Genomic DNA, 60,948 nt, shown 5'->3' on the forward strand with positions numbered 1-60,948 from the left:
TTGTCATGGATGTTGTACACATTAATTGACACGCTATGACACGAGATGGAGGCGGGGCCTTAAGTAATTTGTGGGGTCTTACGCACCGGTCGCGTGCAGCGCTGCAGCCACGTAAACAGTTTGCCCTTCCCTTACTGACTTTCAAGTTCGGTGCACGAATGGAAGTGAATGAGGCTTTGCGATTTAAAAAAAAATAAATAAAAAATGTATCTAGGCCTATGTGAAATTCTGCAGCCATTGTACGATTTTTTTTTTTTTTTCTCGGAAGGGCAACTTGAGTCGAGAAGGGCATATGGGCAGTTGCCCGGGCAACCTGAGCAACCCCCCTGTGCACGTCCCTGATTTGATGAATAGAAATGTCAAAAGAACATGATTTATTTGAAATAGAAATCTTTTGTAACATTATAAAGGTCTTTACTGTTACCTATGATCAAGTTAATGCATCCTTGCTGAATAAAAGTATTCGTTTCTTTCTTTCAAAAACAGAGCTAAGCATTTCACAGAACCCAGTGTCCCAGATGACCTCAATCTAACAGCTTTAACAATACTAGCGTGCAGACTGGGAGAGGACAGGGCATTATGGTATGCATGTTTGTAAACAGAGAGATGAGAAGATTATAGGTTCATTCTCTGTAGCATTAAACTATCTTATTTTTAACCAATGAAGTTTTTCACCAACATTTCAAAGGCCCCAATAAGTCATCTGACCCCTTAAATACAACTCCCAACATAAACACCTCGCATGTGGTTTTCTAATGATTCCATACAGCCTTATAGAGAAATTAAAAATGGACTGACTTATTTGCATTTTTCATTTATGCATTTGGCAGACGCTTTTATCCAAAGCGACTTACATTGCATTTCAAGGTACACATTTACATTCTTATAAGTTCTTATCAGTTCTTGCTTTCCCTGGGAATTGAACCCATGACCTTGGCGTTGCAAGCGCCAACACTCTACTGTTTTGTCACGCTAAAGCAAAGGACACATTTCACTGTTCTGTTCATTCATTCTGCACAGCTGACAGCTGCTAATCCCTCAATCCAATCAGCTCCTCCAGACCTGCTCATGAGCAGATCGAGTAGGACACATCGTTACCGTGCTCTAATTATAGAGTGGGCGGTGCCAGCGGTATGCCAGCCAATCACAGGGCTTCTGATGAGTTTTTCTCTCAATGCGAAGGTGTTACTTCAGAGAGTCTGTTCAAATGAAAGGATGAACTAATGACTGTGTGTGTGTGTGTGTGTGTGTGTGTGTGTGTGTGTGTGTGTGTGTGTGTGTGTGTGTGTGTGTGTGTGTGTGTGTGTGTTTAAGAATTTTTTTTTGTGGGGAGGTGAAAACAAAGAACAAAAACCCACAAACTGAATCCTTGCAAGCTTCAAACCAAACAGGAACATGGAAATAAAATAAAAATTAATTCATGTTACAATACTAGAATACTGCTAACTGCACAGTATATGTGTAAAAATGTATATTATATATATTTCAATATAATTAATAATGTAATTTTATTATACATTGTATATATTACAATTAATTGAAATAAATTAACTGAATTAAAAAAATGCATGTATATGCACATTCAATTTTATACATTTAATTTACAGTATATATGTTTTTCTGCAGTTCAGAACGGTCCCAGATCAACTTCAGAACCGCTGGATGAAACTGAGCTTGATTTTTATCTTTAAATCAATTATTGTTCCAACATTTAAGCTTGATACCCTATGAATATTAGAAGACTTTCTGTAAAGATTAGATAAGGTGTGATTTCCAATCTGACTGCGGCTCAGTCCGGGTCAGAACATTTGATCGCTGCGCAGGAATGGATGCCTGGTTAAAATAATGGGCATTTCAGGTTGAATAACTTTGCGAAATAATGTCAGTATCCAGTTTGGTGTCCCCAGACATTGAACGGACAAGTCAAAGAGAGACAGAGAGACCTGAGTAAGCCTCTCGCTGTTGTATACAGATTGGAATTGACCTACAACACGTCCTCCAGGGAATCTGAAACCCTAGCTTGAGTTTCTCTCTGTCTGATAGAGAGACAGTCCGACAGCAGAGGAGAAAGGAGAGGGACTTCATTACAGACTACCAAGTTGCCCTTCGGTTCTGCTGTCAGCCTTTAAAGGGATAGTTCACCCAAAAATGTAATTCTGTCAGTAATTACTCTCCCTCATGTTGTTCAACCCCGTAAGACCTTCGTTCATCTTCGGAACACGAATTAAGATATTTGTGATTAAATCTGAGAGCGGGATCACTCCTCCATAGGCTTCTAAGGGATTGAAACTTGTTCCCCGAAAAGTTATTAAAGACATCGTTAAAATAGTCCAAGTGACTACAGTGGCTCAATCGTTTGCGCCGAGGATAATTTTTGTGTGCAAAAACAAACAAAAATAACGACTTTATTTCAACTATTCATTTCCTTCTCTGTGGGCGTCGAGTCAGTTAGCGTAGCGTGATAGCGTAGAGCTACGTCACACGTTTGCTCACTATTGGCCGACGCTGGTCATGTGTGTGATGATGCATGTGACGTACAACACAGAAGCGCTGCGCTGTTACACTAGTGAACTCACTCGACGCCCACAGAGAAGGAAATCAATAGTTGAAATAAAGTCGTTATTTTTGTTTGTTTTTGCGCACAAAAAGTATTCTCGTCGCTTGATAAACTTAAGATTGAGCCACTGTAGTCACTTGGACTATTTTAACGATGTCTTTAATAACTTTTCGGGGAACAAGTGTCAATCCCTTAGAAGCCTATGGAGGAGTGATCCAGCTCTCAGATTTAATCACAAATATCTTAATTCGTGTTCCGAAGATGAACGAAGATGAACGGGGTTGAACAACATGAGGGAGAGTAAATACTGACAGAATTTACATTTTTGGGGGATCTATCCCTTTAAGGCCTGTTTACGGTGTGTTTTATCCGTGTTTTCGCTCTATAGAAATCTGGCACTCTATTGAATGAAGTTAAACTGAGAGAGCGTGTCGTTCACAGACACCAGAATGAACGAGTTCACAGTAACGTTCATCAGGCAGTAATACAGTACGTTCAGTTCACGTTCGCCCAAAATATGAACAAGTTCATGAACGATCGTTCAATGAACGCGTTCAGGCACAACACTGAAAAACACATACTCTACAATGTTGATACAACCTTAATCAATTTGAAAAGTTATTAACATTACTGAAATATTATCGGTGGTCACTACTACACTCTATAGTGGCTACCACTGATTGAGTTGATACCATGAAATATTTTGTATGTATATGTGCTTACTGGTGTCTAGTTGTGTGTTTCGGTACATACATATTATATGTGTTTCCTTTGTTTAGGGATGAGTGCGGAGAGTCTTGTATGTGTATGTGTTTTTTATTTTGTTATTTTCTATTTGACTGCTGTTGTAAGGTCAATTGCTGTTGTAAGGTCAATGTCAATTTCTGTATCTGGATTCGAGGACCCCCTCAAAAACGAGATGGCTCATCTCAAGGGGTTATTCCTCCTCAATAAATAAATGTCAAATAATTACTTTGTCTTGGGTCAAATTTAGGTGTGCTTATATTGATGGCATGCTCTCATTTGTAAATGAGGACACATAGTTTCCCCATAGAGTTACATTAGAAGACATGATTGGTCTGTAAAGTTTTATGGCGAAAGGTCAAATACTCAACAGGTCAGTTTAATTTTCGCCTCCATCATCCTCATTCAGTCTTTATTCGGTTAGAGTACAATGGCTGGATGATGCTGCGGTTACCTTGGAGCTGTCGTCATGGGAACGCTGGTACCGTTTCCAGCGGCAGCCGTAGATCCCGGTCAGACAAGACAAACACAGTTGTCTCTCATACACCTGTAACGGTTGGTGTTTCACCATAGTCAGGCCACAGCTGATCTGCAGTCATCCCACTCACACACTGCAGACCTGCAGGGACGAGACACATCTGTGAGAAACGGCAGTATTGGTAACAAGACACTGAGATGAAACTAAATTATACTGTCAGTGTTGACATTGCACTGAAGAACCAGTGGAGGATTTAGCCATTTAGCTTTGAGTCTGGGAAACTTGCCTTAGGAAAACATACCAGAGAAAATCCTACAGCGCCGGAGCATAAACAATGCGTCAGTATTAATTGCAGGAATCTGAAGGTCAACAGTAAAGCGAGTTAACCGTGCCATTTAATGTCAAGTGAAATCAAAAGTACAAAATCTTTTCATAATGAAACCATCATGGATAATACAGGAAATTACATCAAACAGCAGCTGAAGACAATGGCAACTGGCAGCACTTCACAAAAAAATAAAATTAAGACTAAATTACAAACAATTATGTTTATAAAACACATTGATGGACCGTTTGTTTTCATTTATAGTTCCATTGTTATTGGATATTTAAATGTACTTTTAGATTTAGACTACCTTTGCTGTCATCTAATGTGGAAGTTTGTTTCCGCCACAGAATAAAAAGATAATTTCTACTTACATCTCGAAATTCTGAGAGATACAAACTTGCAATTACGTGTTATAAATCAGAATTGCGAGATATAAACACAATTGCAAAAAATAAACTTTTAAAATAAACTTTTTCTCGCAATAGCAAATTTATATCTCACAATTCTGACTTTATTACTCGCAGTTGTGACTTCATATCAGACAATTCTGGAGAAAAAAAAATCTGAATTGCGAGACGTAAACCACAACTGTGAAAAAGAAGTCAGAATTGTGCAATAAAAAAGCTGCAATTACATCGCAGTCTGTTCATTATGCTGCGTTCAGACCAAACGCGAATTGAGCGAATTTTATCTTTTTTTTTCATACTGTGCATTATAATGTTTGAGATTCACCTAAATTCACTTTTGGCAGCTTAAAAATTTTTCATGTGTTTTATTTTTTTATTAATTTACAGTGCATCCACACGGGGTGTCTGTGTTAACGCTTCTCATTGACTTTGAATGGGCTACGTCATGCGTTGCCGAACTGAATTGTGGGTTCCACTGCGGCGCGTCACAGGAGTTGCTCTTGAAAACTTTTCAACTTTTCAACTTTTCAAGCGCCAACGCAGGCGTCAGCCAATCAGATCACCTATGCAAATACCCTGGAGCAAACGTTAGCCAATTGCATTCATGCAACACCGGAAAAGTAATGTGATTGGCTGTTGTCAGTATGATGGTAACATCAGCACCCATAGATATATATACACTAGATTTCGCCTTGGCTACGGCAGTTCATTGGAACGAATGCGTCAATAGAGCCGCCATCTTGGAAAAGGGGAGCGCCTCCTCTTTAATGCGTTAGCGTCAATGTAGGAAAAGCTCTAACGCAAATAAAATCACCATAAATCGTCATGAATGCGATTTTCTAGTTGTTTTGGTTCGTTCCAACGGTCAAACATGCATTTATCATTGAGTCCAGAGAAATTTTTAAAAAAATGTACAAAATTTCACATTCTTGTGAAATGTAATCCCTTGCTGTCTGGTTTTTAGATTTGGTTCGTGTGAACATCCATACGCAGCACAAAAGGCCGGCATCATCCATGAATTCAGCGTTACCCAGCTACTTCCTATGACAAGAGCCCTGTTCCAAGATGGCGGCGGTTTTGACGCATGCTTAGAAGCCCAAGGCGACATCTAGTGTATATATCTATGATCAGCACCAAGCTTCAGACACGCCCTCTGTCAAGCGTTGACGCTGATGCCCCGTGTGAATGCAGCATTTATCGATTATCAGCCATAAAATAAAAATAATTATCACCTTATCAGTCTCAAGAAAAATGTAAATATTGTTGCATTCTTAATAAAAAATTTTTTTGCAGAAATGTATGTGTAGATTTTCTATTTCTATTCATCCAAAAGTGAAAAGTACTGATCATTTTGGATATATGATTAACTAAGAAATAATGAAGAATATGCAGTTATTCCACCATCCTGGATCAACAGAGTTCGTGGCAGTTTTGTGTGCAATTTGCATCGGATGGTCAGTGAACGGACTGTGAGCGGCCCGTCTGAGGTTGAGAACAGATCCTACAGGACTCTGTGTGATAGCAGCTTTTTGATTATGAGCTGAGACACACGTACAGAATTCCAGATTTGACGGAGTCAGATATTCAGATGCGACCCGACGGAATGAAAGCACCTTTCTGTCAGTCTACAGGTCATCATATTCCCCAAAGCTCAGTTCAGCAGACACCACCAGACTGACACTCACAAGTCTTTGCAGCTTGAGGAATAAGGAATAATACAGTTCCTCATATGCAGCTGTGAAGCTGAAACAAAAGTTGGTAACACTTTACAATAAAGTTTCATTTGATAACATTAACTTTTGATAACATGCATTTTGGCCGTTCATTTACACGACAATGTAAATGAAAATGTGTTTCCATTTCAAAAGTGCACGTTTTTGAAAATTATACCCGTGTAATTATGACTGTGTAAACTACAAAAATGCAAAATTGTGAAAACAGAGATGTCATGCACAATGCGTGTTCAGTCTATAGGCGCGTGGCATTTCTTTACAAAGTGACATCGCCAACTACTGGCTAGTGATGCATAATACAGCATTTGTAATCATTTTTGAGGATCTGTCTGAACGGGGATCGTTTTGACAACATTGTCGTCTGTACGCGAAAAACGCAAAATAAAGACTTTTCCATTTTTAGTACAACGTCGAGTAAATGCACCCTGAGTTAATGTACATTTCAACATTCATTAAATGTTTTTAATAAATAGCCTATCTCAAAAACAAATCAAAAGAACTTGAACAAACAATGAAGAATTGATTTTATATTCAAGTCCCCCTGTGGTGAAAATCAAGCTTTTAAATGTTGTTTATATGTCTATGTGGTGTTTTTAATACGCTTTTAAACAAACCATGTGTAAATTCATAAGCAAATTGCTGAGTATTTTCTCCTTAAAACTGCAGTGAACCAAAGACAGTCTCAAAAACACGCTTTGAAATCGCTGGTGTTTCTGACGTCACAAACTACCTTGTAACCAATCAGATCAACGTGTGATCGTCAACGAGTGGATCTCTGAGTGAGTGAAGGCGGGGCTCATTTGCATATTCATAGAGCCACGCATACTAAATGAGGCAAGAGTGTCGAGTTACATCTAAGCTATTTTAAGGCATGACAAAAAAAAATCAATGAAGAAACGTTTAAATATGTAATTTAGGTGAGTTTTAAGGGATAAAATGATTGACTACAGGGGGACTTTAACTAACATTACCAAGGATTTATAAACGCTGTAAAAATATATATTGGTCATTGTTAGTTCATGTTAGCTAATGCATTAACTAATCTTAATGAATGAGACCTTATGTAAAGTTACCCAAAAGGTAAGTTTTGTAACTGGTATATTGACTTCAAATGTGTCTTTTAGATTTATCCACACACAAAAAATGACTTACAGTACACTTTCTTTAGAGACATTAAACCACATCAAACTGCCACATCCACAATAGCACTCTTGAAAACAGAAACAAAACCGGAGGTTATTTTAATTTCTACTTATTATAGAAAGACATAAAAGCATAATAGATAGTTTCCACAAATGCATCATAAATAAAACCATCACAAACCCATAAGTCAACCACTGACCCAGCATTACCACACCAGATGCTCCAACGAAAAACAACAGATTTCAATGACAATAATTAAAGAGGGCTATCAAGACACAGTGAGTGCAGACTTGATCTCTGTCCAACAGAAGCGCCCACACAGACAGACACATTAGCATATCATTAGCATCTTCAATAACCCGACTCACATTCAAAAAACAAGCTACTAAGAGTTTTCATTGGGCATTTCCTGCTTCATATTCCACAATAATCACATTCCTTTGAGTCATTCAGAACAAATGCTATGGCGTTAACATATGATTCCTCACAAGCCATCCCATAACCGCAGTTCTTCAAGTCACGATGGATGGACCTGTTACTAATCAGAAAGAAAAATGTAGATGAGAATATAAAAGCATCTGTGTTCTTCTTTTCCACAATTTCTTCTGCATGATCAAGGCTAGTGTAACCCTTCAGTATTGGTAATTAGATATGATGTACTATCCTTTGTTTTTGGAAATCAGAGGGTTTTGTGTACGGCACTTGGTACAATGTCTACAGCGCCTCAAAGATGTGCAATGCGTCACTTAAATCATTCACATGCATCCTGTCCTGCGTCAAACAAAAGAAGTCATTATCTCTTTTAGACATTTCTTCCTGTTGAAAATGGCCCTGTATGAGCGAGGTAACACACACACACACACACACACACACACACACACACACACACACACACACACACACACACACACACACACACACACACCTGATGTTAACATTGCATCTGACGCCCTATTCTTAAAGGGACAGTTAAGCCAAAAAAATAAAAGAAATCGGCATTTACTCACCCTAATGTTGTTCCAAACCTATAGAACTTTCTTGTGAAGAACTAAATATTTTCATAAACAACGAGACCCCACACACTGTTTACAAGACAACTATAAACAGAAAACTTTTTATGCTTATTGGCTGTTCATTTACATGGCAACAGCATTTTAGGGGCCTGAAAACAAACTTTTAAAACAGGATTTAAAGTGCACTTTTTTGAAAACGACACCATTACAGTCTCCGTGTAAACTACAAAAAAGTTAATTAGTGAAACCGCTGACGTCATGTGCATGCGTATTACGTGTTCAGTCTACAGGCGCATAGAGAAGCGTTTCATTTCTAATCGTTTTTGCGGATCCGTGTGAACAGGGATCATTTTGGCACCGTTGTCGTCTGTATGCGAAACGCAAAACCTTTTCTGATTTTTGTACATCGTTGTTGTGTAAACGGACCCTAAAATTGTACGGATAGAGACGAACAAAGACATTTTTCAAAAGTTTTGGTGAACTATCCCTTTAAGTGTAGGCCTATTTGCATGAACTTCAGTCGTCAGAGCTTTAGATCAATTCAGATGGTCTATTCTACAGTGTTATTCCCAGCTGGAAAGTAAATGGGATAAAGTTAATTCCCAACTTCCTTCGGGTTTTGGAGGTTGAGTAGTCAGGAAGTTTTACACCTGGGAAATTCAGTGTAAACACACCTCAGATAAACTAGAGTTCAAAAGTCTGGCGTCAGATTTTTTAAAAGATACTTCTAATCAGCAAGGGTGCATTAAATTGATCAAAAGTGACAGGACAGACATTAATAAAGTTACAAAAGATTTATATTTTAATAAATGCTGTTCTTTTGAACATTTTATTCATAAAAAAATATGAAGCAGCACTGTTTGCATCACTGATAATGATAAGAAATGGTAAGAAATGCAGCAAATAAGTATATTAGAATGATTTCTGAAGGATCATGTGACATTGAAGACTGGAGTAATGATGCTAAAAACTCACCTTTCCATCAATATACCTTTCAAAATATAATCAAATAGAATTTTTTTGTATTATTGTAATATTTCACAATATTAGTTTTACTGCCTTTTTGATCAAATAAATGCAACCTTGCCGAGCATAAGAGACATAAAAAACCGACCTGAAACTTTTGAAATCTAGTGTAGATGACCATTTTTAATTACTATACATATATCTACTCAAGCTCAAACTCACCTTATTGACGCAATCATGTCTCCTTATGACACACTGAGAAGCAGTACAGTGCAGATGCATGACTTAACAGATTCTTCAACCTCAATATTAAAACAGATTCTTCATAAATCCATATCTCTCAATGTTTACAGTGGTATACACACACTTGAGTAGAGGATATGTAGTGCTTGTGTGTGTGCATGTGGGTATCAGCTGTACTGGTGTGGGGCTTCATGCTTCAGCCGGTTTCCATGACAGTGTGCTCTCCACGAGCTTTTAAGACTTACAAAAGCCTGAATTCTCCAACATCAGGAGAGTAAAACCAGTCGTCTGCTTTTCTGAGTCCCATTCCCGCCAGCTCGAACTGCAGTCCCTCTCGCCCAGGGACGTCGTTAGGCCTATTTTAAGGGGGCTGAAGCTACTCCAAAATGTTCCTAAGCCCCCCTAAATGATAATAAGAACAACAATAACAATTCCATGTATCAATAACCTCATTGGAATGAGTATCCTCATTCATATTTAGAATTAGACGCAACAAAAAAAACTCTTAGCTTTAAATTAAAAACTCTTTGCTCATTGCTCATTTTGCACTTTGGCATATTTGCACCATTGCTTTATTAGGTACCCCATGTGGGCACATTTTTGTGTTATTATATCCTATACGTTGTATGTTATATGTATGCACCTTCCTGCCAAAGTAAATTCCTTGTCTGTACAAACATTCACGGCGAATAAACCCCTTTCTGATTCTGATTCTGAACAATTGATATATATCCAGCTACACAAAATAGCCGAAAAGTCGGAAGTTGGAGAGAAGTACAGAGTCGTTGTTCTATCCATATGATGCACCGCACCGTCTCGTTGCATTGGTGTGAACTGTGGCAGAGCGTTGCAAATAACTGGAGGATTCGTCTCGTCTCGTCGTTACTCTAGTTTGGTCTGAAGTTGAACTCGCTATGAACCCCCCCGCCCACACACACCGATACACACGCTCCCGCCCACACACACCGATCACCGATAACCGAAATCCTGCCCACACACACCGATACACACGCTAATGGTGAAAGGACGATTGGTAAGTGTCGTGATACAGAGTGAAATTGTAAGTTGTTTTTAATTACCTGCTTACCTTTAGCTACGTTTTCTTGAGGTAAAGGTAAGGGGATACGGGATATTTTTATCTGTAATGGAAAACTGTTGTCTAGCTAGAGTGAACAAGCAAAATACAAGAAATGGTTAACTTAGCAAGCTAATCACAACTCTTTATTCTTCGCCAATAATATCACCTATCTCTATAATAGGCATATTCTAAAACAATATCAATCCCAATAGAATGTTGTTGTCACTGAAAACTAAATGTCATGGGGTCCCTGTTAATGCTATTACCGTCGTATCCTTCAATTCATTGAGTTTCTTGACTGGTTGTTGACATAAGTGTAGCTCTAGATGTGAGTGCAAAGATTTTACAAATGCAAGTTACAAATACCCTGGGGCCTAAGCCCCCCCGTCTTCCAATCCTAGTGATGTCCCTGCTCTCGCCCTTCCACGCCTGACGCACTTTCCCGACAGGTATGATCGCCAGAAACAGGAAGCTACTTTTTGTCTGCTTAATTTCCTGCCCGACTCCAGGCTCTCTTTTCAAGTGAGCAAAGGGACTAAATTCAACTAAAAAAAGGGACTAAATTCAACTAAGCGCTTAGCTTCAGCAAAGTGTTTTTCCCCATTCATTTTCTGGATTTTTTAAAATCTTTAATAAGTTTTAAGATCCATGAATCAAACCAACTTGGTCAGAGATTAATCGTACAGAATTGAAAACCTGAACTATGAACAGGACATGAAGCATTGCAAAATATGTGATAAAAAAATGACAATATAAAATTATTGACTTATACTCATTTGATTGAGGTACAAAAATGTAGTTTTTCCACTGGGAGAATTAAACAAACCTGAAATCTAGACTTCGAAAGAGAAATAAGCTCATTTAACAATACCGGAGCTCAAGGAAAGTTTGTTTTTGACGCTCATTACAAATATTTCTCTAAGGAAAAAGTTAATGGGATTTGTAAATCTGAAACATACCGTTACACGCCACACCCAAGACTTCAAATGACATAACAGATCGTTTGTTCATCTACTACATTAACATTTAAATTTTTTGGATAGTAAGATTTTTCTTAAATAAATTAATAGGCCTACTTTTTAGCGTTGTCAAAAGTACCGAAGTAAGTACCCAAAGTACCCAACCTCTGGTTGGTCATTGTGTTCATGCGCTCCACATACATGTCTCTGATTGGCCATTGTGTTCATGCGCTCAACATATGTATGTCTCTGATTGGCTACAATGATCGGCGCTTCAAAAACATGTCTTCACAGAGCGCTTGTTTTTGTCAACATGTTTTTGAAGCGTTGATCATTTAAGCCAATCTTTATTATTTTGGAGCAAAAAAATTGATTTTTAAGAATGACTACATTGCATATTTAGTACAAATCAGGCTTGTTGTTTTGTAAACAAACAAAAAAAAGAGGAAAAAGTGCACTTCAGTTGCATTTCACAGAAGAAATTTAGGGTTTGTTACACGACAACGAAAAACTTTTTGCATACAGATGACAACGTTGTCAAAACAATCCTCATTCACACGTATCTACAAAAACCACTAAAACTCTGTATTCTGCTGCCAGGCCAGTAGTTGGCGATGTCACATTGTAAAGAAACACTATGCGCCTATTCATACTTTGCACGTGACGTCACAAGTACCGGCTGGCGGGCAAGAACGTCGTTCTCTAGCAACGAAACCCAGTAAACTAATCAAGGATCTTGCCAGGACGTCGCCAGTTTTAATATACAAAAGTTGGTGTTTTGAGGTGTAACCGACATGCCAGATAGTTGTTGTGCGATTGGATGCACTATTATTCAGCATAATCGCGTTAAGAACGTGCATGTAAACGCGCTCATTCCCACGAAAGTGAAAGTAGAAACGGACTGAGCTTTCAGCATCTGTCGCTGCATTAACGCCGCATTCTCTCAGAGACGACGATGGATATAACGGTATAGCGACGACTATCTTAATTTACTGGCTTAATATTTCTCTTGTGGACCTACATTAATGACAGTAAAAAATTAGAAGAATATTTCTTTTTAAACAAGTTTTTGAAGCTGCTTTTAATTTTCACAGATGGCAGAGTTGTGCTGTTCGTGAACTAAAGACTTTTTTTAGGCCTATCATTTTAGTGATATAATTCATATTTAGTAATTGTATTGTTTTAAGTGTTATTAGTGTCATTAAACATTTTGTTAATGTGCTATGGAAACAAAATATAGCCTCATTATATAATTGATTGTAGTATTGGCCATTTTGTCAGCGTTTGTTGCCCGCCAGGTATCCATGGCAGTCACGTGACTGCAAAGTATGAATAGACTGAACGCGGTATACGCATACACATGACGTCACCGTTTTCACAAATTAGCGTTTTTGTATCCAGTTTTCAAAAGCTTTCGTTTACAGGCCGCCAAAACGGTGTTGTCGTGTAAATGAACGGCCAAAACGCATAAAAAGTTTTCCATTTTTAGTTGAAAACAGTGTCGTGTACAAGGCCCCCAAGTCATACAGTTTTGGAACAACATGATAAAGGTGATGCCAAAATGTGATCTAACAATAATATGACAACAGCACTTGGGATGCAACAATATTGTACGTTTTCCATTCCTCATGAGATTCATTGTTTTTCACCTCAGATTTTGAGTCCAGAAACTCTCATTAACTCCAGCAGGACATTAACAAGAAAATGAACACCGTTTCTATTCAAGGACTCATGCATGATTCAAAAGTCTGAAAATAGAGAGACATTAAGTCATTGTACAGCTTCTGATTAGACAGCGCAGAACAGCAGTGACGTATTGAAGAATGGGTAAAACTACTTTGGGAAGTTTCTGTGGGAAATCATCCAACAGGTTTGATGGATTCCCCGCACAGAGGAAGGGTTTACTTTCCCATGGATGAAACGAGCCCTTTGTATTCCCACTCCTCTGGTGGGCCCACTGTGGGTTTATCTGAGATAATGTGAGCACAGACAGCCTTATTTATCGCTCTCATTATGCTGCTTTTGTTTTGGCACCTTCTCACCTGCTCTGAGAAACAGCAATCTCATAGTTTGGATGTTAAACCTGGAGAGCTCATAATGACGGTACCTGACGTAGATGCCATAGAAAAGGGGAAACATGATACGAAGACCATATTTGTGACTGAACGACAACAAATGGGGAAATCAGGCAATCATTTCTCAGGAGACCTGAAATGCCTTGTTATGAACAAGAGCTTGGGACTGGAGAAGACGAAAGACACCAACATCCAACACACTTCATCTGGTTGCTCGCATGTCTTGCTCAACACTGTTAGTCTTTTCTCTCTTGGACATTTCCTGAGGAGCGGTCTGCACCACTTCCCTCAACATTCAGCCCAAAACGTTTGAAGTTTTAGAGAAACGATCTGCTCTCATTTGATTCTGGCAGCATCTTAAAGGATTGGCCGGGTATGAAAGGGTAATTTTACTTTAACTGAAAAAATACACGCTTTTATGCACAGAAAAAGGTGCTGGTGGTCAGGAGACTGGGGCTAGTTATCACAGGAACTATCTCAGTAATCTATGAAGTGAAAAGTACAAATACACATGCTTGTTTTCTCTATTAGTGATTTTGAATAATTTCAAACATCTCATTCAAAACCCTCTCGAATTAGAATCATTAGAAAACATGTTTGCAAATTCTGTTCTCCAAACTAAAATTGCAATAATATTATCATATCTTTCTATAGCTGTTGTGAAACAATTGCACACTATAAACCACACATCAGACAAGAGTCGACTGATCAGGGTAGATTTTAACTCTCAGGACAAGAGGATTTTTCAGAAACCTTGGGTCAAAGTGATGATGCCACACATTTATGCATTTGTTCTTTTGTTTGTTTATTTAGATTTTTTGCTTTGTTCACATTCATTGCTTTGTATATAATGTTAAAAACTTACAATAAAATATAAATGACAACATTTACAGCTTAAATTTTGTTGGAAAACTTATAGGAATATTCCGTTGTGACCCATAATGCTCCGTTTTAGACAAAAAAAAACTGTCAACTTGCCCAGTGTTTTATGTAAACAGATACTGTACACGGAGTAATCATAACTTCGAGTGAAGAGTAACTGTTAAAACAGACAAAGGGTTGATTTCAGGTTGATTGGGACTTTTCCCCAGTCATCTCAATGGCAAAAAGTGTCACAATCAACCTAATTCACCCTACTTTACAAAGCTTTTAGTAAACACTAACAAGTAGCCTACTGATAAAAGCACCAAGTTTGTTTACGGTATTGTTTCTGGGCATTTGCTGTATAAACACATAAATTCAAAACCATGGAATAACCTTTATCAAAGTGTGGTATTATTATCAAAATGGTACTATCACATAGGCTACTTTTCAAGGGAACTCAATTGTATAAAGATAAACAGAAGTTTTAAATAAACAAAACAGAGCCTCGTTTACTTGTTGCGATGCATACATCAAATATAAATCAAATGACTAAATGTAAACGAAGGCTACTACATAGGCATGTGATAGTAAACATGCTTAAGACTCCTTCTTTTCTTTTCCTTCTTACCTTCTCGTCAGCAAGGTGATCAGCGCAGGTATTTCAGTTCTCTTTCTCCAGTGTTCTCCTCTTAACTTGTGTTGTCGTCTGTCTGTCTCTTTCTTTAAATGTTAAACAGCCCCACTCAACGCATCAAGGTGTGTGACATTAATGGAAATAAACTACTTTAAAGTTTCGGACGCGCGCGCACTGCGCTTTAAATCCAATCTGACTGGCACTGGCCTGATCTCCAGCAAGATGGTTCATATGAATATTGCACTACAACGTGTTTTCACGTTGTGTTTGGAGGATTGTGATTCACCGAAGATATTCAGTACAGATCGGGTTAGTAAATCCATCCGATCCAAAGCCCGTGGGAGGAGCCGCGCGCCTCCTCTTCCTCCTCCTCTTGATCAAGCGTCATCAACGCGCTTCAATAAACCATAGTATTTGTGATCAGTGCTGTATTTAAGTTCATAAAAACGTTATTTGTTAATTCATTTTAAACTATAACCGTTAAAAAAATAAGCATCTCAACTCAACAGCTCCAACTTCTCAGAAAAGAAAAGACTTGAGACCGGCTATTTGATTCACCTCAGTGACTCGAATATTATTAATTTTTCACTAAAAAGATTCATTAATTTATTTGCTTGGTGTGTTCGGCTGTGGCCGAAATTTTCCCATATAGTTACAAATTGTCTACATTAGTCCACTAATAGTTCACTCGAGGGAGTGAATGAAAACAAGTGAGTGAACAGACACTGTGTGCCGGATGCCGCTTTTGCGTAGTTGTTGTTGTTTAATAATTAATTTGAAACTTGTGAAACTGGCAGCTCCAGTAGTAAGATGAAAAGATGCCTATCTTAAACCCTGTCGTGGAAACTATGTGTAAACCTAATTAAACAATTTAATGATCAATTTACACGGAATTTAAAAATTACGCTTTGGGCCAGCGGTTTGGAAATTGGATCAGCGGTGAGCGCCATCTACTGGTCAGACGCAGGAGTTCATTTTACCCATTATGGATTAACCAATGATGTTTAAGTTCAACATAACATTATCTAAGACTCCTAGCTATTTTCTACATTATGTTTTCGCTAACATGCGTAAAGTCAGCTTTAAAAAACGAAATTCCATTGGCAATTGTTAATTATTATCCTAGCATTGAACTAGCTAGCTTTGCTAGTAGCATAGCTAGTAAAGTTAAGTAAACAAATCTTACCTTTCCTGTAAATAAGAAACGTTTCTTCATCTCCAGATGATAAACTCGAGGATCATTCACCCATCCTGATTTAAAATACTTCAGTGCTCTTGTATGCCTTGAGGGACTCCCCGCTGTATGGAGAAGGATTGTGGACGAGGTAGATGTAAATGTCACCAAAAGACATGTTTGGCAAGTTAACGACAGATTTCAGCGGGTTCTGTAGTTGATTCGGAAGTAATTACGGATCAAAACCCAAAATATCAATTTTCTTGTAATAGCGTTGCTTTTCTTTATCAGATAGATGAGCGATTTCGTCTGAGTAACGTTAACAGAGCCCGTTTCTTTGACGTTAACGTTTGCCATTTCCCCTGGAATCAGTAAAATGAGCTAAACCTGAAATCGACGGTCGATGGCGCGGGCGCTACGGTCCTAAAGATGGCGACCACAACAAAAAAGTCACGTGACTGAAACCCATGTATTCTCTAGCCTTCGAGCATACATCAGTTGTAGGCCTACAGTCGTTATTGTGGTGCATTGTGGGATTGAATGAGTGCACTCAATAAAGTCTACTGTCGTTTCGTTCACTACTATGCCCTAAAATAGTGATTTCAGGCACAGTCTTCGACTTGAAGCACGGCTCCGACTGATCAGTGCATGACATCAGAGTAACGCAAGAGCGATTAGAGAGCAGACGGCTCTGTGAGCTTCCAAATCGCTCTCGCAATCGTTCTTTAAATTGAACACACTTAATATTTGGCCACAGCTTTCTAAAGGTTACATCATTATCCCAGTAGGTGGCGACAAGGCACTGTCTTTTGAACAAGTCATTGATTCATTCAGTCAACTGATTCGTTAAAAGAGTCGGAAACTTGATTATAAAAAATGAGTATTTCTATAAATCAACTAAGATGCGTCAAAAAGGAGTTTAACCGTTTAACCATAACCGATTTTGAACCAGATGCGTCATTCATTCAATTCATATACGAACGAGATACTACTTCATTCAGTTGTTAAAAGTGAGGGTTACTTTAATTCATGAGTCTCTGATATTAATGATTTGTCTCAAAATTTCATTGATTTGAAATCATTTTTACTAAATATTCAATATCACTAATATAGGCTAGGCTACTATCAGAGCTGCCTGTGTATGGAAGTAAAATAATGTCAAATGTTTTTGAAATAAAAAGCCTGTTGAATTGCACTACTTGAAAAAAAAATAGGCATTGCATTAACCATGCTTGCATTTTAATGCATTGTATTTTTAGGGCTTGCATTTTTATGGGCTGAAATTCAACATGGTTGAATATTTAAGCTATGAATATTTCAATTAAAAACATTTCAAACACATTTTCATTATTAAAAATTCAATAATCCATATTCACCATTCATATTTAATTTCCAAAATATTCTAACTGTTTAAAAATACAACCAATAATATTCAACAGGCAATTTTCGGTCCATTTTATTTTTTGCCAAGTTAAGGCAACTAAAAAACCAAGAGAAATATATGTCAACCTCAAAAATGTAACATTGGATCTGTATATCCGCATCGGGGAATAAAATTATGATCTCGTTCACGGTAGAGAAATATGCATGTAGGCTACACAGGAAAAGTAACCGTGAAGGGACAGAATTTAACAAAAACAGCCGTCATAATAATCACAAATAAACTTACATTGCTGTAAATGAGTTTTATGAATGAATGACTTGCTCTAATTTAGCTGGTCTTCGTCAACAACAAGCGCTTTTGCACCCCCTGCTGGTGAGATCGACTAACAGCAGATGGAGAGTATAATCGCGAATTTGCAAAGCGAAATAAAATGGACCGAAAATTCCCTGTTGAATATTATAGGTTGTATTTTTAAACAGTTAGAATATTTTGGAAGTGAAATATGAATGGTGAATATGGATTATTGTATTTTTAATAATGAAAATGTTTTTAATTGAAATATTCACAGCTTAAATATTCAACCATGTTGAATTTCAGCCCATAAAAATGCAAGCCCTAAAAATACAATGCATTAAAATGCAAGCATGGTTAATGCAATGCCTATTTTTTTTTCAAGTAGTGCAATTCAACAGGCTTTTTATTTCAAAAACATTTGACATTATTTTACTTCCATACCTGTGTGACACCCGTCCCGCGTTGCGTCACCGCAAAGCATTTTCACCGCTTGTCCCTGGTTTTTAATGATCATATTAAGAAAACGTGCATGCGTTATTTTGCCTTTTTAAGAAAGCATTTTATTTATTCTTTTTGCGGCGTAGTTTATCAGCTATATTTAACAGCGCTTCGTCAGAAGTACAAATACAACAGCAGTTTCTAAAATCCTATCCAGTGGTTGAAAGCGCAGGAGTAAACACGGACACTAGTGGGTTGTGACGCTGTCAATCAAAATGTGGAGCGGTGATTCGTTCCGTGTTTCTGTCAGAAAACAAATGGATAATTCGGTCAATTTTAAATTTAACAGAATTGATCAACTTGTTGCTGCTGTGGTTGTTTTAATTCACATCCTTTCAAAAAAAAAAAAAAAGAACGTTTTTGGTCTAATATATATTCTTAATAGGCCTACTATATAAGACTGTCAATGATCGAAATTCATGTTGGTTTATATTTGATTTGTTCATTATTTATTTTGTTGGATTTCAGTTGGACTTGGTCAGAACTGTGTCATAAATAGTGATCTGCATGATGCGGCTGCCTTTGGCCTCAGTGATGCTGAATTTAAATGTCATGTAAAATAAAGACATGTTATGTTACATCCCCCCCCCCCCCCTTGTCCAACTACATGTAGGCATATGAGCAGTGAGCACTATATTCAAATGTCTCAAATCCAAATGTACATCAATTCATTGACAGCGTCAATTCACGTTTGCCCAAAAATAATAATAAATCTATCAGGTTTCTTACCTTTACAGGCTTGAAAACGGGTAAGGGGTGAAAAAGGTGAGAAGGATATTCCCTCTCTAGGGGGGTTCCCCGTAAGGAAATTTTAAATATTCAATATTTTAAAGCATCAATCTGATGCATTTTGAGATGCATGTTTTTGCCAACCTGGGGAGAGCTGGAGAAACGTAACTTCAGTCAAAAATATGATGGCCTCCGTAGCGTTAGCTAATAATTTTCCACCGGAGCTTTAGCTAGCTGGCTAACCTTGCGTTCTCTCCTGCTGTGTTCAACGACTCAATTCATCAATCTGTAGCTAACGTTAGCTAAGCATATGTCAACAGAGCTCCAGGGGAACTAAGATAGCCTACCAGAAAATATTAGGGATGCCCCAATACCATTTTTTCTGAACCGATCCAATCCGATACCAATAATTCGGAGTATTGACCGATACCGATCCGATACCAGCGCAGTTTTAAAAAAAATCAAGTCGAATTTCTATAACTCTGTGTGTTGAACTGATAATCACTCTTTTGTGTGTTAAACACAATCTACTTAATACTGACAACTTCAATATAAACGAGTTATGTATGGTTTTTAAATAATTTCAAGTTAATAATATAACAATTTATGAAAAATGTGTTTAAAGCTTGTGTCATGTGGTGCCCCCTAGTGGTTGTGAATGGTTGGTGGGCACTGGCCCAAGTGCCCTTATGGGTAATCCGGCTCTGGTTACATTGTGATGTAATCCTGTTTTCTGGAAGGGACTAAAGAACAAAGAATTTTTATCAGCTGAAATCAAAAAATCATACTTATCCAGACTGCAGGCGGAGAGCCATAGCAGAGCATCCACTGCTTCTATTCCAGGATGACTGTGAGAGATTAACCTCTGGCCTGAGCCAAGCTTGCATCACATAATCTTCAACATGGACTGAAGCTGTCCATCAGCAAGCGTGACTTTGAGTTAGACACACTAGCCAGGCACAGCTGTACTGTCGCATGTGGGATTTTCTGATGTGCTGATGTGTCAGGATGATCATATCAACTCCAGTCTGCGATGCAAGTCTAGTATAATGGACAAGAACATCTTACAATATATGACCCTGGATCACAAAACCAGTCTTAAGTAGCACGGGTATATTTGTGGGAATAGCCAACCATACATTGTATGGGTCAAAATGATCAATTTTTCTTTTATGCCTAAAATCATTAGGATATTAAGTAAAGATCATGTTCCATGAAGATATTTTGTAAATTTCCAACCGTAAATGTATACAACATTTATTTTTGTGAGTGAATGCAGCACAATCGCGAACATAAGTGGAAAAATTTAAAGGCGATTTTATCAATGTTTCGATTTTTTGCACCCTCAGATTCCAGATGTTCAATAGTCGTATCTCGGCCAAATATTGTCCTATCCTAACAAACCATACATCAATGGAAAGCTTATGTATCCAGCTTTTATATGATGTATAAATCTCAATTTCCAAAAAATGACCCATAAGACTGGTTTTGTCATCCAGGGTCACATATATATATAAGATGTATATAAGATACATAAAATAAATATATAATCATTTTATATATTCCTATAATAATTGTATTATTGGAATGATGATACCATGTTACATGTATTTATCAAATATAAATCATTTGTAAGTACAACAATTTCATTTTGAAATAGCTATGTAGGGAACTATCAAAACTGGAATAAAAAGACTTTGCTCCGTGTGAAACTAGCAGCACCCAGTGGTCACATTCGTAGTTGCAGGAACATGCAGTCAAATACATAGAAACATGTGCAAAACAAAAGTGAGCTGACATTTTCATACTTGTCCATAAGATGTCATTCATCTATTTTTGATGCTCCCAGATTTTTTTGCCTCCCTCACAAAATTGTGGTGTGTGTACAAAGTACTATTTTTCTTGAGAGTGTCCTTTAGAAAATAAAAATGTCTGTGATATTAAAAGTTGTTCATTTTAGCTTAAAGGGTAACTAAACACTAAAACAACTTTTTTTAGTTAATGATCTGTAAGAATGCAGCTTCATTCATTGATTCGTGTACATTTTTGACATTTGGGTTTAAAGTGTTTTAATCAAGCGTGCCGCACAAGCCCTGAAAGGTGAAGCCAAAGCGTCTCGATCACCCCCCGGTGGCCGGTCGTAGTATAGCTCATAAACCCCGCCTCCCCCGTGTTATTCAATGGGACGTGAGACCAAATAAACAATTAAATTACACTTCACATATCTTTTTTCCAAAGATAGTTTCTGTCATTTACTGTAGTTTTCATCACACTGATGTAATTTCAAGTGTTTGTTTTTAAAATAAGTTTGTTTTTAGTTAGTTATTTGATGCTATAAAAAACGGCGCTGTGGCGTACATGATTGACAGCTGTGATTGACAGGTTCTCTGAGCAAAGTAGTCACTGAAGCAATTCAATTCAATTCAATTCAATTCAATTCAAATTTATTTGTATAGCGCTTTTCACAATTCACATTGTCTCAAAGCAGCTTTACAGAAATTGCATTTCGGAAATGTACATAGAAAAATACAGTTAGTTAATCAAGTATTAATTTATGGCATAACATATCGCCGGCTTTGAGTCGTCTCTTCACAGGCGTCGAGTCGTCTCTTCACAGGCGTTGGGGCATCTGAAGTCTCCGTGAGAGGCTGGATACAAACTGGAGCTGACGAACGCTATTTACCTCGGGACTAGCGTCCCGAGATAACAGCAGAAAGGCAGATGGGAAATAATTAGCATAGCTGATGTTCATAATGTTAATGCATTCGAACCGATTCAGCAGTATCAAAGGTTAAGCATTAAGTGAATGCTTGGTTAAAGAGATGCGTCTTTAATCTAGTTTTAAACTGGGACAGCGAGTCTGAGGCTCGTACAATATCAGGAAGGCTATTCCAGAGTTTAGGAGCTAAATGCGAGAACGCCCTCCCTCCTTTAGTGGACTTAGATATCCTAGGAATGACCAGAAGCCTCGAATTTAGTGATCTTAAAGAGCGCGATGGATTGTATGGCGATAGAAGGTCTGTTAAATACACAGGAGCTAAACCATTTAGGGCTTTATAGGTCAGTAGGAATACTTTGTAATTGATACGTAACTTAATAGGTAACCAGTGTAGAGATGATAAAATCGGTGTTATATGATCATATTTTCTTGATCTAGTAAGAACTCTAGCAGCTGCATTTTGCACTAACTGTAGCTTGTTAATTGAGGATGTAGGACAGCCAGCTAATAAAGCATTACAGTAATCTAGTCTCGAGGTCATGAAAGTATGAACTAACTTTTCTGCATCAGAAACAGATAGCATGTTGCGTAGCTTAGCAATGTTTCTAAGGTGGAAAAAGGCTGTTCTTGTAATATATGAAATATGATTTTCGAAAGTCAAGTTGCGGTCTAGTATAACACCCAGGTCTTTTACTGTAGTGGACAAAGTAACAGGACATCCTTCTAAATTAAAGTTGTATTGTAAGGGATTTTGTGGGTAGTTTTTTGGACCAATAAGTAGTACCTCCGTTTTATCTGAATTTAATAGCAGGAAATTACACGTCATCCAGCATTTTATATCATTTAGACACTCTGTCAATTTAGATAAGTTAGTGTTTTCATCTGGTCGTGATGAGATATATAATTGAGTGTCATCAGCATAACAGTGGAAATTAATTCCATGTTTTCTTATAATATTACCAAGTGGCAGCATATATATTGAGAATAGCAGAGGGCCTAACACCGATCCTTGCGGCACTCCATAGTCTACTGACGTTATCTTTGATTTTTCCCCATTTAGACAGACAAAATGGTAACGGTCTGATAAGTAAGATCTAAACCAGCTTAATGCCTGTCCCTGAACACCAGTGTAGTTTTGTAGTCGATCCAGGAGTATTTTATGATCGATAGTGTCGAACGCAGCGCTTAGATCGAGTAGAACTAGTATTGAGATACAGCCTTGGTCAGAAGCTAAAAGTAAATCATTTGTAATTTTAACTAGCGCAGTTTCTGTGCTATGATGCGGTCTGAATCCCGACTGGAATTTTTCATAGATATCATTTTCTTGTAAGAAAGAGCACAATTGAGCGGACACAATTTTTTCTAGTATTTTAGACATAAATGGAAGATTTGAGATGGGTCTGTAATTTGCTAAGTTATTTGGATCTAATTGCGGTTTCTTAATGAGAGGTTTTATTACTGCCAGCTTGAATATTTTTGGAACATGACCTAAAAATAAAGACGAGTTAATAATATTAAGAAGAGGCTCTTCGACTACAGGTAACACTTCTTTCAGTAGTTTAGTGGGTATTGGATCTAATAAACATGTTGTTGGTTTCGATGCAATGATAAGTTTATTTAGCTCTTTCTGTCCTATAGTTGTAAATCGGTGTAGTTGTTCTAGAGGGGCCATAATTGAGGCTGAATCATAAGACATCATAGAGGATTGTATATTTACAATTGTGTTTCGGATGCTTTCTATTTTCTCATTGAAGTAATTCATAAAATCATTACTACTATATTGTAATGGAATATTTTGCTCTGGTGATGTTTGTTTATTTGTTAGTCTAGCCACGGTGTTGAATAAAAACCTTGGATTATTTTGGTTATTTTCTATTAGTTTGCGGAGATGCTCAGCCCTTGCTGCTTTTAGAGCCTTTTTATAACGTGACATACTGTCTTTCCACGCGATTCTAAAGACCTCTAAATTAGTTTGTTTCCATTTACGCTCTAAGTTACGAGTTTCTCTCTTGATTGCATGCGTAGCACTGTTGTACCATGGTGCTTTAGTTTTCTCTCTTACCTTTTTTAATCTAATTGGTGCAACAATATCTAGTGTACTAGAGAACATGGTGCTCAAACTGCTAGTCATTTCCTCTAGTTCATCTGTTTGTTTGGGTGCACTGCGCAGCTGAGATAGATCAGGTAAGCTATTTGAGAATCTATCTATAGTGGTTGGAAGGATTGTTCTGCCTGGTCGATAACGTTGCGCAACGTGACAAATTTCAGCAGTACGTATTATACAAGTTACCATGTAATGATCAGTGAGATCATCACTTTGCGGTATAATATTTATATCAGTTGGATTGGTTCCATATGATATAATTAAATCTAGTGTATGATTTAGACGATGAGTGGGACCGCTGACGTTTTGCGTGACCCCAAAGGAGTTTAATAAATCTGTAAACGCAGTCCCTAACGCATCATTTGTATTATCTACGTGTATGTTAAAGTCTCCAACAATTATTGCTTTATCGACATTGACCAATAGATCTGAGAGAAAGTATGCAAACTCTTTTAGGAAATCAGCATAGGGCCCTGGAGGTCTATATAGGGTAGCCAAGGCTAGAGATAATATGGATTTGTTTCTTGCATCTAAGAGCGTAACATTTAGCACAAGTACTTCAAACGAATTAAACCTGTGACCTGTTTTCTGAGTAACATTAAGAATATCTCTATAGATTGTTGCAACCCCGCCGCCACGACCGATCAGACGGGGCTCATGCTTATAACAGTATCCTGGTGGAGTGGACTCATTTAGACCGAAATAATCATTTGGTTTAAGCCAGGTTTCAGTAAGGCAAAGTACATCGAAACTATTATCTGTGACCATTTCATTTACAATAACCGCCTTAGGTGTGAGCGATCTAATGTTTAGAAGACCTAGCTTTAGAAATTGTTTTTGTTCACTGATATTTAGATTTTCTGGTTTAATTACAATAAGATTTTTGCTAGATCCTACACTAGATTTATTGTTTGGCCTCACTAAGCGAGGAATAGACACAGTTTCTATATAATGTTCTACACTACTTATATCAATTAAGTTGGGACAGCAAAGACTGTGATTTGGACTTTGACTTACTAGTCATATGGTGTGTAACGTCTTGGAGATGTTGTCGGACAGAACAGCCGCTCCGATTCTGCTGGGGTGCAGGCCATCAGCACGGTAGAGCCTAGGTCGCTCCCAGAACAGATTCCAATTATTTACAAAGAGCAGTTTCTGTTCATTACACCATGACATTAACCATTCATTTAGAGCAAATAATCTACTGAACCTTTCTTGTCCTAGTCGGTACGTGGGAAGCGGTCCAGACACGATGATAGTTGCTTCAGGCGATGTGCTGCGAACCGTCTCGATCAGGCTTCTGTAGTCCTTCTTCAGAACCTCCGTCTGCCGCAGCCTGATGTCGTTCGTCCCGGCGTGTAGGACCACAGCTCCGACGCGCTCGTCACCGTTCAGGATCTCGGGAATCTGTGCGGCGACATCAAGAACACGAGCACCAGGAAAACAGTGAGTGCGCACCTTACGCTTACCTGAGGTAGCACGGACATGACGGACCATGGAAGTGCCGATGATCACGGCGGCGTCACGTTCCGGCTCGCGAAGAGGGGAGAAGCGGTTCCGGGTGGAGATCTCGAAGACCGGGAGGGGGGGGGAAGTCCTTGGTCTGGTCCTGGCTCGTGTCTTCCGCTGTGGGATCACCCAGGGTCCGTGGTGTTGCCTCGGTGCCGGAGTGAATGAAGGCAGAGATGATCGCGTCCTCCTGGGCAGAGAAACGCACGGAGTAGACGAAGTCGGAGTCAAAAAGTTACTAACCACTGACTTGTGAGCATCGGCGCGTGATGTTTCGAGCGTTGATCGCCGATCTCGCAGCTCGGCTTGCTTCACCAGCAGAACGCGGATCTGTTTCTCCACCGACTCCAGCTCCAATCGTACCGAAACCAGCTCGAATGTGTCCTCACCTGCACTCAGAGGTAACGTTAGACACACATCCGATATGTTCGCCATTATAACAGATGAACAGTAAATTAGTAGTGATACTACCAATATCACTACTAATTTAGGACTGAAATGATGGATATAACACGTATCCTTTCAGTCAAACGGGTGTAAAATGAGAGGGTCGATAGGCGCGAGGCCACGCGTGAAATGCTAGCGGGCTAAAGGCTAGTAGCCGAGATTCGGAAAGTTGGATCTAAGTAGCGATATCAAAGCAATCCGATTGTTTTTTATAAGGAATAGTGTCGAGGATAAGTTCACATGATATAAAAATAGAAAGTGCTTGTTTATAAATGAGTGGTAAAGAAGAAAATCAGCGATTAATGAATCAATTCGACGGAGCTCCAAACACAAACACAGATCGCACGCGCATGCGCATATGTTTTTCCAACAACGGACTATTTTCGGGATCTTTGGAGGACTGAGGAGATTGGAGCTTTAAATTTAATATCTAAATTTCTATAATTAATTATTTCACACCGACATAATGGGTTGTTCTGCAGCAGAGGCGCGTGCTTACGATTGATTCAGTGAGAGTGAGGGCGGGACCAGAGCGGGATGTTGATTTCGCGGCTTTACTTCCTGCTCACTACTGCGCATGTCTGGTCCCGAAATCGCAACTGCGCAGACTCAAGTCCCAAGATGTCAGCACCATATCGGGACAATGGCGGCTTCACTTCTCGCCAATGGAAGTGAACAAAGGGGCGTCGTCCATCTTTTTTTACAGTCTATGGTTTTAATTCTACAATATATGGTGTAAAAACGTCTGAGTGCTGCCCTCTTCAGGTTGAACGGTGGCTACTGCAGTTGAATTTTCCTATTGGAAGTTGTGGGACCCCGTGACATCAGAGGGTACCAGCTAACCACGCCCTCCCCTACAGAGAGATGAGTCTCAGGTGCACGCCCCCCTCCGCTGGGCTCCGCCCACTTTTCCAGCATTTTGCAAATATTGCCAGTGGGTGGAGTCAGGCTCTGACCAGGGGTTTAATGTTACCCTTTAAACTGCTTGATGATATCTTATAGTGTTTGCCATAGTCACAACAGAGTTTCCGCTTGCAACGACTGCTCATGATCATTTAAAATAGTTGGAGTATTTAGAGATCAGTGACACCTTTAAATGACACCTTAAATTTACAGTTAAGACACAGACCAGACACCACCATGACATAGCGATCATATCTTCTCTGGATTTAATCTGCCTCCAACGCAGAAAGAACAGACAAAATCTTTAACATGTTGAGAGCGAAATTCCTTCTGTGTGACGGAAAAGCTCACAATAGCTGGGCAGGTTTCCACCGATCTGAACCTCTGATATATCTTAGATACCTCTGAACATTCATTCATAACCTGAAATATCCCACCCAACAGACATTTTAAAGTTACAATGAACAACTAGTTAAAATGTAGTCAAAAATGAAGGCTAGTTGTGATTGAAGTATGTGATTTTTGGCAGGCCGGTCCCTGTAATGAGTTGTTTATGGATATGTGGATGTAAACAGGACTGCAGGAAGAGCATCCTGTCATTTCCCCGGTACTCATTGTCTACATACATATGTATTCTACATTATTGTTATATATAGATACACAGGGTTGGGGTCAGTAGGATTTTTTAAAGACATTAATACTTTTATTCAGCAAAGATCCATAATTTTTTAATTTATTTCTAACTAGAAAGTATAGTTTGTTGGGACAAACAGTCACAAAAGACAGACTATACTCTAAAAAATGGGTTTGGGTCAAATGGACAAACCCAGCTGTTGGGTTAAATTTTTAAATTACATTTTTATTACAAACTTTTGGGTTTGTCCATATTTGACCCAAGGTTGGGTTAAAACAACCCAGCTTTTTTTAGAGTGACTCTCCTCCGCCTGCTGACCTAACGCATCTAGCGAGATGTCTTGTGGCTATCAGAGCAAAAACGAAAGCTGATGCTCTCTGTGTGTTTTTCCGTCATCTTCTGTGTGTTCATATGTACATTTTGTGAGCTTATTTCATCAATTAGATCGAGAGATCTGAAAAATCCCATGCATTTACCCGCCCATAGATTCTCCCCTCGAAGAAATCAAGACAGAAGTGGTCGGAAGTGGACAAAAGAGATGGATTAAAACACCAGGTGTAAATGGGTATGTGTATCCCTTGCCTACTTGTGATGCGATCGACCAAAGCGCATCTTAATACCAGGTGTAAACAGGGCCACTAACAAGTTGCTAGCATGTTTTAATATCTTGTTATCTTTTAACACATTGCTAGCATGTTGGTAGAATGTTTTACCACATTGTTAGTTTGAATTACCATGCTGCTAACATGAATTACCATGTTGCTAACACGAATTAACATATTGCTAGCATGTTTAGCACATTGATAGCATTAATTAGAATGTTGCTAGCATGTTTTAACATGTTGCTAGCATGAATTACCATGTTTTAACACATTGCTAACATGAATTAACACATTGCTAACATGAATTAGCATGTTGCTAACACAAATTAACATATTGCTAGCATGTTTAACACATCGCTAGCATTACTTAGAATGTTACTAGCATGTTTTAACATGTTGCTAGAATGAATTGCCAGGTTTTAACACATTGTAAACCTTAATTAGCACATTGCTAACATGAATTAGCATGTTGCTAGCATGAATTCTAGAGGAAGGCTAGGTCGCAAATTATCTATCTGTTGTAACGAACGCAGCATGCATTTCGAGACCAGATTTGAAGGTTTCAAATCGAAGCGATTTGGGACATCAGCCTTCGTCAAGCCATCCGCCTTCGGCCTGTGCCGCAATCAGCCTTCGAATGCAGATTTTGAAGGATACAGCCTCTGAACTGGGATGCAGCTACTGTTTACATTTAGTCTTAGAAGAAGAAGCTTAAATAGTAGATCAGATAATAAATGTGTTCTTTTGAACTTTATTTTCATCAAAGAATCCTGAAAAAATGTATCATGGTTTCCATGAAAGGCGCAGTGTGTGATTTTTAGCGGCATCTAGTGGTGAGGTTACGAATTGCAACCAACAGAAGTTACGGTGGCCGACAGGAAGTGATGTCATCGTCTGAGACAGCAGAGAGTAGCAGTTCAGCAATGAGGTTTCTTTACAAGGATAAATTAAGAAATTATGTTTACTTAATTATTCAGTAAAACTATATGTTATTGCGAATATTATTGTTACTTGTTCATCATGTGTCAGTGTTTTATTTGCTGAACTAAGCTTGCTTCCTTGCACGAAGAGCAACATAGTAACGAAACGCGTTTGTCCGTTTAGGGCCACCGTAGAAACATGTCGGCACATTTCAATGATCGGGAACCCGCGGTGTGTGTAGACAGAAACTGCTCATTCTAAGCTAATACAAATATAACGGTTCATTAAGTAAGGTCTTTATACACCACTGAAAACTTATTTTTCAAGGTAGTGAGGAAACGCGCTCTGTAGCGCTGTGTGTTCGCTGTCGGCTACGCTAGAAACATGACCACACAATATGTCGACCTCCATAGAAGGGGGAGCCCGCGGTTATGGAGATATAAATGTCTCATTCTAGGCTAATAAAAACATAACGGTTCATTATGCAAGATCTTTATACACCACTGAAAACTTCTTTTTCAAGGTAGTGAGGAAACGCGCTCTGTAGCGCTGTGTGTTCGCTGTCGGCTACGTTAGAAACATGACCACACAATATGTCGACCTCCATAGGAGGGGGCGCCCGCGGTTATGGAGATATAAATGTCTCATTCTAAGCTGAATCAGAAGAATCAGAATCAGATAGAGCTTTATTGCCAAGTGTGCTTGCCTTGCACACACAAGGAATTTTCCTTGGTACTGAAGCTTCCAGTGCACATATACAGATACAAATACAACAAGAAACCGTAATACAAATAGTAATACAAATTATACAAATAAAATTATTTAAAAAATGAAAATACTATAAAAATATATGGTCACAGTTGGGTTATGTCAGAATAAACATTTACAGATAATGAAAATATTTACAGTATTTTGTATAGTATGAATAAATATAAATATAAATATCACCTGAATTTTTAGGATATTGCACCGAACAGTGGGAGTATTGCACTTACAGGCATATGCCTTGGGAGATATGTTAACTAAGCTACTAAAAACATAACGGTTCATTATGCAAGGTCTTTAAACACCACTGAAAACATAGTTATGGATCTTATATTGCATTTCTGTAAATAGATCCTCAGAAATATTACACATTGCACCTTTAAAATATTAAGCAACAACTGATTTCAATGATAATAATCAGAAATGTTTAATGAACAGCAAATCAGCTAATTATTTCTGAAGGATCATGTGACACTGAAGACTGGAGTAATGATGCTGAAAATTCAGCTTTACCATCACAGGAATAAATTACATTTTAAAATATATTCTAATAGAAAACCATTATGTTAAATTGTAATAATATTTCACAATATTACTGACCTTGGTGAACAGTTTTTGGCCCTGGGTTTTGGTTCTGACTGAGCAGTGTTGGGGGTAACTTATTAGAAGTAACTTGAGTTACGTAATCAGATTACTTTTTCAAGTAACTAGTAAAGTAACGCATTACTTTTTCAATTTACAACAAAATATCTGAGTTACTTTTTCAAATAAGTAACGCTAGTTACTTTTTCACATTTATTGACTGACAGCTCTCCTGTCCCCATGTTGAGAGAAATAAAGTGAGGTGTTGTGTGCATTTGCATTGAACATGCATTTACTCATCTCACTTGCACAAAAACATTCAGTATTCCTCAAAATGAATAAAAACAGTCAAATGCAATCTCAGAATTTTGTGCAAAAGTTTTATAATTAACTATGTTAAATTACACAAATATACTTTATGTATTTAATCTCACTTTATTAACCAATGTCTTTGCTGCTGACCTACAATGATCTAATTCAACCATACTAATAAGCAAAAATGACTTTAGATTAGGTTTAGAAATAAGAGTGTTGAACTTCCTTCTCCTGTATCCTATTGTTATTTAATCAAGAACAGCAGCAGCTGAAAGGTTTGTTTGAGCGGCGCCCTCTACTGTACAGTAGTAAATATGCATTTCCTTCAGCCTTAGGCTTATTCATTTAACTTTTGATGTGAAAGGGCCTTAACAATTGGCAAAAATAGATTGTTTTAGCTGTTATTAAAAAACAAACAAACAAGCCCATGCAGGTGAGAAAAAGTAACGCAAAAGTAATGTAACGCATTACTTTCCATAAAAAGTAACTAAGTAACGTACTTAGTTACTTTTTTGGGGAGTAATGCAATATTGTAATGCATTACTTTTAAAAGTAACTTTCCCCAACACTTGTTCTGAGTGCAAGTGAATTACAGTAAATAGATTACATTTTCTGACTTGCTTTCTGCTTGTTTTAGATGTATACACATTTAGAGCTGTCATTCATATCCATTGCACCAAAGTTCAGTAAAGTTCAGGGTTTGTTCAAAATATACTAAGTTATAGATGCTTTAGCAACACTAATGTAAACACTAAAGTGCCACTTGTTTACCAGTCTTGGACTATGTGGATGTTATTTATATGCATGCCGCCTCGTCCACGCTGCATACACTCGACACAGTCTATCATGGTGCATTACGGTTTATTACTAATGCCAAGTCACGCACTCATCACTGTCGTCTTTATTATTTATGAAGTCATTAATGGTAATTTACATAGTTATCTTTCTAGTTTGTTGACCTGGAATCATTCCATTTACAATCTCCGCTCCGTTAACATTCTGACTCTAAATATCCCACGTAACCCATATAAATATCCCATAACAACTGAATTTGGTGAGACTGCTTTTAGTTACGCTGCTCCTTGGTGTTGGAATTTGCTCCAAAAAGTATTGAAGCTTTCTGTTTTTATCTCACTTGAACATTTTAAACAATTACTTAAATGCTCCAAATTTAAACAATGCACATGTTTTCAATGACCCCTTTTATGTCATTCTTAAATTGCTTTACATGTAGGCCTACTGTAAATCTGTTTTGTTTGTTGTGTTTGTTATTGTGATTCTGTGAAATTTATGCAAAACAATTTATGCCCCAGGTCTCCCAGGGTTTCTGCAGGTTTCACAAAGTCAAATTTAAGACTTTTTAAGACCTTTTTAAGACAATTATTAATGAAATTTAAAGCTCCAGTAGGTAACTTTTGTAAACAAATATTTGTTAAAATTGTCATTATGTCCTGACAGTAGAATATGAGACAGATAATCTGTGAAAAAAATCAAGCCCCTCTGGCTCCTCCCTGTGGTCCTATTGCCATTTGCAGAAATACACCGCTCCCGGTCAGAAACAACCAGAGCCAGGAGAAATGTCTTAGCAGTGTCAATCACGCTCGTGTACGCGCTGATCACCCCTCTCTTGCACAGCGTGAGCGCGTACCGTCGTTCGTGACTCTCCTGTTCGAACTCGTTCATCCAAATGAACGAATCTTTTTTCGAGTCATTTCGTTAATTCAACGAACGAAATGACTCGAAAAAAGATTTGTTTATTTTGATGAACGAGTTCGAACAGGATCACGAACGTGCGTCACAGAACAGAGCAAGGCGAGCATTTGTGCTTATAAAACTTAAAGTTTTTTATTTATTTTTGAAATGACCGATCGTTTCGCAAGATAAGACCCTTATTCATCGTCTGGTATCGTTTAAAGCCCTTTGAAGCTGCACTGAAACTGTCATTTGGTCCTTGAAACGTTTGTGTCCTATTGAAGTCCATTATATGGAGAAAAAGCCTGGAATGTTTTCATCAAAAACCTTCATTTCTTTTCGACTGAAGAAAGAAAGACATGGACATCTTGGATGACATGGGGGTGAGTAAATTATCAGCAAAAGTTTTTTTAAAAGTGAACTAATCCTTTAACGTTATCTTACTAGCTATTTATAACTTATAGAAAGAGTGCAACGTTATAATGTTACATGTATTGCAAAATACATAATGATTTGAGGACCAAGTTATAGTCAAAGTATGGGCAGGCCATAGTCAACTTAAAGCATATTGTTGATGTTTCGTCCCTATTAGTGAATGTTCCATAACTGTTTATAATCCGCCGTCATCGGTGGTCCTGCTTACTAGTCTGCGCGTTCACGGCAGGCTCCGCTGTGGGGGAGGAGCTGTGGAGGGAGGAGCTGTGGAGGGAGGAGCTGTGGGGGAGGAGCTGTGGGGGAGGAGCTGTGGGGGAGGAGCTGTGGGGGAGGAGCTGTGGGGGAGGAGCTGTGGGGGGAGGAGCTGTGGAGGGAGGAGCTGTGGAGGGAGGAGCTGTGGGGGAGGAGCTGTGGAGGGAGGAGCTGTGGGGGAGGAGCTGTGGGGGAGGAGCTGTGGGGGGAGGAGCTGTGGGGGAGGAGCTGTGGGGGGAGGAGCTGTGGAGGGAGGAGCTGTGGGGGGAGGAGCTGTGGAGGGAGGAGCTGTGGGGGGAGGAGCTGTGGAGGTAGGAGCTGTGGGGGGAGGAGCTGTGGAGGGAGGAGCTGTGGGGGAGGAGCTGTGGGTGGAGGAGTTGTGGAGGGAGGAGCTGTGGAGGGAGGAGCTGTGGGGGGAGGAGCTGATGTGGGGGAGGAGCTGTGGGGGGAGGAGCTGTGGGTGGAGGAGCTGTGGAGGGAGGAGCTGTGGAGGGAGGAGCTGTGGGGGGAGGAGCTGTGGAGGGAGGAGCTGTGGGGGGAGGAGCTGTGGAGGGAGGAGCTGTGGGTGGAGGAGCTGTGGAGGGAGGAGCTGTGGAGGGAGGAGCTGTGGGGGAGGAGCTGTGGAGGGAGGAGCTGTGGAGGGAGGAGCTGTGGGGGGAGGAGCTGTGGAGGGAGGAGCTGTGGAGGAGGAGCTGTGGGTGGAGGAGTTGTGGAGGGAGGAGCTGTGGAGGGAGGAGCTGTGGGGAGAGGAGCTGTGGGGGGAGGAGCTGATGTGGGGGAGGAGCTGTGGGTGGAGGAGCTGTGGAGGGAGGAGCTGTGGGGGGAGGAGCTGTGGGGGGAGGAGCTGTGGAGGGAGGAGCTGTGGGTGGAGGAGCTGTGGAGGGAGGAGCTGTGGAGGGAGGAGCTGTGGGGGAGGAGCTGTGGAGGGAGGAGCTGTGGAGGGAGGAGCTGTGGGGGGAGGAGCTGTGGGGGGAGGAGCTGTGGGTGGAGGAGCTGTGGGGGAGGAGCTGTGGGTGGAGGAGCTGTGGGGGAGGAGCTTTGGGGGGAGGAGCTGTGGGGGGAGGAGCTGTGGGGGAGGAGCTGTGGAGGGAGGAGCTGTGGAGGGAGGAGCTGTGGGTGGAGGAGCTGTGGAGGGAGGAGCTGTGGGGGAGGAGCTGTGGGTGGAGGAGCTGTGGAGGGAGGAGCTGTGGGGGGAGGAGCTGTGGAGGGAGGAGCTGTGGGGGGAGGAGCTGTGGGTGGAGGAGCTGTGGGGGGAGGAGCTGTGGGGGAGGAGCTGTGGGGGGAGGAGCTTTGGTGGGAGGAGCTGTGGGGGGAGGAGCTGTGGGGGGAGGAGCTGTGGGGGGAGGAGCTGTGGAGGGAGGAGCTGTGGGGGAGGAGCTGTGGAGGGAGGAGCTGTGGGGGAGGAGCTGTGGGGGAGGAGCTGTGGGGGGAGGAGCTGTGGGGGGAGGAGCTGTGGGGGGAGGAGCTGTGGAGGTAGGAGCTGTGGGGGGAGGAGCTGTGGAGGGAGGAGCTGTGGAGGGAGGAGCTTTGGAGGGAGGAGCTGTGGAGGGAGGAGCTGTGGGTGGAGGAGCTGTGGAGGTAGGAGCTGTGGGGGGAGGAGCTGTGGGGGGAGGAGCTGTGGAGGGAGGAGCTGTGGGTGGAGGAGCTGTGGAGGGAGGAGCTGTGGGGGGAGGAGCTGTGGAGGGAGGAGCTGTGGGGGGAGGAGCTGTGGAGGGAGGAGCTGTGGGGGGAGGAGCTGTGGAGGGAGGAGCTGTGGAGCTGTGGAGGGAGGAGCTGTGGGGCCGGAGCTGTGGAGGTAGGAGCTGTGGGGGGAGGAGCTGTGGGGGGAGGAGCTGTGGAGGGAGGAGCTGTGGGTGGAGGAGCTGTGGAGGGAGGAGCTGTGGGGGGAGGAGCTGTGGAGGGAGGAGCTGTGGGGGGAGGAGCTGTGGAGGGAGGAGCTGTGGGGGGAGGAGCTGTGGAGGGAGGAGCTGTGGGGGGAGGAGCTGTGGAGGGAGGAGCTGTGGAGCTGTGGAGGGAGGAGCTGTGGGGCCGGAGCTGTGGGGGGTGTAGCTGTGGAGGGAGGAGCTGTGGGGAGGAGCTGTGGAGGGAGGAGCTGTGGGGGGAGGAGCTGTGGGGGGAGGAGCTGTGGGGGGAGGAGCTGTAGCGCAGCAGAGAGCAAGGGGGTTGGACCTGTAGGTTGTGCTTGTTCAAATTTTCAGGCTAAGTCAACACTTTCTCAAAACTCCCTACTGCAGCTTTAAGACCTATATCTCGAAATAAAATAAAAACGTACAAAGCAGAGTCTAAAAATTACTTGCAAAGTAAATTAATTTATTCAGACTGTACTGCAGACAGATGCATTTTTGAACTACAGAAAAAAAACATACAAACATCTTGACGTGAGTTTGCGGATGCGTGAGTGCGCACTACAGATCTCAGCTCTACAACGAACGGAACAAATAAATAAAAAACATCCCGAAGCGCTTCGGGAGCATTTCAATGAGATTTACATGGACGTAGGAAAATTAAGACCTGTTTAAAATGATTTAAGACCTAGAACACAATACTTCAGCAAATTTAAGACTTTTAAGGTCTTAAATTGTGATTTAGAAATTTTAGACTTTTTTTTTAGACTTTTTAAGACCCCGCGGAAACCCTGCTTGTAGCTAAAAGAGATTTGAATATCTCAACGGGACATCACCTGGTAAAATAAGGGATGAATTAAAAAAATACATAAATGTATAGTAATTTTCAAATGGGAACTTAAGAAGCAAATACAAGGGCATAAATGTATTTGTTTCGGGATCTACAGTGATGAAATAACTCTCGCTTCCCCTTTTGTTCATGGCAGTTAATCAGTGACTGTCAGTCTGGGTTAAACCACAAGCTATGCAGAGCAGACCTAACAACATTAATCAGCAAATCAGGAAAGAAACCCTGACAACTGAAGCGAGCAGCATTCTTTCAACATTGTGCGGCCCGAGGAATGCCATCGCCCTCAGCTGTGTTTCACTGATCTTTACGAAGCGGCCTGGAGGTGTATACTTTGAAATCTGTGCCGTTAATGATTTGTATCTTTGAACAGTGTCATGTTAGATGTTAATGATGTTGATGAGGAGCAGCTCGTTCAGCCCACATGCAGCTAATGAGATCTGTTTCATGATGACATATATTTTAACGTCACAAACTCAGATGAGCAATCAAATTCTTACAAAACCAAATTATCAGAGATTTGCTATCTCTTATCTAACTTTTTTTTATTCAAAATTAACAAAATTTAAATAACGAGTCCATAGATCATAAATCGTTCTTCCAAAATGGGGGTTTGTCTTACCCTGATTCACTATTATATTTGTTTATATTTTAGACCTTTTGGGATGGTTTTCGTGGGAAATTGTTCATTCGTCACTCGCCTTTGCGCATCTCATCATATACAGAGAAAACTTTTTTGATGCTTGTACATTTGTTTGCATGCTTAATACATTGCTTGCATGAATTAGCATGTTGCAAGCATTTTCCACATGTTACTAGCATAGATTAGCATGTTGCTAGCATTTCTAACCAAAACACTAACATCTTGCTAGCATGTTTTAACACATTGCTACTATGTTTGAACATGTTGTTACACTGAAAAAATTTTGGAGTAGGATTTACTTGAAAAAAGCTAGGCAACTTTTTCCACTCAGAAAATGCTAGTAAATTTACAAAGATTTGCCAAGTAAAAACCTAAACATATTCATCAGTAGCTTTAATTAGAAATCTTTAATTTAAAATTTACTTGGAATGTGGAATTAAGTAAACTTTACTTAACCTAGTTAAGTGAAAGTAACAAAGAAAATAAGTCATTTTTAACTTGGCTAGTAAAAGGTTGATTAATATCAATTTAGTTGAAATTTCCTTTGTATTACATTTCACTCGAAAAATTTTATTGAATTATACCAATCATTTATAGTATGTGTTTTACTTAGAGTATCTAAGTAATTTATACTTCATCATGTCAGATGTTAAGCATGATGTGAATGCAAAGACCTCAATACTTGGTAGACAATACACAATGACGCTAACATTTGATGGATCGTTTTTGTGTTTGAATGTTTCATTTTGAGCAGAAAATTTACTCGAAATGTCACAAAATGGCAAGTTACTAAATCCTGACCACAAAAGCAATGATAAAACAGTGTAAATACTGCTGGAAACCAGTGAAAAATGAACCTCATTAATTATTCAAGGTCCAGTGCATGATGGGAACCCCCAGTGTCAGAAAAGTTGAGTAATTTTTACTTAATTTTATTGAGTTGATATTTACGCTTTCATTTCTACTCGCTTGAATTAAGTACTGATATGGAATTTACTTAGTTTTTTTTAATTCTTGCCTGAACTAACGTTTTCTTGTAAATTACATTGGTTTTTTTCAGTAGTATTTACCTTACCAAAAAATCTATTTTTACAGTGTAGTATGTTTTTGTTGCAAGAAATGTTTTAACATATTGTTTGAATGAATTACCATGATTTAATTGCTAGCATGAATTAGCATATTGTTATCATGTTTTAACACATTGATTGCATGCGTATGTCATCGTATTTGTGAGAATATAAAAATGGGGTGAGCAATAAAATGTTTGTAAAACAGGATTCCTGGTGCTATATAAAGAAGAAGATACATAATGTATTAGTTTGGAGCATAAAGAGCATTTTAAAATAGATGTTGTCTTCTTAAATGGAGACAAATGGGAACTATAAAGCTTGCTGCACATCCAAAGTGAGATAAAATCTCTGTCCTGTTTTGTCTGCATGCAGGCTTAGACACGACCCACTACAAACGTGGCACACAGAAGAGAGAGAGACGAGAGACAGGCCGGGTGGGGGTGGAAGTAGAAAAAACATTTGTCTTACAGATGAAACTAGTCTTTTACAGTTACGTTTATAATACTCTCCTATTAAATACAAATACTAAAACAATAGGCCTACTGACAGAGTTTAGACTAAATTACATTTTGCTTCTTGCTAGAATATTTGGAATCCCACTTTACATTAAGTGGATTTAACTACTCTGTACTAAAATTGAAATTAATAATTTGATACAATGGACTTATTGTGTACACACATGTTTTTACATTGTACTTATATTTTGAAAATACCTGCATGTAATTACAGCTGTAATTCATTTATGTAATTACACTGTTGTAATTAAGTACTTAAAACCACGTAATACAAAGTGGGACTGAATATTTAAATCTGATGTCCACATTTCTGTATTGCATCCACCTTTTTTTTCCATATTCACCATTTTCCCAGCACTTTAAGTTTCTTTTATAGTCATTGTGTGAGCAGGAAAAGGGTCAGTTCCTGCTGCCTTTAGGACCTTGAGGAGAGAGTCCAGTTCCCACAGTAACTGGATCTGGGGGAGGTCTCACAGAACACAGGAACCATTATAATACTCCTTTCCCAACTTCCAGAAGTTTCTTTTCCAGACTATAAAGTCTGCATGAAGGATTTGATGTCCGGGGAAGCCAACAGATCCGAGGGGTTGCAAAAGTTTTCAGGAGCTCTGAGAGGTGAGTAATAGATGCCATTATAGTTTTGCATTCAGGCTTCATCAACAGCATGAAAAATTAAAAAAATGTGCTGTATTCCATAACAGAATCCTTCTTTCAAAATGTTGAAATGTTTGCAAGAGACGTTGATAGTTTTACTCAAAGATAAGTGTTCATAATCTGCCAAGTGCTTTGATTAACTGTGTTTGTGTGGCTTTATACGTATAACAGTCCAACATTGCTCCTTCACGCTCTGACTCGCACATATTGGCGTGATAAAAGTGCATTTTGCATAGCTGAAGGCAACATTTTGGGCTGTTCATGCGGTAAGGGTGGGGAAAAGCTGCAGAAACTATAACATGTCTGAAGTCTGATGTTCACACACTAGTGAAACTTCCTGCCATCCTGGCATTCCTGATTGGATAACGGTCATCCAGCGTAAAATGACTCCGGGAGCCGTGAAATCTGAATATGTGGCTTTTTCTCCAGTGAATATATATTTGATTCTTGGGGAAATGTGATATTATACATGACACGTTCAAAAGGTTTTGATTTTTTTTTTTGTTACGTTTATTTAGCAAGGATGCATTCAATTGATCAAAAGTGTCAGTAAAGACATTTAAAATGTTACAAAAGATTTATATTTTAAATAATGATATATTAAGCAACACAACTGTTCTCAACATGGTTAATAATACGTTTCTTATGCAGCAAATTGGCAGATTAGAACGAGAGTAGAGTAATTATGCTGAAAGTTCAGCTTTGTCATCACAGGAATAAATAATATTTAAAAAAATATTAATTTAGAAAACAGTGGAGGTAGAGTAAACATTCCTATTGATATCTTCTTTCGTGTTCCCCAAGGAATATTTCTCATTTATAAGCAAAAATGTGTTGTGATGAAGGATCTCAGATCTTAAGAGCTTAGTGAGGTTCAGTGTTCACGTGGCAGTTATGTAACATATCATGTTTGCTGGACTTCCTTTAGCATTGCAGGCCTGTCATTAAAAGGCAATGGAAATTACAGCGTGAAAGTACAGCTTTGATATCTCTTGGCACTATCCTCTCAGTTCTGTGGTCAGGAACTAAAACTTTCCACAGCTCTCGACATATAGAAAATATTATTTTATTATTATAATTTATTTATTTAAAAGGGACAGTGCATATTAATGGACATCTTAGCTTTTCAGCAATGTAAATATGCCAGAATTAGCCCAAAGGCTATTTTATATCTATAGTCTCCCGTCAGGTCATCACAGTACAAAGTAACAGCTAAACATTGAAATTGAATACGATACAACAACATTTAAAAGACGCCACAATTTTCAACAACATATTATAAAAGACACCACAGTTAGCAGACAGGGATTATGTAATTTAAGGTGCTGTTTATGCAGTAAAGCGCCATTCTATGAAATAATGTTCAGTTTAATTTAGTTTGAGAGCGGTTTTGTGCAGGAGAGTGCTATATTGTGTATACAATACAACAGTGAACAAACCCATACACATAAAATACTACAAAGTCCGTTACTAGTCACAAATTTGACGTGAAACAATCAACATTGCCTCGCGGCAGCGGGTAACTTATTCCAGATCTCCGACCCCTTAATTAACAATATTGTCAGTATTGTCAGTCATTTTGGTGCCCTAAGCATAATTCCTTTATTATACTTTATATATATAAATATATATATATAGTTTAACTTTTTAACGTGCAATCCAATGGACCACTGAGGTGGCGGCGGCACCATTGTTACTTTCTAGAGCAATTAAATACTCTTGTTCCACATGTTGTATTATATACATCCCTAAAAAGTGCCTAATAATATTTCTATACTGGAATAATATCGGCATTATAATTATTATGACTATGATATGATGATTGAGCTTTCATTAGGCTATTTTTGGTGCCCTACGCACAGCGCGTGATGGCGCTGCATATTGTCCAAATGTTGTACGTCTGTAAGGCACCGTACCAAATAATCTCATGTAAAAATGAACTTTGCAATTAACTGACTTGTTTGTTACTCTCACAGGCTGTAAACTTACCAGCTCTAAAATCATGTTGGTGTCAAGCGTGGTTCTCCTGTGCCTGTTGGCCACCGTGAGCGCAGACAAGACCCTCAGCAGCCATGCCACCATGTTGGCAGACAACAGCGCCACTTTGGCCTTCAACCTGTACCAGAACATGGCAAAGGAGAAGGACCTCGAGAACATCCTGATTTCCCCCGTGGTAGTGGCCTCCTCACTGGGTTTGGTGGCTCTCGGAGGGAAATCCAACACTGCTTCTCAGGTCAAAGCCGTCCTGAGCGCCACTGCGGTGAAGGATGAGCTGCTACACTCCGGGCTGTCTGAGCTTCTCACCGAGGTCAGTAACTCAACGGCACGTAACGTCACCTGGAAGATCAGCAACCGGTTCTACGGGCCCAGCTCTGTTAGCTTCGTTGACGGCTTTCTGAAGAGCAGCAAGAAGCATTATAACTACGACCACTCCAAAATAAACTTCCGTGACAAGCGCAGCGCGGTCAAAGCCATCAACGACTGGGCATCGAAGTCCACCGACGGAAAGCTGCCAGAAGTGACCAAAGATGTGGAGAAGACAGATGGAGCCATGATCATCAACGCCATGTTTTATAAACGTAAGACTTGATCACTTTACGAATGAGAAGCAATTTGTAGAATCTTTAAAAAAAACTAAAATGAGACTGTTTTCTCTCCAGCACACTGGGATGAGCAGTTCCATCATAAGATGGTCGACAATCGTGGTTTCTTAGTGCATCGCTCCTACACTGTCTCCGTACCCATGATGCATCGCACAGGTGAGCTCGTGGTTAAAGCAGATAATGGCCGTTTCTCAAAACCAAGAATGCAAAGAACGGACTTGTGTTCTTGGGGAGAACGCTCTTGCTAGTTGTTCTGGGAAGAATGAACTTACAAGGTGACGAGCACACAGAACGCTGCTGACAGTTTGAGGCGATGTGTTCTTGCTGGTATTGCGCAATACCCCAGCACAGCGCCGTCTTCAGTACGCAAACATAACAAGAATTATTGATGATAACTGCCAGGTTTTTAGCATGACTGGCCGGTTGGCTCGCTAGCTACACCCGCGTGCGCTTATTGAGAAACGGCCAATGATCCTGAAACACAGCTTAGTGGTAAAAAGTACATTACGGAGGATTTTTCATTAGAAATTAATTATTGTACAGTTACACTATAGTTAGATTTTATACAGTTTTTGTCACTTTTTGTTTTGATAGAAATAAATCTTTACTTTTAGTCAATATTTAGTCATGTCATATTCTTTAATTGCAGTCAATAAAATCGCGTGTAATTTGTCAACAGAAGGAAGAAAAATCTTACAAGAAAAAAATAAATATAATAAATTAAAATATATCAACATTTAATGTTGATATATTTGTTTTTTGTGTTTTGACGAATATTCTTTAAATTTAGTCAATATTTTGTCATGTCATATTGTTTAGTTTTAGTCAATTTTTCTAAAATGGCATGTCATTTTAGTCAATGAAAATAATATATTAAATATATTATATATTTTAAAAATATCAACTTTTAATGTTGTTAAACATTGATATATTTTCTAAATACTGTATATAGAATGTAAAATACTACATATTTATATATAATACATAACATTTGAATATTAAGTTTAAAACCCTTTTGTTAAATGGCATAACAAAGAAAGGAAAAATTTTTATAGGAAAAAATGTGTTTTTGTGTTTGACGAAAATAACCCTTAACTTCATTCAATATTTCATCATGTCATATTCTTTAATTTTGGTCCGTTTATTTGAACGAAACAGCATGTAATTTAAGTCAACGATAAAAATATTTTAGTGTACAATTTAAAAAATATATATATATCACCATTTTGTTATAGATATATTTTTATAATATATAAAATATTTATCATATATATATAATTATTTCAATATTTAGTTAGATAAAAAAAAAAAAAAGGCCAGTACATAGAAGAAGAAAAAATATGTTTTCAACCTTACCTTGAGTCAATCATATCCATAACTGCTGTTTGATTTTGCGAGATTGCATTTTTTACACATTCGTTTATGCTGTCTTTCAGGCATTTATGGCTTCTTTGACGACACAAGCAACAAGCTTTTAGTTCTGAACATGCCGCTGGCCCATAAGTTGTCATCTGTGGTGTTCATCATGCCGTACCATGTAGAAGCTCTGGAAAGAGTGGAGAAACTGTTAACACGTCAACAACTGAACACCTGGATGGGGAAGCTGGAAGAGAGGGCGGTTGCGGTGTCGCTGCCGAAGGTCAGCATGGAGGTCAGCCACAACCTGCAGGTACGAACAGTCTTTCAGCAAGTGTTTGTTATAAACTCACCCTTGAATTCAGTTCCTTATATCAGTGGTTCCCAACCTGTTTTTCCTGAGACCCCCTTTTTCCCAAGAAAATATTTTAGGGCCCCCCTTAACATTTAATGATATTGTCGATCTCATAAGCTTGGAGCTAAACAACAGTATGTTTATTACTATAACCAGATAAGTTTATGCACCAATAATAGCGTATAATATTGGAAATACTATAACGAAAACATCAGTAGGCCGTTTGTAATTTAAAAACGTAAGCCTAGGAGTAGTCTATTAATTGGCCCTATTTGAAATGCAATAACAAAAATATCAGTAGGCTATTCAAACTGAAACTAATATAGGCTATTACAAAATGACTGGTGCAGGGCCGGCCCGAGGCATAAGCGAACTAAGCGGCTGCTTGGGGCCCCTTGGCCACCAGGGGGCCCCCCAATCCAGTCGAAAATCGAAAATAAATTTTAGATGACTTAAACAAGTGACATAAATGAATGAATTACTAGGAATGAATGAATGAATGAATGAATAATTAAAGACAAGTAAATTCTGATTTCATGATCAATATTCCTGCCTACAACGGCTGCTGGGTTTGCCAGCGTTTAAGTCATGCGCATCTAGACACCTCGCGCGTGCATAGACAATTCGTGCGCAACTGTGCATAGTCACGGTAATGTTAAGCCATGTCACAAAAAGGACGTATCCCTCTGGTGCCGAAAATAGAAAGACAAAAATGACAGAGGAGGGCACAAAAAGAGCAAGATAAAAGTATGTTTGCATGATTATTTACAGTGTGTTTTGTGCAGCAATTGACCCATTCCTATCTACGGCAAGCCCCGAGGGGAAAAATACATTGCATACACACATATACAACGAGCGCCAGTACATCATTACCGGTATTATAGTGACAAGCTTTGTTGGATTCTGTCATGTACAATCCAACAAAGTCTGTTACAATAATAAAAAAAAAAAAAAAAAAAAAAAAGATTTTGAGGACAGTTACACTGTATTGAGACAGTTGAGAAATAATAATATTTTCACAGTTTTCAACAATAATTGTCATTGTTGAACCCTTGCTCTTATTATGTTTCTGATTTCTCCGTTTTGTCATTATTTTAGCAAATAATTTATATGATATGTTTTGAGACAGTTTGTTTTAAGAAGTTTCAGAGAGTTAGTAAAAGAGTAAAGTAAAAGTTAAACCTTTTTTATTTAAGTAGGCTATCTATTTTTTTATTAAGTTTTATTTTGTATTAATAAGACATAACCTCACTGTATTAATTTATAATGTATCATTATTGCGTGGTATTTGTGTCAATAATCGTCAAGCACAGGTGACTCCGCGTAGTGGGAGGGGGCCCCAAAATCTAATTCTGATTAGGGCCCCCAAAAGGCTCGGGCCGGCTCTGGACTGGTGTCTGGGACCTCAATACTTACATGTTGTTTGTGAGGCTTTATCAATCAGTGTGAGGATTGCGTCATTATGTCTATGACGAGCCACGCAGGCACTGGGTTACACCGCAGCGGTGCGACCCGAACCAGTGTAAAGTAGTCCCAATATAAACACTTATTATAGGTGTACCATAGTGACTCAGGATAAGACAAAAACACGGTTTGGAAAATTCATGATGTACTCGCTCATTATATAAATTTAGTCAATTTTGAACACAAAAAGTTACGGACTGCTCCTTTAATGCTCACTGTTCAACACTTTTCAAAATATGACGTGACCCCCCCAAAGAGCTCGCTGACGCCCCCGAGTGGGCCGAGACCCCCTGTTGGGAACCGATGCCTCGTATAACATCATGCTGTCTTGCAGAAAAATCTTGCTGAGCTGGGTCTGACCGAAGCTGTGGACAAAGCCAAAGCAGATCTGTCCAACATCTCAGGGAAGAAAGACCTCTACCTGTCCAACGTGTTCCATGCGTCCGCCATGGAGTGGGACACAGTGGGAAATCCACCCGATACTAGCATCTTCGGGACCGACAAGCTCAAAAACCCCAAACTCTTCTACGCTGACCATCCCTTCATCTTCCTGGTGAAGGACAACAAGACAAACTCCATTCTTTTCATGGGCAGACTGGTCCGACCGAAGGGTGAAAAAATGAGGGATGAATTGTAGGATGTTAATTTAAATGTGAGTGAATGTGGTTAATGAGTGTGTGTGTGTGAGAGAGTGTGTGTAAATGGTACACCTGAGTTCGTTCCATTAGATCAGTGGACCAGCATGTGCTATCCGTTACGTTTACTTTTGAAAATTGAGTTTTCGGTGCCTCATAATGTTTTATGTTATAAACCTATGCAAGTGCACTAGACAAAGTATCATAAAATGTACACCTGAATAGGTTTCTGAGAAGTGCAGCATGCTTATATTAAGTATGATCTCTATAAAATTTGTTTTAAATCCACACGAACAGCATTTTTGCTCAGGGGGTTTTCTTTTTTTATTTGCATTTGAGCGAATAACTCTATCTCGAGTGTTTGACTTCCGAAAAAGTCCACTCCATGCTGTAACATTCCTCTCAGAAGTGCACACTTGTGTCTGCACTGAATACTGCGTCTGCACTAGATAGCATGTGATACGAGTCCACGTCTATGCCATTTTAAAGCTTGTATTCACATTGTACCAAAACACGGTTGTCTGAAAAGTTGTATTGTTCCTTGATTTTTCAATAAAATCAGCATCACTGAGAACATATGTGGGTTTTTATGTATGCCGTACTTCTTTTAAGGTCAAAGCAAGTTTGTGGTTAAGGTCAGAAATGCATACCACACTTATTATTTCTGAAGTATACAGTATGTATGAAGTGTGCAGTATGCAGATTTTAGTGGCATTTGCCAAAATATAAAGTATACAATATAGCTTGAGTTGAATAGAGTATACAATAGAGTTGAATACTACAAGTATATCCCATAATGCATTGCACTTGACCTGACTTTTAATTCCTGTGTGATGAATGAATTGGAAATAATGGCTGCATCCGAAATCACATACTTCCCTACTATATAGTTGGCCAAAAAAACAGTATGTGACAAGTATGTCTGAAATTCACAGTACTCATAAAACATTAGGAAACTTTACTATCCCATGAGGCTATTTGTGAATGTTAGGTCACATGATAATGATAACATGGTGAATGTAGATGTAGATTACATTTACATTCATACACACGTTCATAGACAACATACTTTTTAGTGGTCATGCAGTACTTATTCAAAATAAGTACCTACTCAAGTCATCCATTTTTAACAGCTATTTCTGAACTAATGTATTATTTGATTAGGCTGCCGACTTTGACACTTTTACACAAAATTAAATAAAAAATAAAACCTAGCTTTTTTTATTTCAGAAAAACCAACTGGATGGCACTTGCTGAATTACATATGCCGTCTGCAATGAAATAAGGCCATGTCAAAAACAATGTTTGAAACTAAAGGTTTATATTTTTGTCTGCAAAAAGCTTTGGCTTTTTTCTTCAAGTTTCTTTCTTCTGTTGAACACAAAAGATGATAGCCTATTTTAAGGAATGTTAACCCGACAGTTGAGGTATAGCCATTGACTTCCATAGTAGGAAAAAATACTATGGAAGTCAATGTGTTCCATCAATTGTTTGGTTACCGACATTCTTCAGAATATCTTCTTTTGTGTTCAACAGAAGAGAGAAACTCATAAAGCTTTGGAACAACATGAGGGTTAAGAGACTAACCCTTAAGAGATTATGAACACAATAATATACACGTAACAATTAATAAACATATAATGCACATTAACTATTGATATTTTAAGCTAATACAATATTTGTAGCCTATGTGTGTGCATTTTTGAGCGTGTATAGGACTGTCCTTTCAAAGTAGGCTACATTAGACCAGAACAACGATCACTTCTTTGTATTGAGTTTCAGAAGGCTATTGTTTGCATTACAACTGTTGTCGCACGTAGGCCGGTTCAGATTGGATGGAGCACTGAATCCGTTACCGTACAAGCACCTCCTCCCTCCGCCCGTCCGACCTATCTGATCTCATCATGGCTCCGGCGGCGGACAGGCCGGGCTACTGGGGAACACCGACCTCAACTCTCGATTGGTGCGAGGAGAATTATGTGGTCTCGTATTACATCGCAGAATTCTGTAAGTACGTTTGAACGGTGAGCTTGTGTTCGGGACAAACGGTTCATGGTCGTGTAGGGTGGTAAACACGGATGTTAAAACGGTAGAGAGGAGTCTTGTCGAATCCTACTATGAGAAGGTGGGATACTTAATATTCATGAGGCAAGCATTCGCTATTGGACGCTTACGACGCATTATCAGCATAGCCTAATTAATATTGATGATCACTTATTTTTTCATTGGAAGGTTTTGAAGGAACGTCAAAACGACGTTATTCATATTAAATAGCCAAGCCTTGTTCATATCATAGAGAAGTTATGAATCAACGTCAGCATGACCTACTTAAAATTCATAAGCATTTACTTGCCATAGTAGGATTCGTAACTAGCCAGCTGCGAGTCGACACACAGTCCGTTTTGAACTCGTGTCATAAACCCCAATAATAACACATAGGAATATGATACAAATGACTGGAAAGACAATTAATGAAACCTAATGTAAAGTGTGTTGCGGCATTTGGGGCGGTGCACGAGCCGTCGACTCGATACTGATTTTCAGTGAAATCTAAAACAGAAAAACATACTTTATTTCCCACCACGTAGATGTTTTCTTATGCTAAACGTTCTTTAATTTTTCTTCAATTATTAACTGAATTAAGTATTGTCTCCAAATTTAAGCTTTCACTCAAATCAGTTGAACGTAGTCATAAAGGACTAGTAGTGTAATTTTTACTGTAATTATGAATGAGTTATTTTACGAGCTTTACAATAGGACTATGGTGATTCAATGGGGTCACTGCTGAAATAAAAACAACAACAATAAAACCAGCATAAGATGATTTGCTGCTCGAGCCAGATCAGGTGAACAAGATTCATTTAAGTGCCATTTAATACCATCAGTATTTTGTGTAAGAATTATACCATAAATTGTATATTTTCAAACAGCTAGTCAAGCTAATAAACCAGAACTTCCACCATGGTTTTAGAGATTTAAATAAGTTCTACCTAGGTTTCTGTGATTGCTTAATTGTGAACTTTTGCTTGACTGCTGATTATATCCCAGATATGAAAGTATGGAAGGACACAATGTGCGTAGCCATTAGATCTTTGTTGCTTGCTCAAGTACTGTACATTTCAGGTCACGTTGATAAGACGTTCAAAGGGCACAGAGTGACAGTTAACACTAATATTAATAGAGCTTAAATTCCCTCTGCAATTCCCTATGGGTTTTTTAGCGGTTTTTGGTTAGTCTGATTATTTGAGTTGTATTCTACAATACATTACACACAGTCACATCTTAAATATAAGTTTTAAACGTTGCTAGAACCAACAGGAATTCTGGTGCCATTGAGATCAGAGGGGTCCAGTTGCCTTGTGAAGGAATGTGCCATGTTCAGTATGATCAGCTGTAGTGTATATCCAAACAATGAAACAATAGGCCCGCATACACCATGTTAGTTAATTCTAACACAGGTTTAGTTTTCTTAGACTCAGCAAAGAGGCACAATAGCAGTCTACCAGCTGCTGGTGGTGCTAAGAGCCCAGTTTGGATTAAGTTCACTCAACTTTTGTTCAGTTTTTGCTTTTATCGTTTATAGAGTAGGCTATCTCAAATACAGCCCTAAAGTCAGCATGAAATGAAAGTTGTGATAGTCTTTTCTTTCCTATTGTGATGTATATCCAAGTGAAACAAGAAAAAATGTAGGGCAGGACTTGATTTTGTCATGGTTGTGGTTTGCTATTGGTGGATCTCATGTGATTGACAGGTTGCCCCGCCCTCACGCCAGTAAACACGTCAGAGAAGGAGTAGAGATAACACTATAAGAGGGAGGGGAAGTTATTTTGATTAAAGATTATGAGGGCACATGTGCACTAGGGATGTAACTGTACACAGAAGCTATGTTTCGGTACATACCTCGATTTTGGGGTCACGGTTCGATACAAGTTCAGTACATTTACATGCCCCCACCCCAACGTAGCACAGTACTACGAAGTAAAAGTAAAATGCAACGTCTGTTTTCAAATTGATGGGTTTGATTAACGTGTTGTGCGTAGCCTATGATGTCATTTTCTTTGTACTTTTCTAGTACTCTCTCAATAAAAACAAAATAAAGAAAACAAACAGGATGCCGCGTTCTGCCTTCCTGGTTTCCTTACCCGTGAAGCTTGTGGAACGCGTCACAAAAATGAATCGAAACTCAGCGTACAGGCTACTCGCAAACTCTTGCATGCCGTCTGAACACTTGTTTTGGGTTGGTGCATAGACTGTCTCTTCTTCTTCTGCTCTTTTTTCCTGTTGTGGCATTTAGCAAACAGCGTTGAATTAACACACGCGCCCCCTTCTGGATTGGAGTTGGGATCGCCTGTAACTGACTGTATTCATCGTCTGACTGTTTGCACTGAACTGGGATGTTCGTTCTGTTACAGTTCGGAACGTATACATGTACCGTTACACCCCTAATGTGCACAGATAAATCATTTATAACAAATACTGCAATATTCCATAAAAAAAATGTCAATTGTGATTTCATGGTGACTATTATTTACATTCATTAACATGAAAACATTGTTTTTTTGCGTTCTCCAGGGAATACTGTCAGTAACCTGATAATGATCCTACCTCCCATTTATGGAGCCATTCAGACGTGTAAAGATGGTCTGGAAGTACGCTATGTGTGGTCATTTTTAGGACTCGCTGGTATGATGCATCATTCACATTATTTTTTTATACTCCCAAATCTCTTTTTTTTTTCGAAAGGAGTGACCTTTCCCACTGATATGTATTTCCTAAACAAATGGAGATTAAAGAACAATTCCGGGCAAAAATGAACCTAGTGCTAAATAACACATGGGTACCGAGTCGACCGTTCTCTGCAATGCGTTTTCATGATAATCGAATGTACCCAGTTTTAACGTTAGTTTTAGTTTAACCACAGATTAGCTTATAATGCTAGTGTATGGGGCATCGAATAAGTACAAATAAAAATCGCTAGTTAATACAACTAACAAGGCTCAAAATAGCCCCACACTAACACGCTAGCATAATGAGGGTCTCTACCTGCAAACCGAAGCATTAAAGGATTAGTTCACTTTTTAAAAACTTTTGCTGATAATTTACTCACCCCCATGTCATCCAAGATGTCCATGTCCTTCTTTCTTCAGTCGAAAAGAAATTAAGGTTTTTGATGAAAACATTCTAGGACTTTTCTCCATATAATGGACTTCACTGGGTACCAAACAGTCCAAGGTCCAAATGACAGTTTCAGTGCAGCTTCAAATGGATTTAAACGACACCAGACGACGAATAAGGGTCTTATCTTGCGAAACGATCGGTCATTTCAAAAATAAATAAAAAAGTTTTATAAGCACAAATGCTCGCCTTGCTCTGTTCTGTGATGCACGTTCGTGATCCTGTTCGAACTCGTTCATCAAAATGAACAAATCTTTTTTCAAGTCATTTCATTCATTCAACGAACAAAATGAACGAAATGACTCGAAAAAAGCAAGGCGAGCATTTGTGCTCATAAAACTTAAAGTTTTTTATTTATTTTTGAAATGACCGATCGTTTCGCAAGATAAGACCCTTATGCATCGTCTGGTGTCGTTTAAATCCATTTGAAGCTGCACTGAAACTGTCATTTGGACCTTGGACTGTTTGGTACCCAGTGAAGTCCATAATATGGAGAAAAATCCTAGAATGTTTTCATCAAAAACCTTAATTTCTTTTCGACTGAAGAAAGACATGGACATCTTTGGTGACATGAGGGTGAGTAAAAATTATCGGCAAAAGTTTTTTAAAAAGTGAACTAATCCTTTAAGAACTTTGTAAGTGTACAGACAGTTTAATAAGAAGATACTTTATAAAGACAGTACACTTCGCGTATATAAGCAGGAGCCATCTTTGGAAAACAGTCTCGACCAGTCAAACCACGAACGCCGTGCTACGTGCTGGTCGATAGTCACAGTGCAGCTCACGTAGCACCGCGTTCGTTAAACCCTCATTATGCTAGCGTGTTAGTGTAGGGCTATTTTGAGCCTTGTTAGTGGTATTAACTAGCGATTTTTATTCGTACTTTTTCGAGGCCCCATACACTAGCGTTATAAGCTAATCTGTGGTTACACTAAAACTAACGTTAAAACTGGGTACATTCGATTATCATGAAAACGCATCGCAGAGAACGGTCGACTCAGTACCCATGTGTTATTTAGCACTAGGTTCATTTTTGGCCGGAATTCTCCTTTAAATATTCTGTTTTTATGTTGTTGCTCTTTTTGGCACAGCCGTAGGCATTGGTTCATGGAGCTTTCACATGACACTACAGTATGAAATGCAGGTAAGCTTGACTTCTCTTCAGCCTTTCAAAGTGTGCATCTTGTTCTCAAGCACGCTTTTATTCTCGTAGCCACAAAGCTGCTTCCCTAACGGTACATGCCCACAGCAATAGCAATAATTCACGAATGACACACAAATGCTGTCCATCTCTGAATTGTCTTTTGTTTCCAGTTACTGGATGAGCTGCCGATGATCTACAGCTGCTGCATCTTTGTCTACTGTCTGTGAGTTGACGCTTGTCTTGACCGTAATGAGGATCAGAATTTTTTTATCATTAAGCCTTTGGATTTGAAAGAAGTCTTTTATGCTCACCAAGGCTGTATTTATTTGATCAGATATCATAGGAACAGTAATATTGTGAAATATTATTATAACTTAAAATAACTGTTTTCAATTTTCATATATTTCTAAATGTAATTTATTCTGTGATGGCAAAGCTGAAATTTCAGCATCATTACTCCAGTTTTCAGTGTCACATGATTATTCAATGATCATTCTACCATGATGATTTGCTGCTTAAGAAACTTTCTCATTATTATGTTGAAAATGGTGGAGTTGCATATTATTTTTGTGATAGACTGTCTGTGATGCATTATTTTCAGGATTCTTTGATGAATAGAAAGCTCAAAAGAACAGCATTTATTTAAAGTAGAAAACATTTGTAACATTATTAATGTTTTTACTGTTACATTTGATCAATTTAATGTGTCTCTGCTGAATAAAAGTATTTGATTTCTTTTAAAAAAATTTAACTGACCCCAAGCTTTTGAACTGTAGTGTATGATTGTAGGTAATTTATTGTGGATGATTTTGCTCTGACTTTGTTCTGTGACTGATCTGAATATGTGTCTTGCATGTTACAGATATGAGTGCTTCAAGCAAGAGCGTGCTGTTAACTATTTCTCAATTACACTTTTGCTGACCTTCAGTATTATTGTTAGTGTGGTAAGTTTTTCTTTGCTCTTATACATTTTCTAAAACACACACAGTAATATGCAGGCAAAAATATATTTTTTAAGTACAAACTTTTTTATTTTAGGTTTACCTGATATGGAAAGAGCCTGTCTTTCACCAGGTGAGGCCCGACTCTCATATTAAGAACCTCTTTAGTTTGGTTTATCCTACTTGACCATGTCAGGTTTCTTTGAGAACATGACAATGTTGTGTCAAAACAACTGTGTCTTCTGCAGTGTTTGTTGTGCGTTTGTGTTGTTTAAGACAGTGAGGTGTGGCTCTATTCATGCTCAGGGTATTGAATGGTTCATGAGCTTCTGTAAACACATTGCTGCGATGTCTTTTGTTTAAAACTGCCAGCAAAACACATTAAAAAAAAATCACCATTTAGACAATCATATTGTTTACATATCAGATGGTGATGTTAAATATACAGGTTAACAGCAGTTCTTTCATTTCCCCCAGGTCATGTATGCCGTACTAGTGGCTTTCTTGGTGATTCGCTCAGTTTTCATAGTCACTTGGTGAGTAAATGAATCTGTATTTGCCCACCCAAAAAATAGAGTTATGTTCATAAAAAATTTTTTTAAGGGATTATACATTTTTCCCACCCGATTTTCTGGCAGCCTTGGTTCCAAAAGTATTTTTCAGATTCATTTTTCTCATAGAAATTTTAAAAAAAGTCTTTGATAAAGCGTTAAAAGCCATGAATAAAAACCAACCAGCTATGAGGTCAATCACAACATTACACATTTTGATGTGAGGCAAAAATATATTTTAAAAAATCTGACAAAAAGGTACAAGACGGTAATAAGGGAAAGAACTACAATCTCATGAGGCATTGAGGCACACAAATATAAAGCTTTCGATTTAAAGATGTTGATTATGTGTGGAAAGAATATGTTTATGTTTATTGCAAAATATGCATATATATACACAAATATTTCAGTAGTATCAATATATTATTATATGGCAGAAATAGTAAGAGTACTATGCTTGTGTTCTGAATTCAGCATGACCATTACGTCATTCGCAGTGCTTCATGGGAGTTTGCGGGTTCTTTTGGTTGAGAGACGCAACTGATGCTAGAAGGTCAGATGATCATGAAAAAATAGCGAATGTAGTGTGTGCACATTACATTCTACACACTCATACCAAATACTTTTTTAGCGGTTGTGAAGTAATTACGTATTCAAAATAAGTACCTACACTAGAGATTATGTGATTTCGGATGTAGCCCTAATTTCTCTGATTGGTGGAGTTTTTTTGCGTAATCGTGAGTAATGTAGTTTTTCACCAGGAATTCTGCTGCTAAGCATGATCATTTAAAAAATAAGTTGAAATAATGCAGGCCAATGGGTTCAACAAAAGCATATATTATTGATTAACAACCTCAAGCTCACAGCAGGTCTGTGTCTAGGTGAGCTATTGTTCAAAATCAATTCCCCTATGGAGAAAATGAATGGAATTTTTTTACTTCCAGAACCCGAATGTTGCACTCGATTGATTGTGAAATGTGGAAAGGTTCATAGCAGAATAGAGCCGGACTTGAATTCAAGTTTGCTAAAACAATGTCTGTATATTAAGAAGGTGTGATTGTGTATTAGGCAAGGCAAGTTTATTTATATAGCACATTTCATACACAGTGGTAATTCAAAGTGCTTTACATAGAAGAAATGAAAATAATCAAAAGAAATCAGAATTATTAAAACAGTTTTGAATAAAAAATAAAATAAAATACAGTACAAACAGTCGGACGAACAGTGGCACAGTGCTCGTTCAGGAAATGCACAGCTAAACAGAAGTGTTTTGAGTTTGGATTTGAATGTGACTGTAGGAGCACATCTGATATTAAGGAAGTAGATACTCTAACATCATGTGTGTGCTTTGCAGGGTCTATCCGTGGCTCAGAGCCCTCGGCTTTACGTCATTAACCGTCTTCCTGTTGGGATTCGTATTATGGAACATCGATAATATCCTGTGTGACTCTCTAAGGTAGTTCTAGTTCTATTCCATTTTTACATGTAGCAGTATATTAATTTTCGTCAACAAAAATAACATCTTAATTTACAAGAAAAGCAATATTCAATATATTATGTATGATATATTATTATATTTTCTAAATACATAAAATGTGTATAAAATAAATATATATTAGTTTTGTCAAAAAATGTAAGTCAGTTTTACTCTGCCTGAAATAGCATGTAAATTGAGTAAACAGAAATAGCATTACAAGTGGTCATTATTTGTGATGGTTTGATTCAGAGCCACACGGCAGCGACTGCCTCCTGTGATCGGGGCGGTTACGCAGCTTCACGCCTGGTGGCACATCCTGACAGGCCTGGGGTCATATTTACACATACTCCTCAGGTACGTATCTGTGGGGAAATTACCTTGTCTGAATGGATGATGTTGAGTGTCACCGTCCCACAGGTGGGACGTTTGCCACTACATATTTAAAACAATAATATCTTAGTAAAAACCAGAAGTAAATATTGACAAACTACATATCATTTGAAAGCTTAAAATCTCTAGTTTTCATATTTGGTGGCTGTTTTCTAAAATAAATTACAGAGGAGCAGTAATTTATCAATTTGCAACAAGAATATTTCATATTCATTTCAAGTATTTAGGCCTTTATTTTGAAGTAGCGATAAACATGAAAAATCATGAAAGATTGGTAGAAACCTCAGTTTGTTTTCAAGCCAAGAGTTTAAAAGATAACACCAATTCCATTTTATGAGAATAAAAGGTCTGAAAATGTTTCAAATATAAAGAAAAATTTATGGATTCTCGATTTGTGATGCGGCTGCGAGCTATAACGCACATATGTGGTCTTTTTATGCATTTATTAGAGGTTGAATTCAAATCAAATACTGCCAAACCACCCATACTACTTCTGAATAGGATGTCTACTTCATAAATTGTATGAAAATTATGGAAATACATGGTTCAGATCACTCAAAACATATATGAAAATGGAGGCGCCCTTATATGGGCAGTAATGGAGTCAGGTGTTCACCTAGTGAAAAAGTTCGGTACTGCGCCCTCAATAAAATCTCACTGAAAGCTCATTTTTTGAGATATCAACCTAAAATTTGGAACACAACTTCTTCAGATTTTTGGCTTTAATTTTCTTGCAGTTTTAGAGTAAAATATATTTTGTAATATATATATTTTATATAAAATATCAATAATTATATTTTTACATTGCACAATTCCATAAACTCAAACTTATATAACTTTTTTTCTGTTTAATTTGTAATAATTTCTACACTTCTAAAATAATCTGGAAAATGTCTGGGAAAAAACAAGACCAACCATAGGTCTATATTCCAAAGCATTCTTGAATTACAATCATTTAAGTTTGGATAGTGATTTTTATGTCTATGTGAAAAAAGGGGGGGGGACAGTAGGGGAACTTGGCAACTATCGCAACTTAATAAAACCGTTTAGAAATCATTTGGATGGTTTAATAACCTGTTCTGGTGAGAATGGTGAGTTTCCCCGCTCCCCCCAGCGTTCCCAGGGGGAAAACCAACCTTGCAACATGAGGATTAACGTCCCGGTAAACAGGAAGTCTCGTGAGAAGCGAGAACGAGCGAGAAACACAAACTGCTTTACGACAATTCGACATAAACACACACGCCGCCCTCAATGTGTGTGGTGTATTACCCACCTCGGTAGACACACTCCACACGATAAAGTTGGCCGGCTCTGATAATAACAAAAGCACATGAGCAGCGGTAGAAAGGGGGAGGAGGGGCCGCAAGTGAGTGTTTTTACGACAGTGTTGTGAAATATACGCCTCACAGCTGTAGGGGGCGCTCACTGAGAAAACATGCGACAACAAAAGTGAAAATCAGCAAAGAAATAGCTAGAGTTGCCTAATTCCCATTTAAATATGAATATACATTTTTAAACATTTTTTAATTTTTTGCCATAGCCTCCAGATTCGGTCAACCTACCTCAAGCACAGACCAAAAGTGAAGTTTTTATGTGGCGTTTGGCCGATGCTGCACATTGAATCTCAGAAGGCGAGTTGAAAGGGACCTGAGAAGAGGAAGATGGACCAATTACAGACTTCAGACAGAAAGAGGTCCAGCCAATGGAGCTTCAGCGCAGCAGGAAGTGACCAGCGGCTGGCGGTTTGGTTCCCCTGTTCCCCTTCCGGCTCCGTTTGCCAAGTGCATTACTGAGAAAACTGCCAAACGAAGGAAAGATTTTGTCTTTATTATTATAGGTTAGATGAGAGTTTTGTAGTGGTCTTGTGATTTTGCACATGTAACATGTACATACGTTTTCCTATAAATCGGAGGGTCTAATTAGCGAGAAAGAAGCAGCCAAAACCAGGATTCTGTTCTGGTTAGTATTTCTGCCTTCATGAGGGAAAATAATATGGCTTTGATGGATCATATCTAGTCAGTTTGACAGTTTTCATAATTTGTACTTGAACTTAATGTAACTACTAACTAGCTTGAGATTATGCAAAATTTTACTTATCTCTACAATTTTAGAGATTATGAAGGTCAAATTAAACAGATCAGAAAAATGAATGAGTGTTAATAAGTAAGATCTTCATCCTTAAGAACCATTGAGGCATTTAGGGATGATATAAATGCACATTTGACTGTAATATGGTCATTTTACTGTTTCAGAGATACAGTAGCATGTTACATAACTGTGTCCATGTTACACATACTACATATTATTAATATTTGTAATTACGGTAAGACATATTAACAATAGTCATAAGCTGCTCTGCAAAACATATTGAGTCAATAATTCAGTGACTGGCTTGTCATTTTTTGTTTAAACCTGATCCAGTTTTCCCTTTAAACATTTCAAGGCTCTCATGTGATCCATATGCAATCTAATGGATTTAATTTATTATTTTTGGTAAAAGGGTGTGTTAATTTGAACATTTTATGAAGGACTTCTCATGTATGCTTATTAACATTGAGCTGAGATACTTAAATGCTTTAATTGCTGTTACTCAGTCTAGAGTTAAAATCAAGTAAAACCTTGCCATCATTACCAAATGAATGTCTCATAAACTAGATTATATTCTCATCTCTAATACGGACTACTTGAAATGCCACAAGTCATGCTTGCTGTCAAAAAGAAACAGTAAAGGGTGGTTACGAATGAAGTCATTATTAATATTGATTCGTCATTTGTTTATGTATTGTGCCAAGTTAATGGTTCAATAAAAAATCAATCATCTGTAAAGCACAGTTGATTAAAATAAATTGTATTTAATCCGATGAGACGTGAGGCACATGTTTCAGATAAAGCGCTGCTGTTGATTTGGAGTCATGTTTGAACCACTAAAGATGCCTTAGATTAAACCGTGGTTTATTCCTTGTTGCCTTGATGTCCATTATATCAAATAATTATGAATTACATATTCCATCACATGAAATGATTCAAACAAAAAAAAAGATGTCAACATTTTTGCTGAATACAAATGCAAACAACAGCAAAATTACTGCCACTATCACAGTTTAGTGCTTAAATCCACTGATGCAGTTGTTAAGATATTAGTGGACCTCTAATCTTGTTTATGACTGAAATGGTGAATTATAATATGAATATTATTGCTGACCGTCCCAGCATTGTCCTCTAAAGGCTGTGTAATGATTTTAGTATGTTATTGTGTGTGTTTTGTGATTTTTTTGTGCCTCATTAAAATCTATGTTGCCAAAACATTAAATAATGTTAATATTGTTTTACCTTATTTAAAATTGTTTGAGCTGCTTGTATGTCTTTATAATATAGGGATTGTGTCTTTTAATCTGTCATTTGTACTTGCATCCAATCATACAACACTGATGTATTGACAGCATCTAAAACTTAAAAGTATGTATGTATAGCTACACAGTTTTTTTTTTTAAACTTTAAAAAATATATTTCCATAGTAACATTTTACTATTAATATTAATATTTTTGGGACTCTGAAATTAAGCACTTCTAAATAATAAAAAATAAAAGTCAGATTAATACAGACCTAAAATGTTAAATATATTTATATTTTAATAATTCATCAAATTCAATGTAGTCTAATTGATCAAATACAATAAAATCATAATTCCCTGATGAATTTCTTTAATTTACTTGATAAATATATCATTTTGTGAACCTAAACGGATTATTTTAGGTTCATATAAATTGCTTATGCTGTCACGTTAATAATATCTGTTCAGTGTTTATGCAAACATGAAAATGTAGCATGTGTGCCTGAACAACACTTCGGCCTGGTTTCACAGAAAGGGCTTAGATTAGGTTTTAGTTCAAGTAGGGCATTTATGTAGCTTTTATAAACGTGCCTTAGAAAAAAACACATTACTGGTGTGCATCTTATGACAAAGCAATGACACTGACACATTCATTGTGTTTGTTATATATTTTTGTTTTTTATTAAAGTGGAAATCAAATGCAATTTAGTCTGGGACTAGGTTTAAGCCTTGTTGGTGAAACCTTGGGGTTAAATAGAGAGCATAAGCATATGATGTTTGTCAATTTAAAAGATACATTTTAAAGTCAAGAAAGTCGCAGTTTGATGTAAAACTACTCGGTTACTCACGTAACCTCAGTTCCCTGAGTTAGGGAACGAGTATTGCGTAGCTATACGCAGTGGGGAAACTCCTTTTCCTCGATTTACTGAAGCCTTTATGTAAAGCGCATTTGCAGCTGCACAGCTAGAACATGAGCGTCTGGCTCGCTCATAGGCTGCGCTGCGGCAACTGCACATCCAATGGCGCAGGCGCCTCTGACGTGCAACCAATGAGATAACTCTGCGTCATACACGTCAGAGCCCGCCAAGGGGGCGTGACCTCAGTCTATAATAGCCCCCGAATTCGCCATTATAGCAGGTTTAACGACTGAAGCGACAACTTGCCATGTTACCATAGTGCGGCTGGCTACGCAATACTCGTTCCCTAACTCAGGGAACTGAGGTTACGTGAGTAACCGAGTAGTTCCCTTTCGAACGGTCACTTCGTATTGCGTAGCTATACGCAGTGGGGACGCCATGCAAAACGCCGCACTGAGTAACTGGCTGTCACTGCGACTCAGGACCCCTGAGCGTACAGAACAAGCCATAACCGCATAATTTATGTAAAAATAGACCAGACACCGTCAGATCTCCGTAGTATACATCAGTAGAAATACCCAATATACTACACCAATGAACCCAGACTCTGTCGGGGTTATTAGTATACGAACATATACCCAGGCAAGTGGGTTTATATATGAAATCTTAACCAGCTAAAGCGGGTTGATATCTGTTATGGAATATAACCGGCCGAAGCGGGTTTTATATATGTATGGAATTTATATATGTCATATAACCGGCCAAAGCGGGTTTTGTATATGTCATATAACCGGCCCAAAGCGGGTTTATATATATATAAATATAACCAGCCACAGCGGGTTTATGTATGAACTACAACCGGCCAGCAGCGGGTTTCATGTATATATGTGAATGTGATTGTGCACAGTAATATATGACAAGACCGGCCACCCACGGGTCTTAATCATACCGAAAGCACCTTCGCCTGCAGGGAAGGCACTTCCATATTATAAAAACTCATAAATGTGGAAGGCGAGGACCAGCCGGCCGCATCACAAATATCACTAATGGGAATGCCAGATGACCAAGCCCATGACGAGGCCATACCTCTGGTTGAATGGGCCTTGACGCCTATAGGGCAAACTTGACCCGCTGCGGTATAAGCCATAGAAATAGCATCCACTATCCATCTAGACAGTCTTTGCTTAGTGACTGGATCCCCCTTGGATCTACCACCAAAGCAGACAAAAAGCTGTTCTGATTGTCTAAAAGACGCAGAACGCTCCAGATAGATTCTCAGCGCTCTGACAGGGCAGAGAAGATTAACCTCTCCATCCTCTGCAGAAGGAGGGAGGGCTGATAACGTCACCACCTGTGCTCTGAACGGTGTTGAGAGCACTTTAGGAACGTAACCATGTCTGGGCTTGAGGATGACTCTGGAGTCATCTGGACCCCACTCCAAACATGCAGGGCTCACAGAGAGTGCCTGCAGATCTCCCACTCGCTTGATAGATGCCAAAGCCATAAGGAGAGCGGTCTTCAGCGAGAGGGGTTTTAGATCAACCGATTGGAGCGGTTCGAAAGGTGGACCTTTCAGAGCCCTCAGGACCGTGGAGAGGTCCCAAGATGGCACAGATGGAGGTCTGGAGGGGTTCATTCTCCTAGCACCTTTAAGGAATCTGACGACCAGGTCGTTTCTTCCTAGTGACTGGCCAGCCACCAGAACATGATGTGCTGCTATGGCTGCCACATACACTTTGAGCGTGGACGGGGAGCGACCCGCATCCAGCAGCTCCTGTAAGAATGAGAGAACTACAGATATCTCACATGACTCTGGGTCAGCCTGATTTTTCGAGCACCAGCTGGAAAAACCCGACCATTTCGAAGCGTAAAGGCGCCGAGTCGACGGGGCCCTGGCTTCAGATATAGTGCTTA

At 38.8% G+C, this 60,948-nt stretch overlaps 3 protein-coding genes across 3 annotated transcripts in view; 2 read left to right on the forward strand and 1 right to left on the reverse strand.

Moving 5' to 3' along the window:
- The window catches only part of gdpd5a (glycerophosphodiester phosphodiesterase domain containing 5a), a gene marked incomplete at its 3' end in the record, with an annotated part of 21,659 nt that extends 17,519 nt beyond the window's left edge, over positions 1-4,140 (reverse strand). Inside the window, exons 1-2 of the mRNA XM_077195680.1 lie at positions 4,066-4,140; positions 3,756-3,920 (exon numbers count right to left, since the gene is read on the reverse strand). Of these exons, the coding sequence (XP_077051795.1) occupies positions 3,756-3,872 (117 nt within the window). The remainder of the gene's footprint in view (positions 1-3,755; positions 3,921-4,065) is intronic.
- Positions 4,141-38,525: 34,385 nt separating this feature from the next.
- serpinh1a (serpin peptidase inhibitor, clade H (heat shock protein 47), member 1a) lies at positions 38,526-45,741 on the forward strand. The gene is made up of 5 exons (XM_077195643.1): positions 38,526-38,715; positions 40,731-41,333; positions 41,415-41,513; positions 42,794-43,026; positions 44,867-45,741. The coding sequence occupies exons 1-5, from the start codon at positions 38,646-38,648 to the stop codon at positions 45,167-45,169; spliced, it is 1,308 nt and encodes a 435-aa protein (XP_077051758.1). The 5' UTR covers positions 38,526-38,645; the 3' UTR covers positions 45,170-45,741.
- A 1,285-nt stretch (positions 45,742-47,026) lies between these two features.
- acer3 (alkaline ceramidase 3) lies at positions 47,027-58,155 on the forward strand. The gene is made up of 10 exons (XM_077195644.1): positions 47,027-47,174; positions 49,740-49,850; positions 51,434-51,486; positions 51,657-51,709; positions 52,349-52,430; positions 52,525-52,560; positions 52,905-52,963; positions 54,333-54,434; positions 54,705-54,809; positions 56,386-58,155. The coding sequence occupies exons 1-10, from the start codon at positions 47,072-47,074 to the stop codon at positions 56,483-56,485; spliced, it is 804 nt and encodes a 267-aa protein (XP_077051759.1). The 5' UTR covers positions 47,027-47,071; the 3' UTR covers positions 56,486-58,155.
- Positions 58,156-60,948: the final 2,793 nt, after the last annotated feature.

This window comes from Siphateles boraxobius, unplaced genomic scaffold (assembly GCF_051911475.1).
Source record: "Siphateles boraxobius isolate OS27281-9 unplaced genomic scaffold, OSU_SipBor_1 34, whole genome shotgun sequence".
Classification (NCBI taxonomy): Eukaryota; Metazoa; Chordata; class Actinopteri; order Cypriniformes; family Leuciscidae; genus Siphateles; species Siphateles boraxobius.

Excerpts from the sequence above, each read along its gene's own strand:
- acer3 (XM_077195644.1), top strand. The coding sequence starts at position 47,072 with ATGGCTCCGGCGGCGGACAGGCCGGGCTACTGGGGAACACCGACCTCA. Across the intron at positions 52,561-52,904 it reads AAGAGCCTGTCTTTCACCAG|GTCATGTATGCCGTACTAGT; the intron begins GTGAGGCCCGAC and ends CATTTCCCCCAG. Across the intron at positions 54,810-56,385 it reads TATTTACACATACTCCTCAG|CCTCCAGATTCGGTCAACCT; the intron begins GTACGTATCTGT and ends TTTTTGCCATAG.
- serpinh1a (XM_077195643.1), top strand. The coding sequence starts at position 38,646 with ATGAAGGATTTGATGTCCGGGGAAGCCAACAGATCCGAGGGGTTGCAA. Across the intron at positions 38,716-40,730 it reads GTTTTCAGGAGCTCTGAGAG|GCTGTAAACTTACCAGCTCT; the intron begins GTGAGTAATAGA and ends TTACTCTCACAG. Across the intron at positions 41,514-42,793 it reads ACCCATGATGCATCGCACAG|GCATTTATGGCTTCTTTGAC; the intron begins GTGAGCTCGTGG and ends GCTGTCTTTCAG.